This window comes from Meriones unguiculatus, chromosome 3 (assembly GCF_030254825.1).
Source record: "Meriones unguiculatus strain TT.TT164.6M chromosome 3, Bangor_MerUng_6.1, whole genome shotgun sequence".
Taxonomy (NCBI): domain Eukaryota; kingdom Metazoa; phylum Chordata; class Mammalia; order Rodentia; family Muridae; genus Meriones; species Meriones unguiculatus.
This window is the reverse complement of record NC_083351.1, coordinates 163,431,776-163,503,864: the sequence shown is the minus strand read 5'-3', so window position 1 is coordinate 163,503,864 and position 72,089 is coordinate 163,431,776. Positions and strand designations below refer to the sequence as shown.

General features: G+C 41.3%; 1 non-coding gene across 1 annotated transcript; it reads left to right on the top strand.

Moving 5' to 3' along the window:
• Positions 1-51,235: 51,235 nt before the first annotated feature.
• On the top strand, positions 51,236-51,341 carry LOC132653257 (U6 spliceosomal RNA). Its single transcript, XR_009591039.1, has one exon. It is a non-coding gene; the product is annotated as a U6 spliceosomal RNA (small nuclear RNA).
• The last annotated feature ends 20,748 nt before the right edge of the window (positions 51,342-72,089 follow it).

The window sequence follows — 72,089 nt, the reverse complement described above, 5'->3', positions numbered from 1 at the left end:
GCAATTATCCTCTTTAACCAGATTGGCTATATATTCCTCTCTCTGTCTACAGCTATTTGTGCTCTGAAATATTTTTTTGATACTGGAATTATTTGAACTAATTGATGATTTTCTAATTTTAGGTTTTATCTCATTCAATGTAATTACATACCTATAATCTTATGAGAAGTGGCTAATTCTAATTTTAGGGAAAATTAGTCCCTAATGTCTAAATTACTATTACTCTAATTGTGGTGAATAATTTTTATTTATCCTCTTATTTTGATAATCATCAAGCTGAATGTGTGGAAAGTAAATGGGTAGAGTTTATTCTTCCCTTCTCATATCCTTCAGCTCTTACGTTTTTTTCTAGCCTTTCTTCCAGGATGTTCCCTGAGTCTTAGAGTGGATGGTATAGATGCCCAGCTTATAGCTGGACATCCAACAGTCACCCATTCATTCTCAGTGGCTTGACTGGTTGTGATTCCCATTCCTGGTAGCTGCTGTTGAGTATGGTAAAAATAAGCTTTGTTGATCAAGGCTGGCAGCAGCGCTAACCTGTGAGAATAATTATAGTTGTCTAGATGGCAGCTGAATGCAAATAATACACACTTGGAAAAACAACAATAGATGCTTCACTATTAGGGCCTATGAGTTCCCTAGTCATTGACCTATCATTGAGTTCCCTCTTGTTGAGAGGATATTAAATTCAGTTTTCAAAAAGCAACTGGTTACCCCATAACAGATTTGCCACTATTGAACCATTGGGCCCATCTTGCCTGTCCAGTAAATAAATTGTTACATATAGAGTTCAAGGCTGAGTAAGACTATTGATGATAATTCACACCCTAGCTGCCTGCATAGCACCTTTGAGCGCCGTGAAGGTTGACCAGAAGGTAAGAAGCTATGCCTGGCTTTTGTAGATGGGTACTGGCAACGTAGCATGAGTCCATGATTTTATAATGTAAGTTATTTATTGATGAATATCACCCTTGTCTCTTTATATCCTATTTAACATAAATCTTTTAAAAGGTGTATCTTTTGAAAGTTTATTTTTAGCAAATTTAGTCTGCCTAAATTTTTTTAGTCTATAACTTATACCTCTAGAGCCATCTCATTTGGCTTTACCGTTTGGCTGTTTTTGATAAATCTATCTTGGATGCTGTTGGCTTTAGAGACTAGTTGTTTTTGTGTAATTTGGATAAAAAGGGTTGACCCTAAATCCAGGTGTACCTCTAACAAGAGTCAGTAGAATCAAAGTTATTTCAACCTAGACAGAATTTTCTGAATATGTAGAGTTTCTCAGAACTTTTAATTTGTTCTATTTTAACATTTGATATAATATTAAAATAGTAATTTAATTCATTGGTTATAAATAATGTCCTTTTACCTAAGCAGGAAAAAATTTTATTTGTTTTTTTGGCTAGTGAGTATGGATTTTTAACATACGTACACCAAAATGGAATTTCTTTGGGAAGTGTAAAGTAAGTCTCTGCCAATTTAAAAACTATATTATTAATAAAATATATACTCAATAATGGCAAACCTCTTTCATGGAGGCAGTGGAAAATTTGTATCCTTTAAACATAAAGGCTTTGTTTTGATTAAAACAGGAGATAATGGGTAAGGAAACTGACATAACAATAACATAATTAATAAGAAGCCAAAATAGCATCTTCATCTGCAACTTTACAAAAGTCAAGGTCAATATTATTTCTTTACATTGGGAAAATATAACAAGGAAAATTACATACTATAATTATCCCAGGTAAGAAAAATATGTCAGACAATTTTTAAATTAAAAAAAAATCTCAAGGTGGTTTGAATAGTAATGGCCCTTTTATGCTTATATATTTGAATGCTTGAACATTAGGGAATGGTGCTGCTTGGTAGGATTAAGAGCTGTGGTCTTCTTGGAGTAGGTGTGGTCTTGGTGAAAGAAGTGTGTCTCTAGGGTGGGCTTGGCTTCAAATGCTCAGGCCATTCCCAGTGTCTCTCTCTTTCAGTTCCCTGTAGATCTGGCTGTAGAACTCTCAGCTCCTCCTCCAGAACCATGATGGCCATGCCACCATGATTCCCACATTGATGTCAGTGGATCAACCCTCTTACCTGAAAGTAAGTTCCAGTTAAATGCTTTCCTTTAGAACAATTGCTGTGGTCATGGGGCCTCTTCACAGCCTTAGAAACTTTAACTAAGACAGTATCTACATAACACAAGTTGGAAGAAAGAGAAGATGTAAGAGTAGGTAGGCATCCTGAGGGAGAAATTTTAAGTCCTTTGGCTTGGCGGACTTACTGTGGGTAGAGTTGAATATGAGTGTCATCCTGCTTTTCTGAAACCAGTGTGGATGTGTTCGCACAAGAGTTGCAATTCTGAGGCAAGGAGTGCAAACACAGCTTCTCTCCCTCAGGCTGGCATCACAGGAGGTGCTAAACGTTACCTGGCAGGAGTCCCTTTCTTCCAAGCTGAAGGAGGCCGCGGGATGTCATTTATCACTTTCTAAAAGATTGCTTAAATGTTTACCCTACGTGACTTTAGTTTTGAGGATCTTTAATGTATTTTATATATTTTTACCCCTCTCTAGCTAGTTTGAAAATTCTTTCTTTTTTTAACCTTTAAAGAAATATCTTTGAAGTGTGTCTACATATTATATCTCATATTACATAGACATAAAATATTTATCTTCAGCCACATGTACTAAAACCTGATTTTAAAAAATGACCAGTCAAATATGAATATTTTAACTGTAGTTTGTTTCCATGTTAGAAATCCTATGACAATATTAAATAAAAAGTTAGTTTTCAACACCCTGCTTTGCTGTCGTCAGGTAATGAAGCTAGATAAATGCCAAAGTTCATTTTTATTACTTTCAGACTCACAAGGAGAAAAAAAACCAAACCCTTTTTACTATTTATTTAGTTTCTATTTAAGATAAGGGAGCAAAGAGAATACAAGCAAAATGCTTACAAATAATTCAAAACAATCTCTTGGAATTCAGAAACAAATCAGCACATTGTTCATTGATAAAACTGAGTTTTATCTGGAGCAGAAAAAGTCAGGAAATGCCTCTCCCTCCACCATCCTTCCTTGTAAGTGAGAGAGTGAAAGGAAGCTGTGTGGACAGACAAGGAAATGGGACCAGGCGTGGTCTAGAGGTGACAGCAGGTGTTTCTGTTCAATGACATTACAAATGAGAAGCAATTAGGGACAGCTAGGTCCATCATTTAAGCAGATGATTTATAAGGACATACTTTGACAAAGACCAGTGCGCCTGTGCAGTGAAAAAACTGAGGAACGGATTTCTTAAGGAATTGACCATAAGGAAGACTCCAGGGAAAATACATCCAGAAAATTTGATCATGTGGAGTTAGACAACAGAGATGTATTTTAAGAAGAGAACAGCCCACAGGTTCATGAGTTAGTATCATGATGACGAGAACAAGAGATCCATGGCTATAGATTTCAAATATGGATTCCATTTTGTACATTCATTCTTTTAAAATTTTAATAAATTCTTTGAGAATTTTATATAAGAATATATGCAATATATTTTGACAATATCCACTCCAAAATGTGTTACATTTGGTCAAAAAAAGTCTGTGATTTGATAAGTAAAGGTAACCTTGAGTGCAATGTGTGTGTGTCTGGAGCGGGGGGGGGGGGGGGGGGGAACGAGGAGAGCCGATTACCTCAGTGACTTAAGATAAGAGCTATGGCATGCTGCCTTGGATCTTTTTCTTGCATCAAGGTTTTGGTGTCTCTGGAGAGCAGAACAGGGAGCCTGGCAGTGAGAGGACAGTGAGTCTTCCTAACCAGGTGACAGATAGGCCCATCAGCCAATACCATAAGGCTAACAGTGTGCCTGCAGTTGGCTCATCCTGTCAGTGTCCATGTGCAGCAGCGCACACTGAAGAGATTTAACTGTAGCCAGGGACTGACTTTTGATTGTCACTTACATTAAATCAGAATAAAGTAGGACTTTGAATTTCTAAAAGAATCAGGCTTCTCTGGGGGTTGGAAGGAAATTGGAACATGTTTAAGCAGCTAATAAATCATCAGCGTTTGGAGAACAGGAGTCTCCTAGGCAACAACTTAATTAAAAGGAAAAAGTTCTTACGTCTGATTGCCTAAAAGAGCACCGCAGAACGGACAGGGTCAGGGATCAGTGGCTACAGTTGGGGTCACGCCAGCCTCTTCTCAGAGACGGAAGACAGAAATGTCTGCCTGTCTGTGGCATCAGAAGAAGGCACCGAGGCCTTGGGGCGATGCTGAGAGGAGGGGCACTAGGAAGGAAACATTGGCGGCTTGTCACTTGCTGGACTCTCTGCTTGTGTGTAAAGAACCCCGAGGAAGAGGTCTCCGTAAGCCCCACGGGTCACAGGGTCACGGGTCACAGGTCACAGGCCATGAAGTGTGCGTCTAAAGAGGGAGGCACGCACGCTGACAGCCACCTTCCCTACCTCCGTGGACTTCTCAGTGAAAAGGAGGCTACTGTGTGTTCTACGGAGGGAGGGCCTCCTACGGGCAGAGCCCAGGGCAAGACCCTTTTACACTCGTCAGTTGCTCTTATCCACTCAAGTCTGTTGGTTTTCTCTCCAGTCTCTAACTAACCTTCTTAGGCGTGCAGGAAACTGGAAAGATTTACAAATGCTTTTGAGATTTTTAATTTCCGTTCTGCAGGCGTTTATCTACCAGAATGGCAACCTAAAATGGTTAAACATTTCTAAATCTTTTAGATTTTTTTTTTTCAAAAGGGTTGAGCATTATAAAGAACTGTGTCTGTCATGGGAAATGGAGCCCACAGGAAGACGGCACGGTCAAAGGAAGAACTCTGCCTCTCTGTGGAGTGGGTAAGCTCGGATGGCTCTTTGGAACTTGAAAGCTTTCTTTTGATATCGTGAATTCCTTTTTTCTTATAAGATGGATTTCAAGAGAGTATAGTTTTGGAGAGGAGGGGAGGATAAATTTTTCTTTCTATGCCAGAGAGCCAAAGCCGAAGAGAACCAACGTACAGGAGTTGATTGCTAAAGGTGGAGGGATTTGCAAACCAAACTGTACTAAGTGCAACTACCATGAGGAGCTAAATGATGAAAAAAACTTGTACTTGAGAAACAGTTTAAACAAAGACAGCAAATACTAAAATTCTAGCACTATCTCATTATCATATCTTATTGTTTTCTGTGCTTTAAACTCATTTTCAGTCGGGCATGATGGCAAAAACCTGTAATCTCAGCATTTTGGAGGCTGAGGGAAAGAAAGAGGGTGTTTGAGGTCAGCCTGGGTTGCAGTGCAAGGCCCTACTTAAAAAAAAAAATCACCACCCAAAGAAAACCCCATAAAGTCAAATTTCTCAGATGTGTGTTTATTTATGGAAAAAGGGCATCAGTGGCATGCTACTGCTCTTCTTCTCCTCTTCCTCCTCCTCCTTCTTCTTGTTCCTGTTCCTGTTATTGTTCTCGTTTTTCTTCTTCCTCTTCTTTTTCTTCTCCTTCTTCACCTTCTTCCCCTTCTTCTTCTTCTTCTTCTTCTTCTTCTTCTTCTTCTTCTTCTTCTTCTTCTTCTTCTTCTTTTTCTTCTTCTTCTTCTTTTGCAATAGGCTCTTACTAGGTAGCCCTGGCTGTTCAAGAACTCAGCATGAAGACCCGGAGGACCTCAAACTAACATATATCTGCCTGCCTGTGTTCATATATACATAAATATTATGTGTGTTTATGATATATATATATATATTCTTGCAAACATGTAGGCTTTGGATGAGAAGTTTAGCTTTACATATATTGGGTAGGAGCATGAATATTTGGCAATTTGGCCTGGAGCTCACAGGACAGATGATGGTGGAAAAACACCAAGGTCAGACTCATGAGATCTACAGTACTAATATTAATTATGATGAGGTAGTTTGTAAACTGGGTTAAGATTAGTCAGTGAGCTGAGAAAATGAGAAACTGATGCACAGAAAATAAATTCTCTATGTATTAAACTTTGGAGAAACAAATCTTAAATGTTAAAAACAAGCAAACAGGGGGCTAGAGGAATGGTTTAACAGTTAAGGGTACTTGCTGTTTTTCAAGAAGTCCTGGTTTTGATTCCCAGCACTCACATGGTAGCTTACAGTCAGAATTCCATGGGATCTGATACCATATTTTGACACACATAACAGGCAAAACACCAAATACACATAAAATTTAAAATATCTAAAAATATCAATTTGAGCTAACTGAAAAGAATTAGGCAGCAGAATGGACTGTTCCAAAGTATGTCAGGGCTGTAAGAAGTCTTCATAGGTGTAGATCAGTGGTTCTCAACCTTCTTAAGGCTGTGGCCCTTTGGCACAGTTCCTCATGTTGTGGTGAACCCCTACCATGAAATTACTTTCATTGCTACTTCATAACTGCAATTTTGCTACTGTTAAGATTCTTAATGTAAATATCTGTGCTTTCTGATGGTCTTAGACAACCCTTGTGAAAGGGTCGTTCAACACCTACCAAGGAGTCACAGCCCACACTTTGAGAACCACTGGTATAGAGTCTTTCTCCATGTGAGGCCAAGTCTAATGAATTGTCCTAACATTTTACCTATTTCCGTATTTGGTCTTTCCTTTAGCCTTTACTTGTTATCTGCTTGCAGAAGCAGAGATGACAATTCTGTAACCTACCGCTTAAGTATTTGGTTCTTTTTACATAAAAGGCTATCTGCTAAAATAAGAATGGCCCAGACATCTGTGATTGGCCGTGTGCTCATAAAGAGCTCCATTCTCAGGAGCCTTCTGAAACTGCACAGTCTTCAGGGACCACATTAGCTCCATTAACAGGGAAGATGAGCACACCTGCTCAAAGAAACAGAATTTTGTCTTAGTTCTCTAGCAACAGATTGGCCTCTAAGAAAGCCAGCAGCAAGACTGGACAGAAGAGCAGCACAGGCTCAAGGCTGTTTAACTTGAGGTCCCAGCCAGCTGATCTCACAGCTCTGAGAGCTTAAATGAACTTTTGGAGTTGCACTCGATCAAGGCAGAAGGCTTGGATTTTGCATCCCTCCAGAAGCCATTACCTGGAAGCCTGTCTCTTTGAGGGGACTTAAGCTCAGATTTCTATCATTCATCTGTGATGGTCCTGCTTCTTCCCTGAATGTGTCGACCAGATCAAAGCATCTTCCAGGAGAATCTTTAGGGTCTATTCAGACTAGAATCATATTATGTGAAAGTAGTGACACGTAGCCTCCCATTGCCATATGTCTGATAACTTAAGACTTATTTTACTATTCTGAACAAGAATGGTGGTAGCCACTAATCTTGTCTCCTGAATTTTTTTAAATTTTATTTTATTTTATTAATTACACTTTATTCATTTTGTATCCCCCCATAAGCCCCTCCCTCTTCCTCTCCAGGTTCCATCCTCCCCTCCCCCTTCTTCACGCATGCCCCTCCCCAAGTCCACTGATAAGGGAGGTCCTCCTCTCTTTCCTTCTGATCTTAGTCTATTAGATCTCATCAGGAGTGGCTGCATTGTCATGTTCTGTGGCCTGGTAAGGCTGCTCTCCCCCAGGGGGAGGTGATCAAAGAGCAGGCCAATCAGATTATGTCAGAGGCAGTCCCTCTTCCCATTACTATGTAACCCAATTGGACTCTGAACTGCCATGGGCTACATCTGTGCAGGGGTTCTAGGTTATCTCCATGCCTGGTACTTGGTTGGAGTATGAATCTCTGGGAAGACCCCTGTGTTCAAATTTTCTGGTTCTGTTGCTCTTCTTGTGGGGTTCCTGTCCTCTCCAGATCTTACTATTTCCCACTTCTTACCTAAGATTCCATGCACCCAGTCCTTACCGAGTCAGCATGTTGACTGTCGGTATGTAATATAAACCTTACATTTCTAGTTCTTCAGGGCTTCTATCATGAGAGGGTGCTGTGCTTTGTTAGAGATGTTCAGTAACTGTATCATATGAGGGGGTCCCACGTAGAAGACTGCCTCTGTCAGACTGGCCTGTGAGCATATGTGTGGGGGCATGTTCTAATTGATGTGCGGGGTCAGTCCACCCTGGTTAGTACCATGCCTAGGATGGGGGTTGTGGGCTGCATAAAAAAGGCCGGCTGAGCACAGGTTAGGGAGTAAGCCAGAAAAGAGCATCTCCTTCACATCCCGCATGATTTGTGCTTCAAGCTGCTGGAGTTCCTGCCTGCCTGAGTTCTGGCCCTGCCTTCATTCCATGATAACCTATAAGGTGAGGAAACTGCCCTAAGAAACAGCTAATTTTAGTCACGGCAACAGAAATAAAACCAGGAAAATTAGTAAATATTAGTATAAACTATTTTAAACAAGAGCTTTGTTTTCTTTTCTTTGTTTCCAGCACCTGTCAACAATAGTAATGTCTAAAAGTCACTGCATTTCAGGGCCAGGGAGAGGGTTCCATGGCTGGAGGTACTTGCTGCCAAGCCTGATAACTTGAGTTTGATCCTTGGATACACATGATGGCAGGAGAGAACTGACTTTCAAAAGTTGTTCTCTGACCTCCACTTAGGTTACAGCATTTCCTCACAATCAATAAAGTGCAATAAAAAATTAAATAACAAGTAAATAAAATTTGCATTTCATTTTCATTTTATCTTTAATTTCATGCCCACGAAAATTTAATCAATGTGGTTGCTTCATAAATGACCCCCATTTATAAACTAAAATTCATTTCCCAAGTGTTTCAAACGCAGATAGTTAACACTTCAATATTTAAAAAAAATTAGATATGATCAAAATAAATAGTATTAGGATATTCAACTAAAGTCAGTATCTCTGGCAAGCTTAAAATCTGAAAATATCATTGATTTCAAATAAGGTTATTTCAGTGCAATCATCTAATTGTATTTTTAGTCTTAAGTGAAAACAAAAATATTTTATGTAAAATATTTTTAAGAAGCACATGCAAAAAAGAAAAAAAAAACCCTAAGGATTCTTTTATATTTGTTGGAAGCTTGCTAACCCAAAGGGCTGAATGCATTGAGCTTGTTTGATATTAAGGAATGAGTGTGTGCATATCAAATTAAAGTGTTTTTCTTTAATTTCTGTCTTCTTTTCAGTCTTTTTCACTATACTACATTGACTCAACCAGCAAAAGACTAGCGCTGTCGTTGCTGGGGGAATGGTATTCAAAGTGCAAGGATGAGAAGGAACTAAAATAAGTGTGTGACTGTAAGCAAAGAGGCAGATGAGTGCCCCCTTGTATATTCTCACAGCCACATATTTATTGTATACATAAGGCTCCTGATGGTCCCTTTTCTGTTGTGAAATCCTTCACTTCCTGGGTTAAGAACTCAGGAAGATGGTTAACTCTGTATTTGATATTGTACCAAATCTAAATATTAACACTTAACTATTATGTGATCTTGAGCAGGCTTTATTAACACATCTGAAGCTTGGTTATAGGGAGCGGGGGTAGAAACATTTCAGGTAGACACATACACATAACACACCTAGACATCAGTTACCCATTCGTACATATATTTGATTAATATGTAGCAAGAAACTTTGATTAACCCAGAATTGATGCAAGCATGGAACTCATTTTTATCCCATGTTGACTGAAAGAATGAAGAAATGAAGAACTAAAAGTTCTGAAAGTTATTGGCAAGTCCTGGGGAGGACAATGTGTATAGAAATGCCCCGAGAAGTTCAATCTGATTGACCGTTAGCTCTCTTCACAGGAAAACATTAGAAGAATAAAAAGAAAATATTTAATAGGTTCCATCTAGCGAACAAGAAATCAAAGATAACATTTCTAAAAAAGGAAGGAAGAGAGTTGAAGAATGGGAATCTAAAAGAGATAAAAATATTTGAAACAAGAGGACTTGGAGTATGCTTACAGGCAATAAGTGAAAAATTTTAAACTCAAACACACTGTCCTGCTCAAGCATCTGAAAACCACAGGGGCCTGTCATCACTACATCCAGAGTAGATCTTCCCAGGCATAGCGTTGAAACTGGAAGGACCTTTCTGATTTTGCCTTGCTTAGTTAAAAAAAAAAAGTTATTTATACTTGTCTATTATTTTGTATGGGTATACATAGTGTGTGTGTGTGTGTGTGTGTGTGTGTGTGTGTGTGCGTGCGTGCGTGCATGTGTGCGGGTGTCTGTGGAAGCCAGAAGAGGGCATTGAATCCTTTGGATTTGGAATTATGAGCAGTTGTGAGCTGCCCAATGTGGGTGCTAGAAACTCAGCGTGGGTCCTCTGGAAGCAGCAGGTGCTCCTAACTGCTGGCCTGTCTTGTATTTTATTCTGTACCCAGCACCCGCCTTCAATTATACCCTTGAATGTTCTAGGTCACGCCAGTTGTAGCCATTACCGTAATTCTGTAACTCAAATATTTGTGCGAATCAACGAAGTATGGATGGGCTCAGACAATAGGCGTTTACTCGTACTGAAGTTCCATGAAATGTTCTGGAGTGACTTTAAAAAGAACAGCTTACCAACGACGTCGCATCACGCTCACCGAGGTGCTTGGAAAAGGCTGTAACCGTGGCGATCCCGGAGGATGGAGCGTGTGTTTTACTTCATTAAACACGCTTGAGAATCCCTGAACCTGGAAAGCGTAGACAAAGCAACCAACGTGGCTTATGTGAGAAGGCTGGGTGAGGACGCCCACCAGCCACGCAGTCTCGAGGGAAGCGCTGTGTTTGCTTCATTTTGTTTGTCTTACATCAAAGCCTTGGTCCTTCTATGCATATGTGTTCGTGAGAACACAAAAACTAACTTGCTTTAGAAGGTGAAAAAAAAAAAAATCATCTCCTTTGCTTCTGACTGTCCTGGAAGTTTGTTGGGATGATTTCTCTGAAGCCTGGCTGAACTCTGACCGGTTGGGTATCCCCTTCAGCCATTCTTGGGAACGACACAGGAAGACGGCGGGTGGCCGGGGCCCTGTCTGTGTTGGCAACTTTTACAACGTACAACCTTTCCACACGATTATAATAGAATGTGTTAGTTATTTCCTGGATTATTGGAGGATTCTAAAGCCTTTTCGCCACACATGTAACTAATTTAACCCCATTTTACCACAGCTGATTTGTGATTAGCTGCCTTTAAGAACAATGCGCTGGGCCTCTGCTTTGCTTTGTTTTGCTTTGGGCAGTCAGCGCTGCCTAGGTAAGGACTAGGATGTCCACCAGAGACCACCTTCTAAGCTGCCACTGAACCTCAGGGTGCCTGCCTGGTGATTGTGTGTGCGTGTGTGTGTGTGTGTGTGTGTGCGTGTGTGTGTGTGAGATTTCACCTCGGTGTCTCATCAAAGAGCAGACAGTGTTTCTGATATGGGGGAGAATCATTTGGACACCCGTTGGTTTTTGGCAGCCTGGCACATATTACATGCAATTCAGTAGGTTAATAGCCAGCATGTGGGTGCCATTTGTTCCGAAAATCGCGGCCCTCCGTTAGTAAACGCACCACAATACATACTTAACCAATTATGGAATTACTAGAAAAGCTGGCTTCCGGAAGGAGGCTACCTCACAGATTTTTACAGGGAAATCTGCAGTGGGGGCGGTACCAAACCTGGAGTGTCTGCTGCAGGGTTGAATTCGCAGCTCACCAGGCTAGGCACGGACTTAACAGGTGTCAATGAACTCCCACGAGGCTCAGATTCAGTCACTGAAGAGAGTTGGAATGCTGAAAAAAATTGGCATGTAGCATTTCATCATGAGATATATATATATATATATATAATTTTTTCCCCTCAAAAATGCTGACAGATTTTGGCTTAATTGCGGGGAACTACATTGTACCTGCATGCAATGGAGTCTCTAGTCTCTTCTTTTTGTACGTGTGCAAGAGGACAGTGCACCATTCAATGCCTTCTTTAAAAGATGTCCTGCAAATATTTCCAATGGTTCCTACAAAATTTTTTTCTCCAGAAAGAAAGAGTTTAAAAGTACCAATGTCAAGGGCCTCTTTTCACATTCCCAAAGTACTGAGGGAGGCTGCTGAAGTAAAGTGAATTCTGAATTGAGAAACCAAAATTAGGAGCCGCAAAATTTTATTTTGGAGACTTAAGATTATCAAGGAACAAATGTGTTTGCCAAGTGGCAATAAAGAGGAAAGTATTGTGGGTGGGGGGCAACTTTGTAGATAAGGGTGCTGTGCCGGCAGGCATGTGACGGCATTGCGGTCACTAAGGAGCTGACACAAGACAGGATTCCTTGGTCAGAGCAAGCAAGGGCTGGCCCCTGAAGAACTAGAAGGTAGACTCTGCTCTTCAATTTGCCAGCACGCTGCACACACTCAGCAAACACGGGACTTCATACTGGAGTGGCCAAGTCTGCCTAGGGTCTGCGAACACGGACTCTGCCCTGTTCAGCTGATCTCCCTGGGAGACCTGCTCTTTTCTGGGATAAGAGAAACGGGGTGGGGGAGTGGAACTGGGGAACAGGAAATGGGGGGACTTGGAGGAGTGGAGGGAGAGGAAGCTGCGGACAGTATGTACTGTATGAGAGAAGAACTAGTAAAAATTTAAAAAGAAAGAAACATGGTTTCTGAAGACAAATGACTGCTACTTGAGATGGCTTTCTACTTCCGGCATCGGTAAGTGTTCTGTGCTTCAGTTTTCTTTTTTTTCTTTTATTATTATTATTATTAATTACACTTTATTCCGTGCTTCAGTTTTCTTAACTGTAAAATGGGTAGACTCATTGTGTGTGTGGTGCAGAGTCCACGGATTGAATAGAAGCCCAGAGGGTGAGCTTGATGTGGCCCTTGTGCTTAGCGCCTATTAGTCATTATCTGCTTTTGTGGCTTCTCGCTGCTGGCTCCTGGCTGTGAGGTCTTTCTGAGCAGTGGCCCACAGTGTCCTTTATATTCACTGGAAATCGTGTGTGTGCTAAGGGGTTTTGCTTTTAATTGGAGAAGCCTCCTGCGTTTTCTCTGCCGCCCCGGCGTTTGGTGGTAAGCATGCCCTGGTAGGGATTAGCAGGTCAGAGGGATGGCAGAAGCAGGCTGACAGCTTGGTGCACACGCTGAAAGGTTCTCTGCCTTCCTCCTTCGCAGGCCTGCTGTGAGGCACAGAATGAATGAAGGGAGGACAGTGGCCTCTGGGTTGAGATCAAATGCCTGGGAATGTGTGAGGTAATGTGAGAAAGAGAATGGAGAGATTTGGCTGTTAAAAAACCTGTAAGAGAATATTAGAGACATTACAGCTATTGATTTCTAATCTAGCCCTGGGGACCAATTAATCTTGCAGAGAATTCCCAGGAAGTTTGGGGTTAACAGATCCTCAAGGAGATCAGACAAAGAGAGTCAGCATTCTAATGAAGTCTCTCTGAGGCATGTTTCACAGTCCCCTCGAGCTTCTGTAGGCTTTATATTAGCCATTCTGCTATTATGTCATTAGTATATTGTACATAATTGTGATAATGGCTGTCATGACTGACACTGTGGGATTATGACTTATTCTGCATGTTTCCAGCACTCACACATACCTTGCAAAGAATGGGTATATAATGAAAGAGGACTATAAGAATACGGAGAAGACAGGAGAAAATAAAAGAGAAAAGGAGAGGGGGAAGGGAAGAGAAAGAGGAGGAGAAAGGAGAAGATGGATGAGAAGAAAAGGAAAGAGGAGGAGGAGAAAAAGGAAAATGAGGGGAAAGGAGAAATGCAAGAGAAAATGCTGAGTAGGAATGTAAAGAGGATGGACAGATTGGAGGAAGTACAGAGGAGAAAGGCAGGGACATCGAAACCAGCACTTATTTCAGAGTAAGGCCATAGCCAGAAAGGTCTTAAAGGTTCCTACAAAGGGATAGAATCTTTTCCAACGGCACTTCCCAAAGTAACAGGACTAACTGAACAGATGTGCCAGTAAACCCACAGTTCAATTCCATCAAATCCCTGCCCTAGAGGGCTGCGGGCTTTTTTTTTTTTCTTTTTCAGAGTACAATGCATGTTGAAGAGGAGACCATCTGATGACATTTGGGCAGCAGCACGTAGATTTAGGAAGCCATGTTTGCTAGTTGGGAAGAAAAAAAAAATTGAACGTCTTCAACACTGGAAGCAGTCTGTTAGAAATGTCATTGTATTATTCATCACGTGCCTCTGAAGCCCAAACGGGAACTTTTCATCTATTTCTAACTCTCTGGCAGATCATAAAATAAAAGCAAACCATTGCACTTTTGCTAACCCAGAGCACCTTTCATACTTTTCTTAGTCCCTTGAGGTTGGTGAGCTGCTCATTGTTCAGCAGTTTGCCTGCCAGAAGGACACACTGTAACGAGACTTTGGAAGCTAAATGTGAAAAAGCTCATGAATTTGGAAGCAAATGTGCTCTCTGCTTTTTGAAGACAAGTTGAGTCCGATTCCAAGGACTGGCTCAGCACTGCGGCACTTCTCATTCCCATTCCTAGTGTCTTAGCTCAGCTTAGGAGGTGCTGGCAGCTGCCACTTTCCAATGCTCTTCCTGCTAGCGCTCAAAGCCACCTGACAGAAGAGCTCTGAAGATGTTCGATATTTGCTAGACATAAAACAGGAGCGGGAAAGGAGTCCCGGCCTCGTTGTAAGCGTTAATACCAACACTGTGAAGACGCTATTGACAAAGGAAACCGTGCCACTCATTTCTCTGAAACACCAGGGCAGTGCCGATGTCTCCGTTAAACATGTAAACATTCATAGAGACACACTTCACGTAACCTAGCCTAGCTTAGCGTAATTCATTAAAAAATATTTTGAAGCTTGTCGTGGTGGCACACGCCTGTAATCCCAGCACCCGGGGAGGCAGAAACAGGCGGGTCTCTGTGAATTCAAGACCAACCTGGTCTACAAAGTGAGTACAGGGCAGCCCAAGCTACACAGAGAACCCTGTCTCTAAAGAAAAAACCAAAAGAGAAAAAATAATCAAACACATTAAAATACTTGAATAAAACCCTTAGTAGAACCCTTGATTTTCTACAGGTTGCAAACACAAACACACACGTTAGAACTCCCTTCCCTTCATTTTACTTTTTTCAAAGGTGGGGATCACACCCACCATCTCATGCTTGCCAGGCAAGCACCCTCCTGCTGAGCCACACCCCAACTCTTCTTTCCTAGGCAGAAACTTGCCACTTTCCTGTGCTGTGTCACTCATGGCTAAGCGCCATGGCAGTGGCATGTGGCTATTCCCTGTACCACCGCTGCTTACCTTCTCTTTGCAGCAAAGTGCTCCTTCCAGAATCTTTTATTGAACTGGGTTGGTGGTTACACATTCCTTAAATATGGTTTTAATCTGGAAAGCTTTCTTTTCTCCTTTGATTACAACTGATAGTTTTTCTGGGTATAGTGGTCTGGGCTGGCATCTATGGTCTTTCATAACTTGCAGAACATGGATTCCATCCCTTCTAGCTTTCATGGTCATCTTTGAAGACGCTGATGTTATTCTGATGAGTCTGCTTTTGTACATGAATTGTTCTTTTCTCTCTTACCACTTACAAAATCCTTTCCTTTCTCTGTACATGGATGTTTTGACTATCACGTGATGTGAAGAGTTTCTTTTATGGTCCTGTCTATTTGGCGTTGTATATGTATCATGTCTTGGCAGGCATCTCTTTCCTTAGACTAGGGAAGATTTTTTTTTTCTCTATGATTTTGATTAAGATGGTTTCTATGCCTTTGACCTGAGCCTCTGCTCCATCTTCTATGCCTATTCATAGGTTTGGCTTTTATATAGTCTCTCAGAATTTCTACATACGCTCTTCTCAGATTTTTTTTTTTTTTTTTGGATTTGATATTTTCTTTGACTGAGCAATCCAATTTTTTTATTATGCTTTTGGGACTCAATATTTTTTTTCATTAAATCATCTAATCTATTTCACTTCATCTAATCTATTGGTGAAGACTTCTGAGTTTTTGTTTTTTTGGTTTTTTTTTATTTGTTTATTTGTTTGAGTGTCTGAATTTTTCATTCTTTTCCAGTTTTATTTCATTTTTACTTTTTCAGAGATTTTATCTCTTTATTAAATTCTGTTTTCATATATTGAATTGTTTTTATTATTTCATTATGTCATACATCTGCTTGTGTTTTCAAGGTCTTCATTTCATCATTTCTTCATATCTTCTTTGAGCTCTATGATCACATTTGTTATTTATAATTACTTTTAAATATTCCTTCATTAAAAGGTAATCGCATCACCCCTTCTTCCCTTTCTTCTTTCCCATATCTCTTCCTTTAAACCCTCTAGTTTCCCCACACACCCTCAAGAATTGATGGCCTCTTTATCTCTGATTATTATTGTTACACATACAGACATATCTATAAATGTACAAATGTATACATCTAACTTGCTAAGTATATTTTTATTGCTCATGTGTATATGTTTATAGAGCTCACCATTTTGTATTGGATAACCAGTAAGGGGATTCATCTCTGGGAGAGGCAAATCTTCCCTATTGCAGCAGTCATTGATGGCTTGTATCCCTTTGTTTGGGGACTGGACACTATGGGAATTTCCTCCTTCCACGTTAGCATGTCTCTTGATGTTATTCAGGTCTTCTTTAGGGATCCATTACCAGAGACACTATGTCACAGCAGACTCCCTTGTCATCTGGCCCTTACAATCTTTTTACCCCTCTTCGTGCTGTTCCCCGGGGCTTAGTTATATAGCTTATGTTGTGGATATATTCATTCCCCCACAATCCGTTAATCTCTGCACGGTAGCAGTTGTTTTCTGTGATAATCTCCACTAGATGTAAAGAGAAGCCTCTTTGATAAGGGAGAAGAACTGTCCTTCTCTGTGAGTATACGGATACATTTTAGAACATAATTAGAAATTATGTTCAACCACTGACATGGCAGTAATAGGTTGTCTTCTAAGGTCCATGACCTCACTTGTAACAGGTAGTTGGCTAGATTTCAGTTCCAGGCATGATTTCCTTCCCATTTAGGGGGACTTAAATTCAATTAGATAAGCTGTTGGGTACCACCAAAACATGAATGCCACTAAGGTACCTTAGGGCTATCTTGGCCTGGTGGTCATTGTTGTGGTTTGTAGACATCACAGATGGATACGACTCTGGACTGCAACCCTTACTTGGCAACTTGAATATTCCCTTCTCATACTGTGGAAGATAGAGAACATGAAGGAGACTTTCAGAATAAATCCACCTTGAATTAGATAGTCCTGTGTCCTAAATGTGTGATATCTTTGGCAATATGGATTTTCCTTCAACCTTTGAGAGGCAACCAAGGGTAGCAGCAATAGCCTGTATTGTTTCGGAAGTCAGTTAGACTGCCCTAAACAACAGCTCGAATGGAGGTTCCTTATATTGATGAATTGTTCAGTACTGGATTTAATTAATTTTTATTTTTTATATTAATTACAGTTTATTCACTTTGTATCCCAGCGGTAGCCCCTCCTTCATTCCCTCCCAATCCTGCCCTCCCTCCCTCATCTCCTCCCATGCCTCTCTCTAAGTCTACTGATAGGAGAGGTCCTCCTCCCCTTCCATCTGACCCTAGCTTATCAGGTCTCATCAGGATTGACTGCATTGTCCTCCTCTGTGGTCTGGTAAGGCTGCTCCCCCATTGGGGGGAGGGTCAAAGAGCCAGCCGCTGAGTTCATGTCAGAGACAGTACCTGTTCCCCTTACTAGGAAACCCACTTGGATACTGAGCTGCCGTGGGCTACATCTGTGCAGGGGTTCTAGGTTATATCCATGAATGATCCTTGGTTGAAGTATCAGTCTCAGAAAAGACCCCTGGGCCCAGATATTTTGGTTCTGTTGCTCTCCTTGTGGAACTTCCCTCTCCAGATCTTACTATCTTCCCCTTCTTTCATAAGATTCCCTGCACTCTGCCCAAAGTTTTAGTACTGGGATTTTTATTAGATAGTCTATAGCTGTTGTGGAGAGCATTGTCAGCCCAAGAGGCATAATTGTGTGTGTGTGTGTGTGTGTGAGTGTGTGTGTGTGTGCACTTAAGTTTAGGTCTTCTATTTTATTCTATTGTTTTACATATCTGTTTTTGTACGAATGTGTTATTTTTTATTATTACTGTAGCTCTATAGTGTATCTTGAAATCTGGCATGTTAATTTCTCCAGTCTTCTTTATCCTAAGGATAGCTTTGGCTCTCTGAAATCTTTTCTGGTTCTATATGAATTTTAGGATTTACAAAAAAAAAAAATTGTGTAGAATGTTGTGGATATTTGGATTGAGATCACTCTGTAAATTGCTTTTGATAGGATGGTCATTTTTGCAATATTAATTCTACTGATCAATGAGCATGGTATGTCTTTCTATTTTCTAGCATTTTCTTGCTCTTTCTCCAGAGATTTGAAATTTTCATGGTAGAGTTCTTTTATTTCCTTGTTTAGGTTTATTCTGAGACATTTCATTGTCTTTGATGCCTTTGTAAACAGGACTGTGTCCGTGATCTCTTTCTCAGTGTGTTTGTTGGTGGTGTATAGAAAGGTGGCTGAATTTTTGTAAGTTGAATTTGTATACTCTCACTTTATTGGACATTTCTAGAAGCTTTCTGGTGGAATTTTGGAGATTTTTTTAATGCATAATATTATATAATCAGCAAATAGGAATAATTTGACTTTTTGTATCACTTTAATTTCCTTCTTTCCTAATTGCTTCAGCTAGTGCTTTGTTTGTTTTTTTAAAAAGCCAGACTTAGATTTTATTTTCTTAATTTCTGCTTTGAGTATTGCTTCTTGCCATTTATTGGATTTGGATTTAGTTTGTTCTTGGGTTTTTTTTTTGTTTGTTTGTTTGGTTGGTTGGTTGGTTGGTTTTGGTTTTTGAGGCAGAGTTTCTTTGTTTCTCCTTGTAGTCCTGGGTGTCTTGGATTTGTCTTGTAAACTAGGCCGGTCTTAAACTCACAGGGATCCACCTGCCTCTATCTCCTGAGTGCTGGGATTAAATACAGGTGACACCACCCCCAGCTGTTCTTGTCTTCCTTCCTTCCTTCCTTCCTTCCTTCCTTCCTTCTTTCTTTCTTTCTTTCTTTCTTTCTTCCTTTCTTGTATTGAGTTATATCATAATGTCATTTATTTGTGTTCTTTTATTTTTTGTTTTTTTTTTTTTTAAATGTAGGCACTAGGACTATAAATTTCCTCTTGCATGGCTTTTATTGTGTCCCAGAGTTTTTGTGGTGTTGCATTTCCCTTTTCAGTTAGTTGCAGGAACTTTAAAAAGTTTTCTTCTTTCACCATTCATCATTCAGTAATGAGCTGTTTAATTCACATGTGTTCATGCATTAACTAGGGTATTGTTTGCTGTTAATTTTAAGTTTCGTTTCAGAATGATCATATAAGATGGATCAAATTATTTCATTTTTTTTATGAATTTATTAAATTTTTGTGTCCCAGGATGTATTACATTTTAGGGAAGCTACTCTGGGTTACTGAGTAGAAAGCATATTCTTTTGTGTTTGGGTTGAATATTCTGTAGATAACTGTTAGATACATCTGATGTAAGATATCATTTAATTCTGAAGTCTCTCTGTTTATTTTTTTGTCCAGATGACCTTTGGAGAAAGTAGAGTGTTAAAATCACCTATTAGGTTGGTGTCAATCTGTGTCTTTAATTACATTTTATGACATTGAGTTCAATGAAATTTGGTGAATAGTATGCTTGGTATTATAATATTTTCTTGATTAATTGTTCCTTTGATTAAAATCAAGTATCCTTCTTGAAAAAGGTAGAAGAATCAAGAAATAAGCCTTTTCTGGCTAGTTTTGTCTGATGTCTGTTTCTTCAGATATTAGGAGGGCAATGATGCTAATTTTCTGATTACATTTGCTTCAAATATTTATTTCCCCATTATTTTCCTTTAAAATGGCACCTAATATTAAAGATGAGATGAATTTCTTGTAGACAACAGAGAGTTTGACTGAAGAGTTGGTTTATAGATTGCAGTCAATTTGATTTTTTTTTGGCTAGTTTTTGCTCTTAATTGTGCTTCATATATCATTAATTATAGCTTCATTTGTTTTTTTCTAGTCTCTTGACGGTGCTTACTTTTCACTTCAGTTAGTTCAAAGTATTGCTTCCAGTATTTTATTTTTTAAGGGTTGTTTTGTTGGATATGAAGTTTTTAGGCTATTTGTATCATTGAAAGTTTTTCTTTTTCCTTCCACTATGGCAGATAGTTATTCTGGGTATAGAAGTCCAGCTTGGCAGTCATGCTCTACTAGAATTTGGAGGGCATTTTTCAAGGCTATTCAGGCTTTCAATTTTGAGAAACTCTATGTTATTCTGATGCAGTTTTATTTATATATGACCTGCCACTTTTAATATTTTCTTTTTGTTTTGTATATTTAGTACTTTATGCTATGATATGCTACAGGATGTTTTCTGGTTTTGTCTATTTGATGTTTTATGTGCTTCTTGTATTTGTATAAGTATTTATTCCCTAACTTTGGGGGATTTTTCTTCTATGACCTTGTTGAATATCTGATTAATGCCAAGTATCTAGGATTTTTTTTTTCCTCTCTCATTTATGCCTATCATTCAAAGATTTGGTCATTGCATGGTCCCACACTTCCTGAAAGCTCCTTTTCTGTATTTATTTATTTTTTTATTTTCATAAGCTTTGCTTGTCTTGTCTAACTTCTCTACTTTATCGTTATCCTGATGCACTCTTTTACTTGGTCCATTCTCTTTGTAAGGCTTCCCCTTGAGTTTTCTAGTTTTGGTTATTGCGTTTTTCATTTCAGCTTAAGTTCTTGGTAATATTTTTATCTCTTTCCTGAATTCTTATTTTAAATCCTGAATTATCTTTACTTTATCACTTTGTTCAGTTGTATCTTTGTATTTTCTTTACAGCAATCAGATGTTTGTTAATATTCTCTTGAAATTAAATGAAACATTTGTTTGTGTCTTCTTTCAACTCTTAGAATTATTTGATAAAGTTTATTATTGTTTTTTTCTAGATTATATGTCCAGGGGTTCATCTAGGTAACTCTTATTAGAGAACTTTTTTTGTTGTAAATAGAACTAGTGGGTTTATAAGACTAGTGGGTTTGATGAGAGACATGATGTCTTGGCCATTAATATTGGTTTTGATTTTGAGATGTGACCTTGCCATGTGGGCTTTTCTTTCTTTGATGTGTTTGAGGTGTACTGGCCTGCCTTAGATTGGGCTAGTTCAGTAGCTACCTGACTGGAGCAATGGCAGATAAAGCTAGGGCATGAACTATTTATTTAAACCAGGCAAACATGGCTCCAGAACCACTGGCCTGGAGGTAGGCCAGTGGGTGTGGAGATGGCAGTAGGCAGTGGAAAAGGATGGGAAAGGGAGGAGCAACTTACATCACCCAGCAAAAGAAGCTTATGAAAAAATCAGGTTCACAACACTGCCCTATGGAATAGTGCCAACCTCTGACACTAAGAATGATACTCTGCTAATCTTGCAGCCATGAGCCTGACAGAGTTGTTCTCTAAGAGGCTCTACCCAGCTGTGCCTCAAAACAGATGCTGAGACTCACAGTCAAACACTGGGCGATGCTTAGGGAGTCTTGTGGAAAAATGGGAGGAAATAGAAAAGTACCTGGAAGTGACAGGAGTTCTACAAGAAGACCAACAACAAGCCCAGAGGTGCTTGCTGAGACTGAAGCATCAACCAAGGACCATGCATGAACTTGACTGAGGGCCCCCCACAGAGATGTAACAGACGAACAGCTTAGGCTTTAAGTGGGTCCTCTAGTAAGGGAAGTGGGGACTGCATTGTACACAGACTCACTTGCTAGCTTTTTGATCACTTCCTCCTGGCGGGACTGCCTTATCAGGCCAGAGGGGAAGAGGACATGCTCGGTCCTGATATAACTTGATGTGCTGAGATGGATAGGAAAGGGAGCCCCCCTTTTATGAGGAAGAGGCAAGGGGAGGAAGGGAAGGTAGGACTTGGAGGGGAGGAGGGACGGAGTGACAACCAGGATGTAAAGTGAATAAAAAAGAAATAAATTAAAGAGAAGAAGAAGGCCGAAGAAGAAAAAAGAAAGAGGAGGAGGAGGAAGAGGAGGAGAAGAAGAAGAAGAAGGAGAGGAAGGAGGAGGAGGAGGAAGAGGAGGAGGAGGAAGAGGAGGAGGAGGAGGAGGAGGAGGAAGAGGAGGAGGAAACCAAATCATGGGCCAGCATGTACTCAGTGCACTCTAATACTCTGCTTTGTCAGTAACAGAAAATGCTGTGTTTGCGAGCCTCTTCTTCCAAAAGTGGAGAGATTTGCTGGAAGTACTCTGATGTTTCAGCATTGTTAATAATAGCTTCAACAAGTAAAGCATGTTTCATTCTCTTATGATAAACTAACAAAAGAGAAAGAAAAGAAAAAATTAGGTTCAGAGATACTTGCCTGCCTCTGGGTCCCCTTTCCCTAGCTGAGCTTCCTTGTCAGGCCTCAGTAGAAGATGATGCATTTAGTCCTACTGTGATACAAGCTGCCAGGGTTGGTAACTCTTGGGGGCCTCTCCTTCTCTGAGAAGAAGGAGAAAGTTTAGGGTAGAACTGGTAGGAGAGGAGGGAGGAGGCTGCGATAAGGCTGATGATGATGACATCATCATCATTATCATCATCAGGCTGTAGGGCTCACTTTAGGACAAGTTTTGTGCTTATGGAAATGGTGGCAGGCACAGGGAAGAATGGGAGAGGGAAAGAGATTCTTCTCATGGGAGAAAAAAAACAGAGAGTTTCTGAACAAAACAGGTTGGTGGGCTGCATATCTGGAGCTGGGCCTATGGGAGTAAAGAGGGTGCCCAGCCTAGGGAAGAATGGGATTTTATTACTACTTAGAGAATCGTTGTCTTGCATGTTACCTAAGTTGCTTTTCCTCAGGGACATTACTATAGGAATGCTAATTTTTGGTGGAGACATGTTTGGATGATTTGTGTTCGTGATGGGACAACATGAGGAATTATATAGTTGCTGCCGTTTCTTATAGAAATTTTGTCTCTCTGTTGTTTATAATGGGTGTTTGAAGTACTGTTTCCTGTTTCATCAACTTGTTCGGTGGTTGATCAGGTGTATGGAGCTTAGGGTTCAGACTTTGGGCAAGTCAGTGTTGATATTCTTGTAGGGTGTCAGGAGAAGCCCTGGATCATCTTGCATTAAGTGAGGTTTTTACAGGCCAGGGTCAAATCTTCTCCTGAGGAGTCTGGGCCTTGGGGTGTTGGTTGTAGAGTTAATGTAAGTCCACAGCTCTACATAGATAAGTTGGGGTAAGCAGGTGAAGGATACATCGTCCTCAGAGAGTCTCGGGAGTTGCTAGTGTGGGCCAAATGCCCCTCCTGGGAGAGTGGTGGTCCTTGAGAATGGGGATGGGTGTAGTTGATAGGCAAGTCTAATGTCTGCCTACAGAAGGGACCAAGCGCATGATGCAGGGCTTTGTGGAGTCGGAAGGTGTGTCTAGATTCGCTGACTAGGGATGGCACCAAGCAAATGCTCTCAGCAAGGTGGATGGGAGTAGGACTGTGAGTTGGGGCTCTCTCCCTGAAACACAAATGCAAATATGAGCATTAGCTGTGTTACTCTTTAAAGTATGTGTCTCTTAAATTTTGCATGATCACTGTTTAGAAGGTTGGGTAAGAACAGTCTTCAGTTGATGAATTGGTTGTAGATTTCATGTATGGTTACGCTTCATAGTTTCCTTATTCTATCTCCCAAATATTGACGGAAGAAACAAAGGTGTGGAATTAAGAGTGTTTAATCTGTCAAAAAAGGCAGTGCCTCGTCTCACGAGACTGGAGTTCACACTTTCTACTGGAGGTCTCTCCCCTCTTTTTTCTCCCACTCCCCACTTCTTTCTTCTTTCCTCTACCATGTACAAAGCCCCTCACATATATCTTGGCTATTGCACTCAGGTTTCTTACATGCCGTCTTACACAGAATCCTATGTAACTGCAGGTTTTCCTCCCATGCCCCGGTTTTTGAAATAATGACTCGGAGACTTTATTATTTATGAATAGATAACGAGGCCGTAAGCTTCGGCTTGTTCCCTGACTAGCTCATAACTTACACTCCCCATTTACACTATTCTATGAGTGCTGCTTGGCTGGCTACCTCTTCTCTAGTTTCATGCACTTGTCTTCCTCAGAATCAGGGGGAAGGCGAAGGGGGAATTTCCCACCTTTGACTCTAACCCAGAGCTCATCTCTCTCCACTGGAACTCCCACCTCCTATTTTCTGTCTGAGCTAATAGGCCATGAGCTTTTTATTGACAGATGATTTTTATTGAGAGACACAGCACACAAGAGGTTCTCTCTATACTCCTAGTGTGAGGACGTCATGTTTGGCTGCTTGCATCTCTTCCTTTCTCAAAGTGTGAGATGCTACCTCACTGGGATCGTACCTCTTCTAGGAATAACTGTATAAATTCTAAAGACTTCAGAAATTAAACAATCAAAGGTACACACTTCTTTCCAGTGTTGTATTTAGATACAAGGACATAAATAAACTCTTTCACCTGACTTACTCATGCCATGCCTCAGCCACAATCCTAATCCTATCTCTATCACTGAGACCATGTTATATTTGGTCTAGGACGAGAAGGGGAAATTCTAACTAGATATACAAAGTATAATGCAGTACTCTCAGTTTAAAATGTTAGAGTGGACATTTCTGTGTCAAAAAACTCATAGAAGGGCGGGAGCAATGGTTCAGCCACTGAGTGCTTGCTGTGTAAGCAAGCATTCGAACCTGAGTTTAGATCCTTAGGATTGAGGCAGAAAGTCAGATGCAGCAGCATTATGTCTACAAGCCCGGTAGGGGGACAGAGATGAGTAGATCTCAGGGTCTTGTTGATCATCCAGTCTACCAAAAAAGCGAGAGACCTCAGGCTCAGTGAGAAACCTTGCCTCAAAAAAAATAAAGCGGAGAGGAGGACATTAGATGTTGACACCTCTGGCCTATGCATGCATGTACATACACACACATACACAAACATACATATAACTCACCAGTTTCAGAGACAAGATCATGAAGTGTGTGGCTATATCATACCATATAGTAATGTGTTACTTTCTAGTTATGGCATGTGGTGCTCTGGTTCCTCTGAAACAGAATAGGAGCATTGCCACAGCAGAAGAAATACAGGTCTTTCTTTTTTAACTGTATCAGGAATAAAAAGCATAGTTTTGACCATAGAGATGTTATAAAAGAGGCCCTAACCTTTAGCTTTCTTACTTTATCTCTTCTGTTGAATCTGTAGCATGTGTCATAAGGCAAGCAGACACCTGCAAAGAAAGTGTTGGTTAAAACCACAGCAATGGAAAGAGAACTGGCTTAAAACCCAAGGTAAGATACCAGAAAGCACGTGCCAGAGGCGGAGGCAAGCATCATAAACTTTGGAAAGTCCCAGGAGCAAGGTCCAGTTTGCCTCTATTAATTCAGAAAGAACAGGTAAGGTTCCGGCTGCCCGTATCAGTTTACGCCATTCTCCTTGAGGTTGATGAAGCCATGCTGCCCTCTGGTCCCCTCTGTGAGGCTTCCGTGCTGTTTGTGTGGGGGTGGATCTCAGTGGAGGCTTGCCTCTTTTACCCGCCCATATTGTTTTGGCCCGGCAGCCTGTGGCATCATAAAAGTCATTACTCAAACAACTGGTAGCTAAACCACAGGCATGCACTGTTCATGGTTGCCATTTGGGAGAAGTGGTTGGGAAATTGAGTTGACATGGTTTCTGGAGGAATTTTGCTGGGTGGAATAGGGTGACTCAGATATGTACCCCCAGAATTATTGTGGCCTGAAAATTATCAGCATCACTCAGAAGGCAGTAGGCCCTGAAAGGAATCTAATGTCTCTCTGTGGTTCCTCTGATGTTACTACAGGCTAGCTTTCAGGTAGCGATACTAATAAGAGGAAAAGTCTCAAGACCCGGACAGATTTTTCCAACCTCCAGCCTGTGGGCTCCATCAGCGTAGGACTGATTTTTGGCTCAGTACAGAAGCATATATGTGTTTTAAAATTCTGAGATTATATTTACTTTTTTTGTAACTAGAGCAGTGTAACTAGAACGGCGGTGGAGCATGAATTTTGTGGATGAAAACTTTGGAAAGCAATATGAAAAATGGACATGTCCACCTGAGGTAGTTCTCCTGCTGTTCATCAGTTTTCCATTCGGCATATATAAGGGTTGTGATGAAGTTCCAGAATGATGCTTCGGGGACGGTTTAGCTCACACGAGGGGAACAATTTTAAACACTGATTTTTTTTTAATTTTTGTTTTTTTAATATATGGTTTTTCTACAACTGACCCTTTTCTTCATGTTTCTGTTTTTCCTAATCTTTTCAGTTATTTATTTGTATTTATGTATGTTGCCACTTCATATTGTGACTGAAGCACATGACATCTTTAGTCTTAGAGACTTCAAATACTGAGGCAACCAAAGGCAACAGCTTATATTGCTTTGGGAGTCTCTTAGACTCTCATAACCAACAACTTGAAAGGGGTTTCTCATTCCTGGCACTGGGATTTTTGTTAGATAGTTTATGGCTCTTGGGAAGAGGATTATGACCTCAAGTGGTGTTATTTTATTTAAATATGTATACATATACTTATATGTATTATATGTAATTTTAGGTAAATAGAAAATGATTTCTTATGTCTTTTCAAGTATCCTTAGTGTTATTTATCCCTTCTCCTACCCTCTGCTACTGTATTGATCTCCTCTACTCCTCAATTAAAGTCCTTCTTCCCATTTTGAATTTCCTCTCCATATCACTAGTATCCTGCTGTTCCCCTTTCTAGAGCTTCGCCCTGACCCCCACCACCAACACATGACGGTCCCTTTTTTCCCTTCCTGGCTTCTGTGGTTATCCCAAGTTATATAGTCTACCTGAAAATTTGGAACTAGGAACCACAAATGACAGACACAATGTGCCATTTCTCTGTCTTGGCCTGGGTTGCCTCACTCAATACAGTCTTTTCTAGAGCTATTTACCTGATTCCAATTACCTGAAGATTTCATTTTCTTTACATCTTTATAGCACTCCATATGTATATGTACCGAATTTTCATCATCTATTTGTCAGTTGATGGACATTTAGGTTATTTCTATTCCTATTATAAGCAAAACAGCAATGAACAAGGCTAAGAAAGTATCTATAGAGTAGAATGTTGTGTCCTCTAGACATATGCCAAGGAGTGGTATAGCTTGGATGATATGGTAGGTATATTTTTTAGTCTCTTGAAGGTTCTCCGCTGAGATTCCCAGAGATGCTAGAGCAATCTGCAATCCTATCAACAGAGAACCAGGACTTCCCTTTTCCAACATTCTTTTCGGTTTCTGTATTTTCTTGTTTTTGTTTTTTTGAGACAGGGTTTCTCTGTGTAGCCTTGGCTGTCCTGGACTCGCTTTGTAGATCAGGGTAGCCTCAAACTCACAGAGATTCACCTGTCTCTGCCTCCCCAAGTGCTGGGATTACAGGCATGCACCACCACGCCTGGCCCTTTTCTTAACATTCTTAGCATCATTTATTGTCAGTTATTTTCTTGATCATGGCTATTCTGACTAGGGTGAGATGAAATCTCAAAGTTGCTTCCATTTGAACTTTTCTAACTGTTAAAAATGGTGAATGCTTGTTGAACTATTTCTTAGTCATTTTGATTTATTCTTTGAAGAACTCTCCATTTCAAATAATTTTTGGGTTGTTCAGGGTTTTTTTTTGACCTTTTACTTTTTGACTTTGTTATATATGTTGAATATTAATCCTCTGTGATATGCACAGCTGACAAGTTTACTCTCTCATTCTGGGAATTTATTCTTCACTCATTTGATTCTTTCCTTAACTGTACAGCAGCTTTTTAGTTTTATGAAGTCCCATCTGCCAATTGCTGGCTTTAATTCTTCAGGAAATGGAGTCCTATTTAGAAAGCCCTTTCCAATGCCTGTATCTTTCAGGGTACTGACTATGTTTTCTTCTAACAAATTTATTGTTACAGCTTTCAAATTGGGCTCTTTGATCCACTTGGAATTAATTTTCATGCAGGGTGATTGATACAGATCTAGTTTTATTTCCTTTATACAGACATCCAGATTTCCCAGCACCATTTATTGAAGATAAATGCTTTTTTTTAAAAAGCAGCTGTTTTTGCTGTTGTGATATGTTAATATTAATCTATACTTCACAAGGTACATTAAACTAATCTTGCAAATATCAGACAGTAGATTTTATGCCCTCATCACATCTTTAAAAAGTACTGCAATTTAATAACTAATCGCCACAGACGTTAGGGCACTTGCTCAGGGTGAACTTGCTGGGAAGAGATGGATATGAACATAAATGGTCTCAGGATATTTTCCACCCTGTCATAGGTACCAGAGGGTGGCAGCACTCAGACACATGAGGAGCAGATTCCCCAGGAGTAGAGTCCAGAAGTGAAATTACTGGCCATGACTTGAGAGGGAAATTGGAAGTAGCAGTGAAGAAACACATACCAGGGACCATGAAGGGATCAGGGGCAACGCCGGCTTCGGTTAGGGGTGGAGATAGCTTCACAAACTGCTGAATGAACACAATTTTTGGGATATTTGGATCATAGGCTAAGACCACGCGAGTAAAACATATAAACAAGGGTAGGGCTTGGGTTAAGGAGCAGCAAAAGGCTTAGCTTGGCACATCTTAAAGGGTGTACTGCACAGAATGGCTGGAAAGGTCAGCTGAGGCCAGATTGTGAAGGAACTTGAATTCCAGACAAAAACTTTCAAATTTATTATGGCAACAGTGATTATGGAGCATAGTTTTTGCGTGGACCACTGAAATTGCAGAGCAGAGGAATTGATGTGCTTGGACCATGGCCACTGCTGTAGATCCCATTTTTATCACATCAAATATGTGTGCACCTGTTTCTTTGGCTAGTGTCAGGAAATCCTTTGATATTTCCCCAGGGCAATATTTTCCTTGTACACCTCAAAAAGGGAAACTGAAGATCCTATGAGCATTTCCAAGAAATGCGCTGTCTCAGGGCAGAGAGCCATGACTTCTGCCCAACAAAACAGGTCTGCTTTGGGCAGGGTTTGTACTGCCCGCATTCAATTGATACCAATGTGAAAAGCAGATATTCCATCTGTCCAATGATCAAACACATTAAATCACACAGGAATGTACAGTATGCTAGTTTGAACAACATAGGCGTTTACTTCAACTGGAGAGAAAAGACCTGGCTATTTATGTCCGCTGGTAAGGACATTAGTGAGGGAAAGCTTTGAGGCTTAAGCAATCATATAATTGATCCCGTCAGTGCACCCTGCAATAGAGGGTTGGTTTCAGGAATGAACCCTGAACATTTCTAGTGGCACTGTGAATTAACAGGGGCATGTGGTAAGAATGTGAAACAGATAGACAATTATCTTGGACATTTTCTGACTATCCAGATTTTGAGAGTGACCTGTTAAAAGCCACATTATCAGCATTGCTGGGGTGAAGTTTTAGGTGTTATTCACTTGGAAATCTTAAAAGAAGAAGAGTTTCTCAGTCGTGGAGGTAATGACATTATGTACAGATTTCAATAGGCGATGGGGGCTGGAGACAATTTGGAAGACACGCACATGCGTTCTAGTGTTTTGTAAGCAGAGTTAGGCCAGTCCATGGGTCCTTACTGCATCTCATATTTTTGATGGATTTTCTTGCGTCCCTTCTCTCTCACCTTTTTGAAACCATGAACATTCATTTATTCCCGGTACCATCGGACTCTAGGCCTTCATAGTCCTCTTAGATTACTGCGATTCTTTCCTGGGTTTCCTGCCTTCACTTGCCTCTTTCTGTGTGCTCTTCAAAGTATTTCCTCTCTTTCCTGGTCAGCCCGTGGCAGCTCTCACTCTGTTGGTCCTGCTGCTCATGTCACCTGTTGGCATAGCTGACTGCCATAAATGGCCACTGGGGGAAATCTTGATCAAGCAAGCCCAGTAGCTGAAGACTAGTCTGCTGTATCCACACTCATCCTCATTTCTGAGAACCTCCCTCCCCACTTCCCACTCACTCTTTGACTAATAACACCCTGTTGGATCTCCTCACTTCCTCCTTGGGAGCCCCCTACATGCTTGCCTTTCCAAACATACCTCCGAATTCCTGACTCCAGCATTAAATTATTGACCGCCTTATTTCATCATTGAGCCACATTAGGTAGGAATATTGTCTGCCAGAGCAATTTTATGTGTCCATTGGAGTAAGGGTTCACGTGTGGCTCTACTTGTGACCTCTTCAGAATCGGGGAAGTGAAACAAGTTGTGAAAATAATCAAGTTCTTAAAACCACTTTAAATGTATAATTGTTGCTATTAAAACCTTAATGTAAGGGGAAAGAGGATAGGCCACCTGGTCTACATTTTCAGTGCAAACAAACAAGTGGAAAGGAGACAGTCTCCAAAAAGGAGGCATTTGAGTAGTGAGTGTAATCCTGGGAACAAGCAGCAGTCTAAGAACCAAGGCTACATCATTTAACCTATAGCCTGTGATGCTTCATGCGTACATTAGCAAACAGCCAACACAACCCGGCTCTTGGGAATCTAGGCTAACAGAGCTGAGTGGCGTGAGTGTGCTTAGAGCTGATGACTTTCAAAGCTCTTTGGGATGTTTGTCCCCTTTATGAATGCACTTTGGGCTGAGACCCTTCAGAAGAAAGCGGGAGCCGTGTTTAGCCAGGGCAGTTGGGTTGGACAGAATAGACTGTCTAGTATATCTATGACTTAATCCAGAGCTGAACAGTTCCAGCTACCATTGGCCTCTATGGGCAGGAACCCAGGTGTGGTGGGCAGCCTGATTTATAGTAGTTTAGAAGTCAAATGCTTCGGAGCCAGTGATGAAAGGAACTGATTAATAAATCATTTATGAAATCAAAGTCCCCCAACCCCTGCTCCTGAGACAGGGTCTTGCTGTATAGCCCTGGGTGGCCTGGGACTTGTTATGTAGTGCAGGCTGACCTGAAACACGTGGCTATCCTCTTAGTTCCCCTTCCATCCAGCTCACAGGGACTACAGGCCTTTGCTTCTATGCATAGCTTAAACTGCACCATTCTTTCAGCCTGTACCTCATACTATGGTAGGGACAGGGACAGAGATTATAAAGCATAATTACAGGAGTAAGTTTCATCATCAAGAAAGTATTCAGCACTAATAGATAAGTAAGTAAAAGACATTTAAAAATTAGATTTGTGGTGAATGTAACACATTTAGTAACAGCAGAGTGACAAATTAGTGTTACAAAGCAACAAAAAGAAAACAAAAAAACTCTTGCTACAAACTCCTCTCCAACTGGACATAGTGATATATGCATTTAATCCCAGCCCTCGGGAGGCAAAGGCAGGTGGATCTCTGAGTTTGAGGCCAGCCTAGTTTATAGAGCAACTTCCAGAGTAGCCAGGACTACACAAAAAAACCCTATCTCAATAAATAAAATAAACAACAACAACAACAAAAAGCTAAATAATTAAGGGGATGGGAAAGGGGGTATTGCTGGGATACAAAGTGAATATACCATAATCAATAAAAAATAAATACAAATTTAAAAACTAAGTAATAAAATGAATATAAATAACTCTCCCCATCCACTTCCCAGACTATTTGCGTATTTTCCAAGAAGGAAAGAAGGATGATTCTTCATTTAGTTCAACATAACCTGAAGCTGTTTAAATTGACAGGCTCAGAAAGGTGCAGTATGTGGCCTCCTCATGGATGCTGTCGGGAACAAACCATTGTAATTCTAGAAAGGCAGAATTTGAACTAAAGATAAAATCCACACTTTATTTTCTCTGTGGCACCCCTTCACAGGAGAACTGAAGTTGCTGTTAAATTCCTTAGCTAAACCGTCTTAACTAAGGGCCAATAGTCAGACGGAAGAGGACTCATTAGGGCCATTTTCAAAGTGTACCAATCTACTCTTCTTTCATTTCATGAACTTCCGTCCAGCCTTCCAAGGTCACAGACCTGAACCAGGCAACCATTTCTGTGTCAGTCTCACAGTGAGAACGGCACAGAGGGATGGGAGGACAACTGAGCTGAGGCGTGCCGGGAGTGCTGTGCAGGAAGGTCATTGTGGTAGGGCTGTCCTTGTAATCACAAAGGGCCATCCACCTGGAGGGCATTGCCCAGATTGGTTATGTAGCAGTCACAGTTGCAGACTCATCTCAAACTGTTTCAAAATATATTGGGGTGGGGCTGGGGTGGGGGTGGAGGCCATACTTCTTACATCTGAGCTATAAAACAACTCCCAGAACTGAGTAGAGAAAAATCTCATTTATCACTCAGACTTCACTGTTTTGTGTCTATTGACACTGATAATTTTCCTAACTTTGCTCAATCTGAGAAAACCGATCATTTGTTCTTTAAATCTCCACTGTGTGTTTAGCCACATATATATTTATTGACATATAGCAATATATATATGTATAAATTACATATATAATATATGATATATAACATATAATATATAATATATAATTATACATATTATATATGTATATAATTATATACATATTATATATATTATATATTTTATATATATATATATAATTTTTTGAGATGGCTGGGCTTGAGCTCACAGTCTTCCTGCCTCAGTTTCTTCCCAAGTACTGGAAAATTACCATGCCTGGGAAGTATGTGCAATTTTCCTCTAGGATCTCCTTTTGGCCTTAGTTACCCTGCTGTAAACACACAAACTTCACATCTGGATTGGTGACTGTGTCTTCCAGAGTGGAAACCGTGAGGCCTCTTCTGTAAGCGTTCTGTTTTTGCAAAGCTGTGGTGTCCATCTCTCTCATCTAAATCATCTGGGGTGTCCATTGAAAATCCAGATTGTTGGCATTTCCCTCAACTTTGCTGAATTCTGTCTCAGGATGAGAGATCTGCTAGGCACCCATGTTCTAAAGCAACACCTTAGGGGGCTGCCTTCATTACAGTCCAGGTATCCCTGTCCTAGCACACAGCAGTGATTCTCAACTAGGAGTAACTTGGCTCCAGAGAGAGCATTCAACATCTGGAAACTTTTTTTTTTCCTCTCTCATGGCTGGGACAGGAGTTAGTGCTTCTTGCATGCTGAGATAGAGGCCAGGGACGCTGCCCAACATTCTACAGTACACAGGGCAGTCACAGAACATTGATAAGAAACCCGGCCCCAAGCGAGTAACGCTGTAAGCATATGCGCACTCAGTGGGCGTTTCTGACAAGACTGTTGTGAAATGGGTTGAGAACAGCAAAGCTGGTCATCTTAATGAGGCCTGCTCTACTCCTCTGACTCTGCCTGGTGGGACTGATCATAGAACTGAACCTGATTGGGTACCCAAAGCTATGTAAGGTGCTCTGTGTTCTGGAAAAAAGGAGTCTGCAGCCGGTGCCTCTCACCCCCGAGCCCCGAGCCCCGTACCCTCACCCACAGGCTGGCCCCTGGGTGGGAGGACCAACATTTGTCAACCTACAGAGAAAAGAAATGTCTTTCAAATGCTTCTGTTATTGTGGTAGTTAACTGTGCATGTCAACTTGGCTGAATTGAGAGCTGCCTGAGAGATTAGTAGAGCACCCTCCTGGGAGCATCAGCAAAGGCATTTCTGGAAATGATTGACGTGAGGGTCAGTAACAGCAGAGATAAAACCCACCCTGACTGGTGATGGTACCGTCCACAGGCCGGGGTCCCACACTGAATAAAGCAGGAGGAAGAAGCTGGGTGGTCCTGCCCTCCCTCCACTACGGCCCTTCCTTGCTGGCCATCTTGGTGTTTTGTTATTCCCTCCATCCCCTGATGGACTAACGTTCTCAAACCATGAGCCAAAGTAAATTCTTCTTCCCAATAAGCTGGTTTTCTCAGGTATTTGAAGGAAGACACAATAAAGATCATAATTTTTCCCTTAAGTTCTTTATGTAGTTTCTTAAAATATACACACCTAATCTGCCTTCTCTTGGGCAGTCTCAGTGTTCATAGGGAAGGATACATTATTATTTTTTCTATTACTGATGCGGAAGCCCACTGAAAGCAATTCCACAGTCTGGTGGACGCGCAGGGGACCAGCGAGCTCACTATTATTATTATGTCTGCCTTCCACACACAAACCACGGATACATGTGACCTCCCAAATATTTATTTCAACACTCTGTTCCTAATAGTGCATACTTGAAGTGTGGCTCTACTCATCCTTTTGATGGTCTATTCTCGAATGAATCCTGATCCACCAAGACACATAGCCTTTTCCACTCTCTGATGAGCGTATGTCTTTTAAATTGTCTTCATAGAAATGTCAACTGGGAGCAGATTTGGACTTTGGTCACTTTGCAACCTGAAAGTGGGAATTATTTTTAAATGTAGGCCATATAAAATTCTTTTGGTGTTTCACTAGCAAAATAAATAATTATTTTTATGAAAATTCACTCTCAGGGATGATTGGGTGTGTGTGTACATACATACGCAACAATACAGAAATTATTAACAAAAATTTATTCGTAGACGCATTTATCACACTCTTCTACTGTATTTCTGTCTTTTTGTTTGGGGGCAGGGGATTGACAGTGCACAGGTAATGCTGATAATGGCGTGAGTTATATGTACGTGAGGCTGAAAGCAATAGGAGAAACCACTGGATCGTCTGCTCAATTTATTGTGCTCCCAGCACTGCCCCGAAAAGCAAAGTCTACAACAGTGTTTGATGTTCCCAGTTTGGCCACTGTGCACTGAGGTTCTCTGGCATTTGGATAATGCTTCGACTAGAGCATCAGGAAAGAGTAGAACACGGATTTAATTACAGGCTTCCTTCTTAAAATAAATCTCCATTTTCAAACATATGTATTTATGGAAAAACATTTTAAGATGTAACTAAAATGTTATAAAACAAAGATTCCCCTACAACTTCTGTGAAAAGGCTACATGAAGGTCTGTTATTTCCCTCTCTCTTTTTAAGCTTTGAGAAATTCATTTCTAGCCTATTCAGGTCACAAGTAAAACTGAGTTTAAAGACTGGAAAGTTTTTAATGGCGTATAAAAACATTTCCCTGGGTGGTCTTCTGTAACCCATCCTTTCTATTTTCCTTATCATTGATTTCTTTAAGTATGTTTCTACAGCAGACAAGTGAGTTAAAGGGGAAGAATCTCTTAAAGAAAAGTTAACAGGAAGACAGGACCTACACAAAGGGTAATTAATAGTGGGGTTTACATTTTTCTCTTCAGCATCTAGCACAAGGATGACTTTCACTGCTGTCTAATAAAACGAATCAAGAGTGAAAAGTTCAAATATTGGACTTTCCTGTGGAGCTGGTTTGAGGAAGGCTCACGAGCCAACATCAGCGGAGTGACAGAAGGGTTTTCATGTTTCTGTCTAGTCTGTGGTGGACTCCTCAGATGGGTTCTTGAGGGCAAATAAAATCCCCAAACCAAAAGTTAACCTGTCCCTCAGAAGCCCAGTGACCTAAGGTTACAGAACCTTGTTTCAAGTTTCCACCAACAACCCTCACTTCCCACCAACCCCTCTCCCCAAATTGCTCCCTTCAAGCTAAACAAACCAAAAAAGCAAAAGCTCTGTGCCTACTTCTCAACAAAAGACGTTTTGTTTGCTACCCGACTGTTGTGTAGACTCAAAGAAAGTGGCAGTCACTGCAGGAGGAAACTTACATTAAATTAACCTTCCCCCGAAAAACTTAAAATCAATGGATATGTTTTCCTCTGGAGAAATCCATAATTACCTTGGCTTCAGCACAGCAGAAAATAACAGAGTATCACAGACAGCTTTTGAGTTGACTATAGCTCAGATCAAGGGCCACATATGCTGCAAATCTCCGTAATGGCAAATAACTATAGGGGACCCAGCAAGCTGTGCAGCAATTGAAGCGGTGTCCACTGAAACTTCCAAACATACTGGAACAAGTGTTCATTTCTCACAGTGCCCTGAAATGACCAGTACACAGCATGAAAGTAGCAGCTTCATGATTTAAGCCTGTGTCCTGAGACCAGAGTTGCCAGATAAAATACAAGGCATCCAGTAAAATTTGAGCTCTAGAAAAAGTGGTTCTCTTTTCAAAGTGAGTATGCCCCAAACATGGCATAGACATACTTATACTAAAAAACTATTTATTGTTCATCTGAATTTCAAATTTAACTGTGTGTTTCATAGTTTGAGGTTTTTTTTTTTTTTTTTTTTTTTTTTTTTTTTTTTTTTTGTGTGTGTGTGTGTGTGTGTGATAAAGCTAACTCCATCTTGGAAGAACTTTTGGATCTTCAGTTTTAAAAAGGGCTGTTATGAAACATTAAAATAACTAACGACGCACAATTTTTAAAAAATTAAATAGCCATGCAAAGTGCATAAAATGTGAGGGGTGGCATGTCAGTGTAGAGTGTGTACAATTGTAACTGAGGAATAAAAATACAAAGAAGATTTCTTAAGCTGAGTCATGCTTAACTCACACCATGCTCAGTTTTGTCTTCTTGATGCCACGTTATAATATTTCAAGTCCTTGTTTAGTTGTATATTCAGAGAGAATCCAGAAAGACTGAACATTGTGCTAATCCCCAATGTCCTTGCAGGCATTATCAGAATAAAGTCAGTTGCTCTCTGTTCTCAACATTGAAGGATTTGTGTTAGTAGCAGTAAGGGGTTTTGCCTTAAAGAATCAGTTGCACAATTTAAGACATTTAAGATGATGGCTAAGATGGCTACATTGTCAAGACTGCCTGCCCAGCAAACATAACCATCTCAGTTCAAATCCCCAGCACCCACATGAAAAGTGGGGCATGGCTACTTGGAACCCTGGCATAGGGGAACAGATCTATGAAGACCAGGAGAGCCAGTGAAATCCAAGTTCAGTGAGAGGCACTCTCTCAAGGCAACAAGGCGGAGAGACGTAGAGGAAGACACCCAGTGTCCTGCTCTGGCCACCTCACGCACACACACACACATTTCATTTTGCTAAGCCCCAGTTTCTCTGTCTATAAGAGGAGAAGTAGAACCCGACTCTCAACCAGCTGATGTTAAGATGAGATAAAATGACAGAGACCTTTCATTCATCAGGTTGTGAGCTCCCCGACACTGCGACTTACTCTCCAGCGGCTGCACCGCAGAAGCAGCACCGGCTGCAGTACCTGAGACGTGGAAAGCAGCTCACGTTTACTGAATATTTCTTCAATAAATAACAGTAGTAGGAGCTGTGCTGGCACTTCACTAGGGTGTTTGATAAGTTCAGAAATGTAATATTTTCAGTAAGAGAATTGCCCTTTGTGAGTTGCTGGGGGTTTGGGTTTCTGGAAGAATAGAGGTACAATTTTTGAAAAGCAGGTACACTTTATTATATTATAGGAAAATTGCCAGTAGGTTCTTAAGTTATGCCACTGTGAAATGAATCCCACCCACTTTCTAGGAAATATCGAGAGGTCTGAATGCAGATGCCCCAAATGGAGATTTTGTTGTTGTTCTCCTCTATTGAAAGTTGTATTTACCTTTTTTTTTTTCTCTGAGTTTTTCTCTTGAAAAACGGTTGTCATAATCACATCAATCATAGATTTTGGTAAAATGTGAATAGCTCCTGCAGTGTTGTTTAGAAGCTGATACCTTAAAGCTTGTGAACTGTTCTATTGAACACTGTTATTATCCCGTGGGGCGGTACAGGTCAGAGTGACACATGCGGTGAGTTCTATAGATTTCTATGATTTCTCTGGGAGGCGGGATATATTCCCACCTTTGACTTTTTTTACTAGACAGGAAAGAGTTTTTTGTTTTTTGTTTTTTTGTTTTTTTAAGGCATAGAGTATTCCTCTCCATAATTAAAACAAGTTTTATTACATTTCTTTCTTTATGTGTGCTTATGTCATGGCACATATGTGGAGGTCAAAGAACGACTTATTGACTTTGGTTCTCTCATTCTGCTATGTGGGTTCCAGAGATCAAACTCAGGCCAAGCTTGGTAGCAAGTACCTATGTCCAACTAGCCATCTGGCCAGCCCCCACGCCCTCATTTTGTAATTTTAAGAGTCACAAAACTATACTTGGAGGCATGTAAATATTAACCACAACAAAAACAACAAAACAACAATCCCACTGGGAGATGTTAAGACTGGACTAACACCCATTTTTGTGGATGTTAATCTGGTAACTGCCATGGGGAAACTTCCTGGATCTTCTGTAAGGGCACATAACGATTTATTTAGTTCCGACAGAACCCAAACATACACACTCCTATTAACTATATTAGAAACAAAACTTTGTTAATAAGAGATGAATACTGGTTCACAGAAAGGAAGCTGAGACTAAATCACCCATTGGAAGAGCTTCATTGAGAAGGTTATAGGCTCACAGCTAGAGGCAGCTGTGATGAGGCTCTGAAGTGAGAGAGCATTAAGAGGAATAAGCACCGTGTATAGCATGACAGAGGTCCTGGAGGACCTGTAAGACAAAGGGGTTCTCTGGGTGGAAGGGAGTAGCTGTCCATCTGATCTAACCTATGCGAGAGAAGTCAGGAAGTCACTGAAAAAAGCTCTAGCTGCAGCTCAAGGTCATCTTTCTAGGCAGTGGGAACCTTAGGGATCAGGGGTAGGTCTTGCAGCTGTCAGGTGGAGGGAAGAACTCAGCTCTCTGAGAGGTTCATGGCACAGCAGGCTTCCTTAACTAGGTCTACCGGGAGACACTGCAAAAGCAAGAAAAAGCAGCTAGAGGGTCTTTCTGTGGTCTGACAAGGTGTACTTCTCTTGTCCCTTTCACATTTGATAGTTCTGTAAAATACTGCAATTAGGGACCCAACCAAATTCAGAGAATTAACCAAGGAATCGATGTTCCTCCCTGTTGAAAAATCTGGGGTAGAGAACCAAGAGATGAGATAGCATGATGCGATGTGCAAAAGGTTTGGAAGTTAACGTTTGGAAGCCCAGATTGGTCGTAAATATTGCAAAGAGAGAGCCAGGTTTGACCTGCAGTGTCTAACAAGTCTTAAGTGCTCCACCAGAAACCTCTTGAGAAGTCGAGGATGAGAGTAGACTTCCTGAAAGCCAGGAAAGCCTGGATTTTTTTTTTAAGATAAGCTTATTTCATCAAAAACTGGTGACATCTAGAGACACACCCATTATATTAAGCATCTTGGCAGCTGGGATGAATCAAGTTTAATTTCTAATTATAATAATGAGCTCATCCAGAATTTCTAAATTCATTAGGAGCCACCAGGAAGGTAAGTCTAGGTTAGGGAACGTTTCTCCTCTTAAAGAGTTTCTGCTCTCTCTTTTAATCTTTATTATTAGAATAAACATTTATTGTGCCAAGAAAATCTAGTAGATAAGCTGAGGTTTAGGCATCCCTCCTGGCACTTTCATGAACTGAAAAAGCAGCTTGACAGAAGTGTGCTGGGGGGGGGAGCTGGGTGGGCAATAGTCAGTAAGATTCCTGGGGAGGATTGAGTCAGTCACAACCTGACGTAATAAGAACACAACAAGCTTGGGAGTATAGTGACTCTGGGGGAAATTATTGGTCATTTATTGAGATGGTTGATCTTATATATCAACTTGTCAGGATGAGAGAGTGCTCAGATGGCAGATAAAACTGGCTGCATCTGTTTCCGAAGCATTGGAATTGGTGACACAAGAAAAGGGTCAACACTCACTAACGTAAGCGCCTTCCTGGACTCACTCAAAATTGTATCTGCTTATTGAACTATGTTGGCTATTATTTACTAATTATACTTCCTTCTCCTTTGTTACTTAAACATTCAGTAAATTTAAGATTAGGATTTATATTCTGGGCAGATGGCACAGTGGTTAAAAACACTGACTCCTCTTCCAGAGGTCCTAGGTTCAATCCCCAGCATCTATGTGGTGGCTCACAGCCATACATAGCTGCAGTCCATTGGAATCAGACGCCCTTTGCTGGTGTGCAGACATCTATACATGTAGAAAAACACCTATTTACATAAAGCAAATAAACAGATCTTAAAAAAGGTTAGGATATATATTCTAAAATCTGACAAAAAGTAAGAAGGCTAGGCAGAGACATTAAAAAACATGAAATGCTTAATCCCTGGATTGTTTTTGTTGATTTGTTTATTGTATGTATAAGGATGTTTGCCTACGTGTATGTCTATGTACCACATGCATACTGTGCCTGCAGAGGCAAGAAAAGGGTGTTGGAGTTTCTGGAACTTGAGTTACAGATTGTTGTAAGCCAACACGTGGATGCCAGGAATCAAACCTGGGTACCCTAGAAGAGTAGCAAATGCTGAGCCATATCTCCATCCCCTTAATCCTTGTTTCCTAAAGCTCGATTTGAAAATACCAGCAAATACAATGGTGGTATAGGGTTACCCAGGGTCAAAACAAGAGCCTTGCCAGGGTAGCCCAGGAAAACTAGAGCAGTTATCAGGTCCAAGTCACAAGCCAAGAGCCAGCCAAAGTCAAGAACTGGAATGTGGTCAGAAACTGAATAGGATGATGCCAGACGAGCAGCCAAGAGAACAATCCAGGGGTGAGTACATAGAGAAAACAGCAGCAGTAACAGGAGTACAGAGTCAGCTCCCGGGCTATCACAGCTGCATCTGCACAGGGTCTCTGTAGAGAAACAATGCCTTATTTCATCTCCAAGCATGAGCTCGCTACAGTGTCTTAATGGTTCATTTCTGTCTCTGATGTCACAAAGCCTCAGTGTAACCTACCCCTTAAAATATAGAGTGTAGGTACAGAAATACAAAAAACATGGACTTCTGAGCTATTGTGGTTGTGATCATTTGTAGCAGCCTTGCTGGTGCGTGTGCGTTAGCCACTGCTATGACCCAGCAGAGGGCAACCCAGAGCCTGGAAAATATGATCATGTCCCTAGTCTATTGTTTGGAAATTGAGAGAAGTGTAGAGTCCAAAGTTTTATAGACCAGGGAGCTGGGGAACAGTGTGTTCATCTCGAGCCTGGAGGGATGTCTAGGGGAACTTTGGTACCAAAATCTCAGGACTCAGGAATGACCACACTGTTTTATTTAGTTAGTTACCAAATGGCCAGGTAAAGGACTATGTTAGAGGGATACCTGATTTGGCTCATTTTTCTGGGAACCTGATGATCTAAAAAAAAAGGTTAGGAAGACAGTATGTGGTTCTGGATTTGTATTTTGAGTTAGTGAGAAATATGTGCCAGTTTTTAAATCCTGATCATGAACTATTTCAGTTGGCCCTAAAATGGACTGTACCCACAGCACTTATCTTCACAGGCAATGTTTTCAACAAGTACAGGCTTTGTTCTTCTTGGCCAAAAATGGAGGACTCAAACTAACAGAATTGTAAGGGCAGAGAGAACAGAATGAAAATGGCAAAGTAATTCATCTGCCACTCTGAAAATGTCACAAGGACCCACTGAATCTCCCTTTGGCTGATGAGTTGATTAACGCTAGATAGAACAACAGAAGAGTGAAGCACAGAGCATGCTGCGTTAAGGAGTTGTTGACTAGCTCGTCTCAAGCCTCTTCTGCTAGACTCTACTTCTGAAGTTGTGGAGGCTTAACTTATAAAATTCACTATGTCCAGCCTCAAGTCTCATGTAGTCGACACTTGCTGGAAGAAGGGAGTAGAAAGCGCTGCCTGGTGTCCTAGAAAGCGGCCCTAGTTCCCTTTAAAACAGATCTGCTCAGAGTTCTGCTTCTCACTACTGGTGACATTTGCTGAATTGACAGCTTCGAACAGAGTGATCCAATATGGGGGAACTGCAGTCACTCCTCAGTATGACGATCGAAGAGGGCACATAGTAAGGGACAAAGTTGGTAGGTACAGCTGTATAGAGGCATTCCAACGGAGGCAATGGCTGTTTCTCCTCTGCTTTGCATTTCAGTAAGCGTATCATTATTTGAGAATGTTGTAGTTTCCCTTACTCATGGTCTCAGTTTATCCAGCTTCATTTAGCCATGGTCAATACCGTGTAGAAATGTTAAGTGGAAAATTCCCAGAAATAAATAACTCATTGATTTCAAAGTGAACTCCATTCAGAGTAGTGAGATATGTCTGGCCATCCTCCTCCATCCTACCTGTGATGTGAAGATGTTCAGTTGTGTACACCACTCAGGCGTTAGTCATTATGGAGCTTTACAGGTTAACACGTTAACTACTGTGGTATCAGTGCTCTACTGTTTAAGTAATCTATGGTCTCATTTAACAACAACGCCAAAGCTTGAGACTAGTGATGCTAGCAACAGGGATATGTGAAATAGAGGATTGAGGCTGCTTCAGTTAGATGGAAAGGAGAAAATTAGTCACAGGTCAGTACGTGAACCACAGCACATTCAGGGTTTTCTATTATCTGGGATTTCAGGCACCCACCAGGAATCTTGGAATAATTCCCCCAAGGTAAATGGTGACCACTGTATTGCAGAAGATACAACACAGGATGGTCCCCAATGTGTCACACTGTTATATAGCTGAACACCTTGACACTCACACACACACACACACACACACACACACACACACAGAGAGAGAGAGAGAGAGACAGAGAGACAGAGAGACAGAGAGACAGAGAGACAGAGAGACAGAGAGACAGAGACAGAGAGACAGAGCATGAGCCTAGACCTTTCTTGAAGTTATAAGTGATAAGCAATATAGACTCCATCTTTTTCTCTGTAGCTGGGTTTCAAGGTGAAATCCACAGTGACTCCACTGTGACTCTCCAGTGACTTCCACCAATGACCTGAAGAAACTTACAGGCCCATTCTTCTTCAGCAGAATCTGCAAGTGAGAACCTAGCAGCTTAGAAGTGCCTATGCATACAACTGAGCTAGTAACATGAAAACAACAACAACAATTGCACAGCAGAACTGGCAGAGAGGAAGCAGAGGGATAGCAGCTACAACAATGGTAAGGATACTGAAGACAGGTTAGGAAAGCAACTAGACTAAGTATATTACATGGTTCTGTGATGGGCATCATTGTAAGAGAACATATACAAATCAGTAGCTGGTGAGATGCTGTTTCCTTCTCATAGTGCAGTAACACTGAACCAATACACAGCTGCGAATGTTTGCCTTCAAACCCTTGTGAATGTGGTGGATTTAATCTTGAAATCACAGATTTCAAGAACGTGCACTTTGTATACAAGAAAAGAGTGAAGAGACTCAGCCAATCCTGGGACAAGAAAACAGATTCCCAACCCTTATATTGTCTTTTACTTAATCAGTTTAAATTTATAATCAACATCCCTAAAGAAGGCATTTTCTTCTAAAATGCTGCCTGCAATATTAGTTGTGTTTGTAGCACTGTGACCCACACAGCCTGAAGGTGGGCGTGGTTGTCTGCAGACAGTTGCAGCATGGTGTTCCTCTGCAGAGTGCTTCTTATCAAAAATGGAACACGAGCACATTGTTTTTACGTTACCAAAACCACATTTATTTCAAAGATGACACTATTAGAAAATAATTAAAAGAAATGCTGCTTCTGAGGATAATTTAAATCTCTGTATGTTGGAAGAAGAGTGAATGTGTGTGAGAGAGAGGCAGAAAGAGAAAAAGAGAGAGAAAGAGAGGTTTACTATTTCATTCTGGCAACTGACTTGACTTGAAACTCCAGTTTCTCATTCCTCAACTTTTAGAGTGATGGTTTTGCAGGCATGTATCTCCATGCCTAGGAGCCTTGTTTTTAAATAGAAAATACAAGAATTATTTGTAAATACCACAATCATTTATTACTACTTTTTAAAAACAGTTTATTCACTTTGTGTCCCAGTTGTAACCCCCTTCCCCATCCCCTCCCAATTTCACCCTCCCTCCCTCTTTTTCTCCTATGCCCTTCCCCAAGTCCAATGATAGGGGAGGTCCTCCTCCCCTTCCATCTGACCCTGGTCTATCAGGTCTCATCAGGACTGACTTCTTTGTATTCTTCTGTGGACTGGTAAGGCTCCTCCTACCTCAGGTGGAGGTGATGAAAGAGCCAGCCACTGAGTTCATGTCAGAGACAGTCCCTGTTCCTGTTACTGGAGAGCCCTCTTGGACACTGAGCTGCCATAGGCTACATCTGTGCAGGGGTTCTAAGTTATCTCCATGCATGGTCCTTAGTTGGAGTATCAGTCTCACAAAATATCTGTACCCAGATATTTTGGTTCTGTTGCTCTCCTTATGGAGCTCCTGTCCCATCCAGGCCTTTCTATCACCCCCCCCCCTCTTTCATAAGATTCACTGCACTCTGCCCAAAGTTTGGCTATGAGTGTCAGCACATGCTGTTGGGAGTCCACTGTCCATTTTAAGAAACAAGCTATTAACCCCTGAGCTTGTATAACCCATGCTTTATCGCAACATCCTTTTTATACTCAACATTCTTGTTTTGTATTCAACATTTGTTTTGTTGAATCTCACTAAGTTGCCCAATATGGCTTCACATGCACAATCCCCCTGCCTCAGCCTCTTACATAACTGAGATTTCAATCAATTGCCACCACCTGTGGCTTCAATCTCCCTTTTTGAGATTCATGCATGTCACAGCTATATAATTTCTCTTGTATTTCTGATTTGTATACATTCCCCAGTTGTCTATCAATACATATCCTAAAATAGTAATTTATTTCCCAATTATGTGTATGTGTTTGTTGCTGAGGTTAGAGCCTACAGTTTCATGAGTGCCAAGAAATGTTCTGTCATTGAAATACTCACTCTATAGCTCACCAACAGAAGCACATGGAGTTGTGCTGGATATAGGCAATTGCCCAGCCCCTCCCAGATGTACCAGGGCTAATGGAATAAATATTTGGCCTTTCTGCCACGTCAAACACACCATTTATTGGCTTGAGCTCACTCTTTCCCCTTGTTCTAAGGATCTAGAGTAGAGTAGATGGGACATGGTGCTTATAGCTGTTTAAAGGGTTTTTCATATTAGTCTTCAGTTTACGCTTGGCAGTGGCAATGGGTAAAGTAGTTGCTTATCAATATGTGGGATTGACTGGAGTAGAAATTTTCAATAGTGAAGAGAATTCTAAATAAAAATTGAAGTTGTCTTTTTTTTCTGTTGGGTCAATGTATTCGTTTCCTAGGCTACCACACAAATTGTCCACAGACCTGGTGTCTTCAAGCAATAAAGATTTATTACCTGCTTGTTCTGGATGTTGGGAGTTTTCCATCCAGGTGCTGGAAGGCTGTTTCTTCTGGAGGACTCTTGGTGGTAGCTGCCCTCAGAGATGCCTGATTAGGAGCTGCAGTGTTGTCTTCTAATTTTCACTTCTCAAAGCCTTCTTGTCACTCTTACTTATCTAAGACTGCACATAGAGCGCCCATAGGGCCACCAGTCATAGAACTTAGGACCCAACTTAATTTTTTATTGCCTCATCTTAATTAATCACATCTGCAGACATTCTCCTTTCAAATAACATCATATCCTGAGGTTTTAAATGACCTTGAATTTGAGGGGAACACTACTAATCTGGGACAAGACATTTGTAACTTTTTCCTATTGTCTGTTCATATCTTTTACCCACCCCCCTTTTTTTTGTTGTTGTTGTCATTGGCCTTATTTGCCCAAAATTTGGGAGATAAGTCCTCATAAACAATATTATACTTTTTATGTTAGTTACCAATATTTTCACAGTTTGCTTGTTCTCTTTGATTTTTATGATGAAGTTGAAATTAATTCAGACTCCTAGGGGCTAGTATTTCACATTAATGTGTTTGACTTCTTCGGAATTTATGATGGTGATTGTTCTGAAGAGTGGATTCAGTTTTCCATGTCTCTATGCTTGTCATTTTCTAGTGACCTGAGGAACTCTCTTTATTGTACACTAATTTCACGTATCCAGGTGAGTCAAATGTTATGGTTCTAGAGTTTTCCATTTGTCTATTAATTCTTGTGTCGATTGTTAGTTTGCTTACTAAATAGCAATGAGTAGATGACACTTCTAGCTATGGATTTCCACACTTTGACTTCTCCAAACCCTTTTTTCATTTACCGACTATTATTGCTTATCTAGTTTCACAAATGAACTCTGAAATCAACTTACCTAGTTATTAAAAAAATGTATTTTTGGTCTCCAAGATGGCGGCGACCAGTGCACACCCTTTCTGAGGGGAAGAAGACCCGAAACTCCAAAACTGGTGAGTGGAGGGGCAGCTGAAGCCTGAGCATCGACATTGAGGCTTCCCAGGCTAGAGGGGACAACCCGTGAGCTAGGACAGATTGGATCCAGGCCCCTGTGGATGTCTCCAGGGCCTGAGAGTGGCGAACTATCTGCTGCACCTTCTCACTGAGGCAGGGAGCACATAACACCAGTTACGGGGCGCCTTCTTACCCTAGTGGCCAAACAGGGGATCCACATCCGAGAGTAGAAAACTATGGGCTCTCCGAGTTTACCACTTATGCCTTCGAGTGAGTTCACAGGCCCTCTGCACTTTGCACACCCACCTGCCAGAGAGTGTGCGTGGGCACGCTGAGCTTTCCACATGCTGCAAGAGAGTGCTTCTGCAAGAGAGTGCACACCAAGCCCTAGATCGAGGTCCCTCTACTTCCTCCCACATACCCTGCTGTGGTGAGAGATTTCTCAACATTGAAGCCCCTGTTCTGTGGCTCTCCTACTGGAGTCCAGCCAAACAATTCCTAGAACCAAGACATGGCAGCTCAGGCAGATCTGAGCAATTGGAGCACAATACGGAGACAGACCTATGAGACATCCATTGAGCCATTCAGAGCGCCTGTGCATGCTCACTGTGCCCACACAAATGGCAATTTGCACATGCACTTGCTTCACAGTTTCAATTCACCCCTCCAGGCAGGCACATCCCTACGCACACTCCTGCGCTTACACACTTGCACCTGTAACCTTCCTCTCTTTGCTGCACCTGAAACACTAACACCCACTCTCAAATTAGTGGACCTCTCCCATCTTCCTGAAGAATACTCTAGACTCCAGAGACCTAGAGACTCAGTCTGCAGTACAGGCTCCAGGAACAAACAGCAAAGGCTACTGACCAGCAGATGGCTAGAGACAGGCATAAGAACACATCCAAAAAAAATCAGGACATCATGGTTTCACCACAACCCCCCAAATCAATAGATATTTTAATTCATTTGAAACACAGGAAAATTATTTTAAAGCAATGCTTATCGAGTTATTAGAGGCACATAAAGAGGAAATGAACAAAACTCTCAGAGAATTAGCCACACAAATGGAGGCATATAAAAAAGAAATGAATAAAAAAAAAATAGATGCCAACATGGAAAGACAGTAATACACATTCAAAGAGATGAAGGAAATGGTGCAAGACATGAAAACAAAATTAGAATCAATAAAGAAAACACAAACAGAGGAAACCTTGGAGCTGGAGAACTTAGAGAAATGATCAGGAACCACAAAGGTAAGCATCAGCAACAGAATACAAGAGATGGAAGAGACAATCTCAGGTGCTGAAGATACAAGTGCAGAAATTGATACATCTCTCAAAGAAAAAGTAAAATTGGAAAAATTCCAAACACAAATAATCCAAGAAATCAAGGATGCTATGAAAAGACAAAAATCTAAGAATAACAGGAATGGATGAAAAAGAAGATTCCAGGCTCCAAGGTCCAGAAAATATTTTCAAGAATTTCATAGAAGAAATCACAGATTGATTCCAACACCTTAATAGTGGGAGACTTCAACAATCCACTCTCATCAAGGGACAGATTACCTAGACAGAAGCTAAATAGGGAAATAAAGACACAGAGATCCTAAATCAAATGAACTTAAAAAAGTCTACAGGACTTTTCACCCAAACTCAAGAGTATACCTTCTTCTCAGCATCCCATGGAACTTTCTCAAAAATTGACCATATAGTAGGACACAAAGCAAACCTCATCAGATACAAGAAGATCAAAATAATCCCTTGTATCCTATCAGACCACCATGGCCTAAAACTAGACCTCAACAACAACAGAAATAACAAAAAGCCTACATACATATGGAAACTAAAGAACTCTCTACTCAGTGACAGCTTGGTCAGGGAAGAAATGAGAAAAGAAATTTGAGACTTCCTAAAATTCAATGAAAATGAAGGCACAACTTGCCCTAACTTATAAGACACAATGAAAGCAGTGCTAAGAGGAAAGTTCATATAGCACTAAGTCCCTTCAGAAAGAAGTTTGAGACATCTACATGCAACTTAATGGCACACCTAAAAACCCTAGCAAAAAAAGAAGCAAACACAAGCAAGAAGAGTTGATGTTTGTAAATAATCAAACTCAGGGCTGAAATCAATAAATTAGAACCAAATAAAACTATTCAAAGAATCAGAGAGACCAAGAGCTGGTTTTTTGAGAAAATCAACAAGATAGACAAACCCTTAGCCAATCTAAGTAAAAAGCAGAGAGAAACTATCCAAATGAGGAAAATCAGAAATGAAAGGGGGCCATAATGATAGACACTTAGAAAATTCAAAGAATCATTGGGTCTCATTTCAAGTATACATCACAAAATTTGAAAATCTAAATGAAATGGACAATTTTCTTGATAGATTCCATTTACCAAAGCTAAACCCAGATCAGGTAAATAGATTAAACAGTATTATATCACCAAGGAAATAGAAGCAGTAATCAAAAGTCTCCCTGTCAAAAAAGATCCAGGACCTGACGGTTTCAGCACAGAATTCTACCAGACCTTCAAAGAAGAGCTGATGCCAATACTCTTCAAACTATTCCACAAAATAGAGACAGAATGAATATTGTGAAACTCATTCTATGAGGCCACAGTAACCTTGATATCTAAACCACACAAAGACCCAGTAAAAAAGGAGAATTTCACACCTATCTGTCTTATGAACCTTAACATGAAAATACTCAATAAAATACTCAAAAACCAAATCCAAGAACTCATAAGAGATATCATCCAAGTAGACTTCATCCCAGGCATACAGGGGTGGTTCAATATATGGAAATCCATCAGTGTCATCCACCACATGAACAAACAGAAGGAAAAAACAAACAAACAAACAAATAAACAAACAAACAAACAAACAAACAAAAAACATGATCATCTGCTTAGCTGCCGAAAAAGCATTTGACAAAATTCAACACCAATTCATGTTTAAAGTTTAGGAGAGAAAAGGGACACATATCTAAACATAGTAAAAGCAATATACAACAAGCATATAGCAAACATTAAACTAAACGGAGAGAAACTTACAACAATCCCACTGAAATCAGGGACAGGGCAAGGCTATCCACTCACTCTGTACCTCTTCAACATAGTACTTGAAGTCCTAGCTAGAGCAATAAGACAACTAAAAGAGATCAAGGGAATGCAAATTGGAAATGAAAAAATCAAAGCATCACTATTCACAGATGATAAGAGAGTATACGTGAGTGCCTCCCAAAATTATAGCTGCAGAGAACTCCTGTGGCTGAAAAAAAAAGACTTCAAAATGGCAGGATACAAAATTAACTCAAAAAAAAAAATGAGTAGCCCTTCTGTATACAAAAGACAAAAAAAAAAAAAAAAAAAGGGCTGAGAAAGAAATTAGGGAAACAACACCCTTTATAATAGCCACAAATAGCATAAAGTATGTTGGTGTGATTCTAACCAAACATGTGAAAGACCTGAATGAAAAAAAAAACAAACAAAAAACAACTTCAAGTTGCTGAGGAAAGAAGATATAAGATGGAAAGATTTCCCATGCTTGTGAATCAGTAGGATTAACATAGTGAAAATGGCCATCCTACCAGAAGCAATCTATAGATTCAATGCAGTTCCCATGAAAATACCAACACAATTCTTTTTTTTTTTTTTTTTTTTTTTATGTTTTTGGATACGGGAGTGTGCTGTGCAGCCCACCCAGATTTTATTTTTCTTTTTTCTTTTCTTTTTTTATTAATTACACTTTATTCATTTTGTATCCCCTATAAGTCCCTCCCTCCTCCCCTGCTGACCTGCTGATCCCACCCTCCCTCCCCTTTCTGAATGCATGCCACTCCCCAAGTCCACTGATAGGGGAGGTTCTCCTTTCCTTTCTGATCTTAGTCTATCAGTTCTCATCAAAAGTGGCTGAATTGTCCTCTACTGTGGCCTGGTAAGGCTGCTCCCCCCTCAGGGGGAGGTGGTCAAAGAGCAGGCCAATCAGATTATGTCAGATGCAGCCCCTCTTCACATTACTATGTAACCCACTTGGACACTGAACTGCCATGGGCTACATCTGTGCAGGGGTTCTAGGTTATCTCCATGAATAGTCCTTGGTTGGAGTATGAGTCTCTGGGAAGTTCCCTGTGTTCAAATTTTCTTGTTCTGTTGCTCTCCTTTGGAGACCCTGTCCTCTCCAGCCAGCTCTTACTATTTCCCACTTCTTACATAAAATTCCATTCACTCTGCCCAACAGTTGGCCATCAGGCTCAGCATCTGCTTTGATAGTCTGCAGAGCAGAGGCTTTCAGAGGCCCTCTGTGGTAGGTTCACAATTCTTTTTTTTTTTTTTTTCAATGCAGTTTATTCAGGAACCTTGAACAATCATCTGACCCTGGGGAAAGCCAGCCCACAGCTTAAATAGCCTCTGGTTAGCCAACCCCAGCGTGCCACGTGGGCAATGCAGATAGATCCACATACATGGAAGCAAGCCAGATCCTCAGCCTTAGCCAAATGTGGAATTGTTCGTGACAGAGAGCACTCACCATCGGGAAGGTGGAAGGTGGAAACCAACTCCATCTTTAAGGCACAGCATTCCGCAGCTCTCTACAGTTCCCCCTTTTTGTTTTAGACGCATCAGGCAAGAGTAGAGGTCTGATCTCTGATATTAGAAATAAATTGGGACTTTGTATTGATGTTCATTTAGGTGTCATCCAGCCAAAGAGCATCAGACCCGTCCGATACCTTTTTCTCAGAGGCGGGACCTGGGGCATCAACCCGCATGCAATCAGACATGCTCTTCTCTGGGTCCAAAGCGGCTGACCCTGAGTGCAGTGCTTAGCCTCGCATCCTGAGCGTAACATTTTAGCTTTTTATGGTAGCCAACCATGCTTGGGGAGACTGTCCTGCTTCAATGGCTGTAAAGGCCTGAATGGTCATGGCTGCATTACGCTGTTGTGAGACTCTAATCTTGCATATATACCACAGGCAAACCAAGGAGACCAACACCAGAAGGCCTGCTAACGCTCCCAGGCCCGCCCATTCCTTCAGATGATTCATGGCTACAGCAATCCATGATGATAATCCTGTGGCTAGTCCTGCGTCCACTCTGGTAGAATTTACTGTGACAATGGCCACTCTCAGCTGCTCCATCGTAGTATCGAATTCTCCAGTCCAATTACCTAAAATATAGCTCCACAATTGTTTAGACAAATTGAATAAATGGTAATAATATATTTTTTAATTTTTTCATTAATTACACCTTATTCACTTTGTATCCTCCCATAAGCCCCTCCCGATCCCACTCTCCCTCCTCCTTCTTCATGCATGACCCTCCCAAGTCCACTGATAGCATTTTTGTGCTTGCTTCAGTACACATACACTAAAGTCACAACAATACAGGGAAGATTAGCATGGCCCCTGTGCACAGATGACAGGCAAATTCATGATGGGTTCCATATTTTTATCAACCCCAAATTTCCCCTGCCTACAATATATGGGATAAAGATAGATGGGATGTCCAACCAAAGACCTATCCTATGGGAGAGTACCTCCTTCCGACATGAATGATACCATGCTAAGCTTGTAGACAGGAGCCTCTTAGAGTTGTCCTCTGAGAGACTTTACCCAGCAGCACCTCAAAACAGATGCTGAGTCTCAAAGTCAAAAATTGGGTGATGCTTAGGGAGTCTCTTGGGAGGAAAGAGAAAAGGACGTGGAGGTAAGAGGAGATCCACAAGAAGAGCAATAGGGCCAACCCACTGGGGGGCTGGCTGAGACTGAAGCATTATCCAAGGACCACTCATGAACTTGACCTAGGTCCCCTACAAAGATGTAGCAGATGGGGAGCTTAGGTTTAAAGTAGGTCCTCTAGTAAGGGAAGTGGGGAGTACATCGGACATGGACTCACTCGCCAGCTTTTTAATCACTTCCTCCTGGTAGGACTACCTTGCCAGGCCACATTGGAAGAGGACAGGCTCCATCCTAATGCAACTTGATGAGCTGGGGTGGATGGGAAAGGGAGCTTCTCTTTTCTGAGGAAAAGGCAAGCAGATAGATATTGGGAGAGGAGGAGTGATGGGGCGACAAACAGGATGTAAAGTGAATAAAAAATAAACAATTGGATTTTAAAGAATTTGATTTGGGTTACATTTAAAATGTTAAGAAGATGATTCATGGCTGCAGCAATCCATAGTGATAGTCCTGCGTCGACTCTGGTAGAATTTACTGTGACAATGGCCACTCTCAGCTGCTCCATCGTAGTATCGAATTCTCTAGTCCAATTACCTAAAATATAGCTAGACAATTGTTCAGACAGATTTGCAGCACAGGAAAAATTCTCATGTTGTATGCTAGTGACACAAAGTCCAGCATACTTTCATTGACAGCCCGGTTGAGCCATTTGCCATAGGGTATCAATTTGTTCCTGCACGAGGTCAATCCTCTGATTGAACACCATCAAGCCTCCTTTTAGTTGAGCATTAATTCCTTTTTGTACATCTAAGGCATGAGCTACATTGGCTGAACGATTATTCAGGGTCTGAGCAGTATGACTCATGGCTAATGCCACGGTGGTAGCTCCAACAGCCGCCAATGAGATGGCAGTAACAGTGGCGGCTGTAGTTCCAAGATCCCTTTTCTGTCTGAAGAGAGTCATAGTGTGAGGGGCATCAACGGGCACAGGCATCCAGCGAGGCATGCGAGTAACCAGGGCACACCTAAATTTACTAGCATTCCAGCATTGGGCAAAAAAGCAAGTATCATCACCACAATTACTTGGCTCTATCTGGCTAATAATGAATAAAAATGGGGGATATAAACAAACAGGTGTGGGCTTATAGGAAATATTATGAGAAGCCTTAACCCCTTCGTTGGAACATCTTGCATCAGTTCTAGAACTAGCAGTGGTGGTGTCCGAGGTCTGAGTAGGTTCAGGAGACCATTGCCCCCAGGGGCGAGACATGCTCCATGTAAATTGACTAACTCCATGTTTTGCTCCACTTTTGAAAGTCATTTAAGGTCTCTGTCACAAACAACTCCACATTTGGTTAAGGCTGAGGATCTGGCTTGCTTCCATGTATGTGGACCTATCTGCATTGCCCACGTGGCATGCTGGGGTTAGCTACCCAGAGGCTATTTAAGCTGTGGGCTGGGTTTCCCCAGGGTCTGATGATTGTTCAAGGTTCTGAATAAACTGCATTGAAAAAAAAAAGTTAAGAAGAAGTGATATTTTAATGATTTTGTATCTTTCTAATATGAATATTTCTCTTCCCATATTTCTTGATAATCCCTATGGCTTATTGTGTTTCATAGTTTCTTTCTGTAGGTTTACATATTGCCGGGTTTGTGCCTAACTGTTTAATTTTATCATTTTGTACTGATAATGGAGTTATCTTTCTCATTAATACCTGTATACTAGTAGTTTGTGTACATTTGGAAGTTATTGGTTTCATGCTCATCTTATTTTACAAAGTATTTTATTGTTTATAGGATGAATTTTTATTATTAGTCTTCTATATAGTCAATCATTTCACCTGTAAACAAAAAAACTTAATCCTTTCCTGTTTATCATGGCTCCTATTTCTAATTACACTGGCTCAGCATTATTGGATTAATACATAAGACAAAAATGGGTGTTCTTTGCATTGCTCTTCATTTTAGCGTGAGTACCACCCACATTTCTATTAAAAAAGATGCTGGCTTTGAAGATGATAAATAGATCTTTATAAAGCTAGGAAAAGAGCCACTGGCTTTGAAATTTTGTATTAATTTATGCTTGCCTTTCTGTCATATATGGACTTGCATATATGTTTTTTTTCTTAGTGTGATAAACCTTATTAATGGATCTCCTAATGTTAAAACACATATTTGCAGCATTGGTTTAGTTACTGATAGGCTTTAAATTTGCTCATTATTTAAGTTAAGCTTCTTCATCTCTGATTAATAATGCACTTGTTTTATAGTAGTGTAGGTGGTTTTTAATGCAAATGTTAAACTCAGTCTATGAAGAGTCAGAGGTGATTAGTGAGCAAAGCCAAGCACAGTGTAAGTAGGATTAAAACAACTGAGCTGGGCATGGTGGCAAATGCTCTTAATCCCAGCATTCAGGGAGGCTGAGGCAGGTGGGTCTCTGTGAGTCGGAGGCCAGCCTGGTCTACAAAGTGAGTCCAGGATAGCCATGGCAACACAAAGAAAACCTGTCTCGAAAAATCAAACCAAACCAAACCAAACCAAAACAAAACAAAATAAAAATAATTTAGCCTTTGAGGTTTGTAGCACCTCCACTGGAAACTTTTCCTCTCACAGATGTAACACTTCCATTGAGGAACGCTTTCAGTCTGAGCACTTACCTCTTGGAAACCTCCTACCTCAGAGCTGGAACTCTGCCATTGGAGATACTTGACCCCCTTCCTCCCACAGTGCTGTAACTCTTCCATGAGGAAAGCATTCCCCTCAGAGCTGCCCTTTACCAACAAAAACATCTCCCCAGCCTCCACCCCTCCCTCCTTTATTATCTCCCTCTCTCTCTCCCTTTCTTCCTTACATGGACTCTACTATGTCACTCAGTCTGACCTGCATCTTGCAATCCTCCTGCCTCAGCATCCCCAGTGCTGTGATATCAGGCTTATACCATAATACTGGATCAAATTTGCTCTTATTTTTGAAGCATATATGTGTGTGTTTAACTATGCATTCATATTTTTTTCAATTCTGTAAATTCTCTGGTATCTTCCTTTCCACTATTGTCATGGGATTGTTTCCATCTAGGAACAGATACATTTAATTCTCAGTCTGAACTTCTCATGAATACATGAATAATAAACATTTGATTCTTAGACTTCTGTGACAATGCTATTGTTGTTCAGTCCTCGGGGGAGATTATTGCTATAGCTGTTGCTTTTTTCTCTCTCTCTTTGAATCCAGAATTCCAGAAACAAGAGGATTTCCTTTTAGTTCCTGGCTGGAAGAGTAGTTTTGTTGTTTGTTTGTTTGTTTTCAGTTAGCCTGTTTAGGTAAGGTAGAGGCCACTTTCACTTAGCATGGCTTACCCAAGGGTTTCAAATCAGTTTGGGGCAGTCATTATTTATTGCCCTCATCTGCAGCCATGGACTCCTGATGATCTAAGCTCCTAGTATTGAAATCTATTTCATTTTCCACTTCCACAAACCCCACTTTCCAGCCTGTGATTCATTTGTTTGTTTGATTGGTTGGTTTGATTTTGTTTGATCCTGGGTAAATATTTTTCTTTTTCTATCTTGTGATTCAGGAAATCATTTTTGTTACTATGCAGACATGTTGTTTTGTTTTATAGTTAGAAAATATCATCAAACATTCTGGCCTTGGGCTTTTATTGCCATGAAGAGACACCATGACTAAGGAAATTCTTATGAAGGAAAATATTTAATTGGGGCTGGATGACAGTTGCAGACGCTTAGTCCATTATCGTCATGGCGGCCAGCATGGCACCACACAGGCCAACACGGTGCTGAGGCTGGAGCCGAGAGTTCCACATCTCGATTCGCAGGCAGCAAGGAGGAACTGTGTGCCACACTGATCATGGCTTGATCACACAGGAGACCTCAAAACCCACCTCCACAGTGACTCACTTCCTCCAACGAGGCCGAATCTCCTCTGACAAGGCCACACCTCCTAATAGTGCCACTCCCTATGGGCCAAGCATTCCAACACATGAGTCTCTGGGGGCTGTACATATTCAAACCACTACGTCACATTGTTGATGCGGTGCTACCAATATGTATCAGTGTATGTGTGTGCGTATCAGTGTGGGCACATGTGTCCCATGGCGTGTGTGAGGAAATTGAAGGATAACCCTGGCTGTTGATTGTACTAGTTACTCTTCTTTGGCCATGATAAAATGCCATGACCAAAGCAACTTATAGAAGGAAAGCTCTATTTGGGGTCTTATGGTTCCTGAGGAGTAAGCGTCCATGGGTTTCATGATGGAGAGGATGCCAGCACGCAGGCAGACAGAGTTCTGAAGCAGAAGCTGAGAGGTCAAGTCTCAGTTTACAAACAGGAAGCTAAGAGAGCTAATGCAAAACAAATGGAGTCTTTTGAAATCTTAAAGCCTGCCCTTACTGTAAGCCCCCTCCAGCACAGCCACACCTCCTCCTTCTCTCAATTGAGGACCAAATATTACAATCCTGGAGAATTATGGGGGTGTCTCTTTCAAAACATCAACTTTTCACCTCATTTAAGACAGGGTCTTCTGACTGTATGCACTGTAAACCACGCTAGCTGATCCTGCTACTTCTCTCGTCTCTGCTGCCCATCTTACACCACAGCACAAGGATGACTGACACTTGCTACCATGCCAGCGTTACATGGGTCCCGGAGATTCAAACTCAGATCCTCAAACTTATACAGTAAACCCTTAGCCCATTGATCCATCTCTCCAGCCAGTTTTTTGGAAAACTTCTTTTTGGTTTCACTCTTTTTTTTTTTTTTTTTCCTCTTGGACCAGAGATTGAAACAGGGTTCAGTGAATGCTAGCAGGTGTGTTATCACTGTGTTGTATCCTTAGCAATTTCTTCTTCTTCTTTTTTTTTTTTTTCAATGCAGTTTATTCAGGAACATTGAACAATCCTCGGACCCCGGGGAAAGCCAGCCCACAGCTTAAATAGCCTCTGGGTAGCCAACCCAGGTGTGCCACGGGGGCAATGCAGATAGGTCCACATACATAGAAGCAAGCCAGATCCTCGGCCTTAGCCAAATGTGGAGTTGTTCGTGACAGAGAGCACTCACCATCGGGAAGGTGGAAGGCGGAAACCAGCTCCATCTTTAAGGCATAGCATTCCGCAGCTCTCTACAGTTCCCCCTTTTTGTTTTAGACGCATCAGGCAAGAGTAGAGGTCTGATCTCTGATATTAGAAATAAATTGGGACTTTGTACAGATGTTCATTTAGGTGTCATCCACCCAAAGAGCATCAGACCCGTCCGATACCTTTTTCTCAGAGGCGGGACCTGGGGCATCAACCCGCATGCAATCAGACATGCTCTTCTCAGGGTCCAAAGCGGCTGACCCTGAGTGCAGTGCTTAGCCTCGCATCCTGAGCGTATCATTTTAGCTTTTTATGGTATCCAACCATGCTTGGGGAGAATGTCCTGCTTCAATGGCTGTAAAGGCCTGAATGATCATGGCTGCATCACACTGTTGTGAGACTCTAATCTTGCATATATACCACAGGCAAACCAAGGAGACCAACACCAGAAGGCCTGCTAACACTCCCATGCCCACCCATTCCTTCAGATGATTCATGGCTGCAGCAATCCATGTTGATAATCCTGTGGCTAGTCCTGCGTCCACTCCGGTAGAATTTACTGTGACAATGGCCACTCTCAGCTGCTCCATCGTAGTATCGAATTCTCCAGTCCAATTACCTAAAATATAGCTCAACAATTGTTTAGACAGATTTGCAGTGCAGGAGAAATTCTCATGTTGTATGCTAGTGACAGAAAGTCCAGCATACTTTCATTGACAGCCAGGTTGAGCGATTTGCCATAGGGTATCAATTTGCTCCTGCAAGAGGTCAAATCTGATTGAACACCATCAAGCTTCCTTTTAGTTGAGCATTAATTCCTTTATGTACAACTAAGGCATGAGCTACATTGGCTAAATGATTATTCAGGGTCTGAGCCGTCTGCCCAGTATGACTCATGGCTAATGCCCTGGTGGTAGCTCCAACAGCCGTCAATGAGATGGTAGTAACAATGGTGGCTGTAGTTCCAAGATCCCTTTTCTGTCTGAAGAGAGTCATAGCGTGAGGGGCATCAATGGGCATAGGCACCCAGTGAGGCATGCGAGTAACCAGGGCATACCTAACTTTACTAGCATTCCAGCATTGGGCAAAAAAGCAAGTATCATTACCACAATTACTTGGCTCTATCTGGCTAATAATGAATAAAAATGGGGGATATAGACAAACAGGTGTGGGCTTATAGGAAATATTATGAGAAGCCTTAACCCCTCGTTGGAACATCCTGCGTCAGTTCTAGAACTAGCAGTGGTGGTGTCCGAGGTCTGAGTAGGTTCAGGAGACCATTGCCCCCAGGGGCGAGACGTGCTCCATGCCAATTGACTAACTCCATGTTTTCCTCCAATTTTGAAAGTCATTTAAGGTTCTTAAATTATTTTTTTCCCTTTTTTCTTAAATTTTTCATCAATTACACTTTATTCATTCTGCATCCCCCCATAAGCCCCTCCCTCCTCCCATCCCAATCCCACCCTCCTTCCTCCCTCTGCATGCATGCCACTCCCCAAGTCCACTAATAGGGGAGGTTCTCCTCTCCTTTCTGATCTTAGTCTGTCAGTTCACATCAAAAGTGGCTGTATTGTCCTCTACTGTGGCCTGGTAAGGCTGCTCCCCCCCCCCCCCCAGAGGGAGGTGATCAAAGAGCAGGCCAATCAGAGTATGTCAGAGGCAGTCCCTCTTCACATTACTATGTAACCCAATTGGACTCTGAACTGCCCTGGGCTACATCTGTGCAGGGGTTCTAGGTTATCTCCATGAATAGTCCTTGGTTGGAGTATGAGTCTCTGGGAAGTTCCCTATGTTCAAATTTTCTTGTTCTGTTGCTCTCCTTGTGGAGACCCTGTCCTCTCCAGCTCTTACTATTTTCCAGTTCTTACCTAAAATTCCATTCACTCTGCCCAACAGTTGCCCATCAGGCTCAGCATCTGCTTTGATAGTCTGAAGGGCAGAGGCTTTCAGAGGCCCTCTGTGGTAGGTTCCTAGGTTGTTTCCTGTTTTCTTCTTCTTCTGATGTCCATCCTCTTTGCCTTTCTGGATGGGGATTGGACGTTTTAGTTAGGGTCCTCTCTCTTGCTTAGTTTCTTTAGATGCACAGGTTTTAGTGGGTTTGTCCTATGTTGTATGTCTATATGAGTGAGTATATACCATGTGTGTCTTTTTGCTTCTGGGACAACTCACTCAGGATGATCCTTTCCAGATCCCACCATTTACCTGCAAATTTCATGATTTCCTTATTTTTCATTGCTGAGTAATATTCCATTGTGTAGATGTACCACAATTTCTGCATCCATTCTTCAGTTGAGGGGCATCTGGGTTGTTTCCAGCTTCTGGCTATTACAAATAAAGCTGCTACAAACATGGTTGAGCAAATGTCCTTTTTGTGTACTTGAGCCTCTTTTGGATATATGCCCAGTAGTGGTATGGCTGGATCTTGAGGAAGCGCTATTCCTAGTTGTCTGAGAAAGCGCCAGATTGATTTCCAGAGTGGTTGTACAAGTTTACATTCCCACCAGCAGTGGAGAAGGGTTCCCCTTTCTCCACAACCTCTCCAGCATGTGTTGTCACTTGAGTTTTTGATCTTGGCCATTCTCATGGGTGTAAGGTGAAATCTCAGGGTTGTTTTGATTTGCATTTCCCTAATGGCTAATGAGGTTGAGCATTTCTTTAAGTGCTTCTCGGCCATTCGGTATTCCTCTACAGAGAATTCTCTGTTTAGCTCTGTTCCCCATTTTTTAAGTGGATTACTTGGTTTGCTGCTTTTCAGCTTCTTTAGTTCTTTATATATACTGGATATGAGTCCTCTCTCAGATAAAGGGTTGGTGAAGATTATTTCCCAATCTGTAGGTGGTCGCTTTGTTTTGATGACGGTGTCCTTTGCTTTACAGAAGCTTTTCAGTTTCATGAGGTCCCATTTATTGGTTGTTGCTCTTAGAGCCTGTGCTGTTGGTGTTCTGTTCAGGAAGTTTCCCCCTGTACCAATGAGTTCTAGGGTATTTCCCACTTTTTTTTCAAGCCGATTTAATGTGTCTGGTTTTATGTTGAGGTCTTTGATCCACTTGGACTTCAGTTTTGTGCAGGGTGACAAGTATGGATCTATTTTCATTTTTCTACATGTAGACATCCAGTTAGACCAGCACCATTTGTTGAAGATGCTATCTTTTTTCCATTGTATGGTTTTGGCGTCTTTGTCAAAGATCAGGTGTCCATAAGTGTGTGGGTTTATTTCTGGGTCCTCTGTTCGGTTCCATTGATCCACCATTCTGTTTCTATGCCAGTACCATGCAGTTTTTAAAACTGTTGCTCTATAGTACAACTTAAGATCAGGGATGGAGATACCTCCAGAAGATCTTTTATTGTAGAGGATTGTTTTAGCAATTCTGGGTTTCTTGTTATTCCATATGAAGTTGAGAATTTTCCTTTCCAGGTCTGTAAAGAATTGTGTTGGTAATTTGATGGGCATTGCATTGAATCTGTAGATTGCTTTTGGTAAGATGGCCATTTTTACTATGTTAATCCTGCCAAGCCATGAGCATGGGAGATCTTTCCATCTTCTGATATCTTCTTCTAATTCTTTCTTCAGAGATTTGAAATTTTTTTCATACAAGTCTTTGACTTCCTTGGTTAGGGTTACTCCGAGGTACCTTATGTCATTTGTGGCTATTGTGAAGGGTGTTGTTTCCTTAATTTCTTTCTCAGCCCTTTTGTCTTTTGTATACAGGAGGGCTACTGATTTTTTTGAGTTAATTTTGTATCCTGCCACTTTGCTGAAGGTGTTTATCAGCTGTAGGAGTTCCCTGGTAGAGTTTTTGGGGTCACTCACGTATACTATCATATCATCTGCAAATAGTGATAATTTGACTTCTTCCTTTCCAATTTGTATCCCCTTGATCTCCTTCAACTGTCTTATTGCTCTAGCAAGGACTTCCAACACTATGTTGAAGAGATATGGAGAGAGTGGGCAGCCTTGTCTTGTCCCTGATTTCAGTGGGATTGCTTTAAGTTTCTCTCCATTCAGTTTGATGTTGGCTATAGGCTTGCTGTATATCGCCTTTACTATGTTTAGATATGTGCCTTGTATCCCTGATCTCTCCAATACTTTGAACATGAATGGATGTTGGATTTTGTCAAAGGCATTTTCAGCATCTAGGGAGATTATCATGTGGTTTTTTTCTTTCAGTTTGTTAATATGGTGGATCACATTGATGGATTTCCGTATATTGAACCACCCCTGCATACCTGGGATGAAGCCTACTTGGTCATAGTGGATAATATCTTTGATGTGTTCTTGGATTCGGTTTGCAAGTATTTTATTAAGTATTTTTGCATCAATGTTCATAAGGGAGATTGGCCGGAAATTCTCTTTCTTTGTTGAGTCTTTGTGAGGTTTAGGTACCAAGGTGACTGTGTCTTCATAGAATGAATTTGGTAATATTCCTTCTGTTTCTATTTTGTGGAATAGTTTGAAGAGAATTGGTGTTAGCTCTTCTTTGAAGGTCTGGTAGAATTCTGCGCTGAAGCCATCTGGTCCTGGGCTTTTTTTGGATGGGAGACTTTTGATGACCGCTTCTATTTCTTTGGGGGATATAGGTCTATTTAGTTGATTTACCTGGTCCTGGTTCAGCTTTGGTAAGTCAAATCGATCAAGAAAATTGTCCATTTCATTTAGATTTTCAAATTTTGTGGCATATAGACTTTTGAAGTAAGTCCTAATGATTGTTTGGATTTCCTCAGTGTCTGTAGTTATATCCCCCTTTTCATTTCTGATTTTGTTGATTTGGGTGGTGTCTCTCTGCCTTTTAGTTAGCCTGGCTAAGGGTTTGTCGATCTTGTTGATTTTCTCAAAGAACCAGCTCTTGGTTTCATTGATTCTTTGAATTGTTTTATTTGTTTCCAATTGATTGATTTCAGCCCTGAGTTTGATTATTTCCAGCCGTCTACTCCTTCTTGGTGTGTCTGCTTCTTCTTTTTCTAGGGTTTTTAAGTGAGCCATTAGGGTGCTTGAATGAGCTGTCTCGAATTTCTTCTTGAAGGCACTTAGTGCTATGAACTTTCCTCTTAGCACTGCTTTCATTGTGTCCCACAAGTTCGGGTATGTTGTGTCTTCATTTTCATTGATTTCTAGAAAGACTTTAATTTCTTTCTTTATTTCTTCCCTGACCCAGCTGTCATTTAGTAACAGGTTGTTCAGTTTCCATGTGTGTGTAGGCTTTTTGTTATTTCTGTTATTGTTGAGGTCCAGCTTTATTCCATGGTGATCAGACAAGATACATGGGATTATTTCAATCTTCTTGTATCTGTTGAGGCTCGCTTTGTGACCCACTATGTGGTCTATTTTGGAGAAGGTTCCATGAGGTGCTGAGAAGAAGGTAAATTCTTTTGTGTTTGGGTGTAAAGTTCTGTAAATGTCTGTTAGGTCCATTTGATTCATGACCTCTGTCAGAGACATTGTTTCTTTGTTTAATTTCTGTTTGGTTGACCTGTCCTTTGTTGAGAGTGGGGTGTTGAAGTCTCCCACTATTAATGTGTGTGGATCTATATGTGCTTTAAATTTTATCAATGTTTCTTTCACAAATGTGGGTGCCCTTGTATTTGGGGCATAGATGTTCAGGATTGTGATGTCTTCCTGGTGGAATTTTCCCTTGATGAGTATGAAGTGTCCTTCCCCATCTCTTTTGATTAATTTTGGTTGAAAGTCTATTTTATCAGATATTAGAATGGCTACTCCTGCTTGCTTCTTGGGTCCGTTTGCTTGGAAAGTCGTCTTCCAACCCTTTACCCTCAGGTAATGTCTATCTTTGTGTCTTAGGTGTGTTTCTTGTATGCAACAGATTGCTGGGTTTTGTTTACGTATCCATTCTGTTAATCTGTGTCTTTTTATTGGAGAGTTGAGTCCATTGATGTTGAGAGAGATTAATGACCAGTGGTTGTTAGATCTCTTGATTTTGATGTTGGCTGTGCTCATCAGGTTGTGTGCTTGGTTGCTTTTTGTTTTACTGAAGTGAGGTTATTTATTTCCTGTGTTTTCTTGAATGTAGCTAGCTTTCTTGGGTTGTATTTTCCCTTCCAGTGTCTTCTGTAATGCTGGATTTGTTTGTAGGTATTGTTGAAATTTGTTTTTGTCATTGAATATCTTGTTTTCTCCATCTATGAGGACTGAGAGTTTTGCTGGGTATAGTAGCCTGGGCTGACATCTGTGTTCTCTTAGGGTCTGCATGATATCTGTCCAGGCCCTTCTGGCTTTCATAGTCTCTGTTGAAAAGTCAGGTGTGATTCTAATGGGTTTGCCATTATATGTTACTTGGCCTTTTTCCCTTGCAGCTTTTAGTATTTTTTCTTTGTTCTGTATACTTACTGTTTTTATTATTATGTGGCGGGAGGATTTTCTTTTCTGGTCAAATTTGCTGGGTGTTCTGTAGGCCTCATGTATTCTAATTGGCCTCTCCTTTAGCTTGGGGAAATTTTCTTCAATGATTTTGTTGAAAATATTTTCTGGGCCTTGGAGAAGGGAGTCTTCTTTTTCCTCTATACCTATTATTCTTAGGTTTTGTCTTTTCATATTGTCTTGCATTTCTTGGACGGTCTGTGTCAGGAATTTTTCAGATTTAACATTTTCTTTGACAGATACATCGATTTCTTCCATTGTATCTTCTACACCTGAGATTCTTTCTTCCATCTCTTGCAGTCTGTTGGTTATGCTTACCTCTGTAGTTCCTGTTTTCTTCCCTAGATTCTTCCTTTCCATTATTTCTTCCATTTGTGTTTTCTTTAATTTTTCCAATTCTATCTTCAGGTCTTGAGTTGTTTTGTTTACTTCCTTCACCTGTCTGATTGTACTTTCCTGTTTTTCTTTTAGTTCCTTCAACTCTGTTTCTTTCATTTCATTCAGTGTTTTAAGCATTTCCTTTCTAAAGGCCATAAACTGTTTGGCTGCAGCTTCCTCTATTTCTTTACGGATGGCAATATTCTGTTTGAGTTTATCTTCCTCTATGTCTTTACGAATCTTATTTGTTTCCTCTGTTATCATCTTCATGAGCATACTTGTTAGGTCATCTTCTTGGATTTCAGTTATGGTGGGGTGTCCAGGGCTACTTGCCCCTGGGTAACTGGGTTCTGGTGATGCCATATTGCTCTGTCTTTTGTTGCTTGAGCTTTTACGCTGGCCTCTACCCATTGTGTTATCTTAGGTTTTTGGGGTTATTTTCTGGTGGTTCCTGGGGATCCTGTGGTGGAGAGAATCCCCTTTGCAGAAAGCTGGATTTTCCTGAAGGATGTCTTCTCAGCTTTTTGGGTATAGTCCCTGGATGGCTGGTGTTTTTTCAGGAGTTGCTCACCTCAGGGATATAGACCTGAGTGGTAACTGTGGTCTTTGTTAGTCAAGAGGGTTCTCCTCTTACCCAGGGAAGTCCTGGGGGCAGCTGCCCTGTTTCTGGGTTTCTTGTTGCAAATTTAATGATCAGCTGCTGTGACCCAGTTGGACATCAGGCGCGCCTCAACTGTTTGTGCTTGTGTCTGGAGCACAGCTGAGTGCTGGCGCCTCGGCCCCACTAGACTGCTAGACTTTTTCTAGGGGAGGATTGGGTGATTTAGATCAGTACAGTTTCCTTCCTTCCCCGTGGATTCTCTGGAGACACCGACTACTAGTGTCTTTTTTTGCCCTGGTGCACACTGCTCAGTGTCCGCCAGCTGGCTGGCCACAGAAATTTGCCTGTGCCTGGAGCACAGCTGTGTGATGGCGGCTCAGTCTCTGCCAGCTGTCTGGTGCGCAGAAACTGCCTGTGTCTGCCTTTGTGGCTTTTGGGAGTCTGAGTGGCTCCCTAAGCTGGGTAATTTTCCGGGGACCTTTTCAGGTTGGGGGTGAGCTGAGTGCTCTGAGATCAGACCCGCCGTTTCTATCTCCGGCGGCGAATCAGGCGCGCAGGCAGGCAGGGCTCTGTGCCGGAACCTGGGTCCCCGGCTCTGGCTCCGGGCTGGCTCCTGGGGTGCCCGTGGAACCCGCCCGAGTCTTTTCCAGGGGATGTCTGGGTGACCTAAGGCCGGTCCCAATCGTTTCCTGTACCCTGGGGTTATCTCTCGACTGAAAATTCCAGTCTCTGATAGTGTGGTGCCCAAGGTTCAGTCTGGGACCGGGACCAGAGACACTGGCTTGTGGCTCTGGGCTGGGGCTGGGGCTGGCGGCCGGCAGCCAAGCGTCTGGCGGAACCGGGATCTCTTCCGCGGTTTAGCCGGGTGAGTTAAAAGCTGATTGAATCCCCCACCGTGGGGTATCCTCTCACCTGGGAAACACAATGACTGTGTTTTATGGCCGAGAGTTCTGATTGCTGTTCACTGTGCTGATCCTGCTGTGCTGCTGCTCAGAATGAGAGTCCTCCCGGCGCCGCCATCTTGCCCCTCCGCCCAATTTCTTCTTCTTAAGACATTTTGAGATACCTTGTCACTAAGTTTTCCAGGATAGCCTTGGATATATGATTCTCCTGCCTCAACCCTGGGTTGCTAGGGTTACAAAACTGCATCTACAGGCTTGGCTTGCTTTTAGTTTTAATCTAGACTTGAGTTTTCCTCTGGATATTAAGCAAAATATTTCTTTCCTTTCACCTTAGTCATGTGGGTTTGTCTAAGCCAGTGTTTCTCAGCCTTGGGTTCTAACCCCTTCGACAAACCTCTATCTCCAAAAATATTTACATTGTAATATTTAAATAACAGTAGCAAAATTACAGTTGTGAAGTAGCAATGGAAATAATTTTATGGTTAGGGGGTCATGGCAACATTAGGAACTGTATTAAAGGGCCGTGGGAGCCAGTCTGGAGCAAGAGTGAGGTCGAGACATATTCACACCCTGGAAATCTCATCCTGAGACCAGCAAGAGAAGGACTGCTTCCTCCCAGCTCTGGTTCTGCATGTCCCAAGGCACACAGCCTGTAGCCTTGTGACTCCGATCTCTGTCATCCTTGAGGTAGTCACAGAACTGGTGGCCAGGTTATAGGTTAAACTTCCTCTCTTCTTATAAGGACTAATCCAGCTGGCACCTGGAATTCCTTCTTTATGCAAATGAAACATACCCAGCCCCCCAGCCCCAGCCAGTAATGGATACTCATACCAAAACTCCCTACCAACTCCCCAAGGTTAATATAGCTTTTGTCTCCCCATCCCCCCAAAAAGGGAGCTGTTTCACTGAAAACTGTCTCTGGAGAAGGTGGTTTCTCCTGCGCTCGAGCCTGCCGCAGATCCTGACTAACCTCCCTGTCCTGACTGAGCCTGACTGCCTGCAGGCCAGCCTGGTGTGCAGCAGTGCCTGGATGCCTCAGGGGAAAAGCAGCCCCGGGGCAGTATGGGAGTCAGAGGACAGCTTGCAGGGGACAGTAGTCTCCTTCCGTAGGTCCCAGCAATCAAATTATCGTTGTCAGGCTTGGCAGCATATGCCCTTACCAACAAAGAAATTGTCTCAGTGTAATTTTCTTTTTACTTAAATGCCTAAAAACATCTCAAAAACATATTTAAAGAAGCAGTAATCCCAGTCATTAACTGAAGATATTATGGTGAAAGAACAAGTAAAATTTTGACATTTTCTCAATGTTTAGCAGGTCCTAGGGCATAGATACAACCATCTTGGCAAACCAAGCCTCATTTGGTCTCCCACCATGCAATTAGGCAGAATCTTGTAGGTGCTCACCATTTGCTTTTGATGAATGTGTGCTTTTAAGTTTTCAGCTCTTCCCCCGGCCAGCCTCTGCCCTTCATATTCCAGAGTACTTATCATGTGACAAATGTCTTTCATTTATTCATTTCTTCAAAGAGAGTACCATTTAGGAATGTTTTTCATGGTGAATCCTTTTTTATGGAGGCAAAAATAGATGCAAAATTGATTTGCTACAATGAATAGTCTAAATAGTTTACTAGAAAACAAGAAAGACTACTTTATTATAACTTTAATGAAGATCAAAATGTCGTTTGCCACAATGTTTCTTCATTATATACTGAAAGTAAAATAACAACTTTTACCAGATACTAGATTAAAAAAACTTATTGTATCTTGAATGCTGTTGGTGATTTGGCTATAGGTGACTTTGCGGTCTTTTTACATATATGCTGTAGATCTGCTTCTGTCATTACAACTAAAAGCGGCCATAAATGATGCTCAAATTATAATGTGCAGAAGTATTGGTCATCCTTCCAAGGGTCCAGGCCGTGGGTGAGGAAAAGGGGGCTTAAGCCAAGGGGGTGAGAGGCACAGAGTCATCACACAGATACCAGGAGTCGGGTGAATACAATCCGAGAGCAAATGGATACAGGGGCGTTTATTCCAGAAGAGAAAACAGGTTATATAGCTTTGGGCGACCAATCGGGTTCCTGCACACCATCTTCGAGCCTGCCATTCGTTGTTCATCTCTGGGCAGACTCTCTAATGTCAGGTCACATACTCTGGCCCAGCTGCCTCAGTCATGTCAGCAGAAGTGAGCCTTAACGGCCCTTTGCTGGGTATACTGACACATAAGAATGTTTTGGTTGGGCTGGCCAGCTGGCTCAAGGGATAAAGGCACTTGCCACCATGCTGCTGACCTTAGGTAGAGCCTCGACTCACACAGGGAAAAGAGGGAATCACCTCCAGCAAGTTGTCCTCTGACTTCCACGTGGGTGCCCATGAGCTTACACATGTACAGGCACACACTCACACACACATGAATTAAGTGTAATGAACTTTTGAAGAACAATTTTGTTACAGAGAAATTGCTTATTCTTCACCTATGCCCTCTTCTGATCCTATGAGTTGGATGTGGCTGCAATGTTTCTATGTTTAGTGAGCTCCACAGGTGAATCTGATGTACAGGAATTGGGGGCCTTAATTTCAGAAAACTCACAGCATATTGGTTCAACAAATCTTTTAGTTAGAGCTCCTTTCTTTTTTCTCTTTTATGCTTGTCTGCCTCTATGTTTCTGGCTCTAGGAGATAGCAGAGGACTAGTAACACATTGAACTGAATTGTGTTTAAATTACAACTCAGCTTCTATGCTGATTACTTCCAGGCCTAGAATGATTTTGTTCCATGGTCTGGGTCTTTAGAATTTTTCTGACCTGTACATTTTTTGTTTTATTCTCTTCTTAATATTAAAGCTATAAATTATAGTTTTGACATTTGATAACCTCCTTAGAGATAGAAAGGTGTCTCCTTTGCTGACACAACGCTGCATTTTACTTTCCAGTCCAGGGTCAGGACATTTTATCTTTCTCCTTTGGCGATCACAATGCTGTTACAGGCACCTGGGATTTCCTTTGCTATGGCTCCTACCCATGCTACTTGAATATATTTTATTTAGATTTTCTTTAATTATCTGATGATTCTGTGTACTTTTCCCCAAAGTACCTGACTTATAATATTATTTTCAGAACTGTCCAAATTTATTATAAGATGCAATTGGGAGTAACTGACAAGATTCCAACATATATTTCCTTTTGTAATCTTATTTGACACTTGCTGATCACAGTTTTAGAATTTAATAGAAGTACTTTTTGCTTGCTGTCTTGAACTCACACTCATAGTTTAACTCTGATATCCAGGAGAAAGGATCATAATTTGATTTCCATGTTTTTTAGAACATAATTTAAATATAATCTACCGTAACAACAGTGCAAAAGTATAAACATTGAATAAGCCCTTGGGATGAATAAATTATACCTGATCAGTCAGAGTAATAACACTGAATCTTTCAGGGTGTGTGTGGGGGGTCAGCCTCTTAAATTGAGAGTGGATTGATGGCAGGAGGGAGTCATTCATATCTCATGCTTTTATTGTTCAAAATTAAGTGTAGGGTGATGATTTGCTAGAAAAGCTCAACAGACCCTGAGAAAATTAGAGTAGCCCGAGATATTAAATCTACTGGCTTAAGATATCATCCTGCTGTTGAGAGATCACACACACACACACACACACACACACACACACACACAAAGCTAAACATGAGCAATATGAAGCAGTGACTGCTTTCTTTGTTGCAGACTGCTAGCAAATTTACCTCATAGTGATAAGGAGAAAGGCGGCTACCCAGGGACTCCCTTGGGGTTGTCTTATACTCTCCAGTGGCCCAGCTAGGGTATCCTGGAGACTAGACTGTAGGGCTCAGGCATTTGGGGCAAGCTCTCTCTCTCCCTCTTGGAAACATGTTGCCGTGTGAAGGAAACCATAGGGAATTAGACGGAAGCTGAAATTGAGTCACCACAGCACAGCAGCAGGGAGTGAGGCTTAGTCAGGAAGAAGAGATACATGTGGCCCGTTAGCCTTGTTTTGTTTTACTCGTGTTCTCAAATCATTATATTCAGCTATGATGACACCTATTAGTAGGCTCTTACATGAGAATGCATTATGCTGACAGTGTACATTAATTTTTCTTAAAATAATGCACAAAACCATTCATTTTTAAAATCTGGGTCTATAAAGTTACATAAGGGTATGCCCTAATTAAACCACTTAAAATGTATACGTGTGTTCAAGTATCTATAGATCTTCTAGGATCACCAGCTGTTGTGGTATCTGGTGCATTGTTCTCCCATGAGGGATAAACATTAATAATTAATTTCAGCAGTAGTAATTGTGCCCTTGAAGCCTGTTGCAGCAAAACCAGCAGGCATTTTAAGGATTTCTCTTCTGCTCTATCTTCATTTGCTCAGTGAAACCCATGTTTTCTGTTTCCACTGTGTCTCACTGAAGAGAATTTATCAATGAATCTCTGTGGTTGTGTCAAAATCAGCATACCTTAACCTAAAAAGGAGGAGAAATAAGCATGTGACCTTCATAAATATTACCACCAAGACTGTGAATTAAAATTTGAACACAATTTATTGTCAAACTCATTCTCAGATGCCTTGGCATTAATAACATTATATTCTCAGTATAAATGATCATTAGAGTAATTAAGTTTTAGGGTCAGAGTAAAATTAAGTAGAATTCTGATTTTTCTTTTTATTCTAAGAAGCCTCATTTTTAGGCGAAATTATTAACAAGTGTAAAACATAATAGATTTTTAAGATTTAACTTTAATTTTTATAAGTTATTTACTTTACATCCTGCTTGTAGCCCCATCCCTCATCTCCTCCTGGTCCCACCCTTTCACCTTCTTTCCCTATTTCCCCTCCTCCCCCACCATCTGACCACAGCCTATCAAGCCTCTTTTTTATTGCTTGCATTCTCTTCCTCTGTGGCCCAGCAATGTCCCTTTCCCCCCACCACCAGAGGAAAGTGATAAAGAGTGGGCAACAAAGTCAGAGACAACCCCTGCCCCCTTACTAGGTGGCCCACATGAAGACTGAGCTTCCTATTGGCTACATCTGAGCAGGGGGTTTAGGCTCTCTTCATTCATGTTGTGCAAAGCACCACCCTTCTACAGCTTGCTCATAGGCTAATGTGAGGAGGGTGGCCTTGGGAGCATATATATAAGACTCTCAAATACACAGTATCTTTACATTTTGGAGTATGCTGTGACTCCCTGAATGGGTTGTGGTGATGGTGATAGGATATTTCCCAGAAACAACTTATCATGGGCCCTGGGAACAATTTGATATCACATTTATGCCCAGCTTGGGAGCAAATACAATAAACCATCACGGCCTGCCCCTGATTATGGTTGAGAGGTTATCCCTCTATTTTCTGGCTTGTCACAGGAGCTGCCTAAAGCCTCATGGAGTATTTTTTTTTTAATCAAAGGATGCCATACACAAACTTTGAGAAACCATACCCTCTGAAAATTCTTAATCCTAGTCCAAAACAAATCGAACACCACACGGTCTAGCTTCAGCCATTTATTTCTTAACCTGATCTTCATGGAAATTCAAAGCAGCTCATGCCTATGCTACACTCGGTTTCCAGTGTTTGTTTACCGTTGGCCTCAGTAATCATGCCCCAGTTGTCTCCTCTCTAAAATGATAAACTGTTGGAGTTCTTTTTAAACCCTTACTATGAAATAAATACTTCTTTCAGTGTTGCTGCATAATCCTCTTTCATCTGCTTGCTGGCACCAACTCTGTCAGGAATGCAACTACTCAGAAATCGTTCACAGATCCTCCACGAACCTTCTTGGGGAGAAATTTGCATAGGCCTGCACTAATTCTCTGATGGTTAATTTTATATGCCAGTTTGACTGGGCTCAGTGGGCAAACTATCATTTTTCCATGTTTGTGAGCTTGTCAGTAGAGTGCAAGATGACACCACCACCAAGATGGTGTCATCTAATCAATTGCAGATGAAATAGATTGATCTTTCTCCAGTCTGGCTCCTTTCAGCTGTCAGATCTCCTGGCTCCTGGACCTCTGTTGACCAGGACATATGTAGATAAGACCTTTGGTTCACAGTCTGGGAAGAGATCTAACTGGAAAAACAAAAATCTTCCATGCCCATCTGCCTTTGATAGTGGTAAGATGCAGATGAATCTCCAAACAATTCCAAGTCTCAGGATTTTTTTTTTTTTCACTTGTAGAAAAATAAGAAGGCAGGCTAGCTAGTATCTAAGGTATCTTTGAATTCTAATATAAATATGTGGTTACAATTTTCTGTTTTTCATATTAGAGTAAAGTTGTCACAAAGACAAGAACTTGCTAATCAAAATCAAGTTCAGAATATCAAATTGTATTTAATCAAAATAGCCAAAATAAAAGCAAACGAGAATGGCTTTGATTCAGTTAACTGCCTGGAAGAGAGAAGCAAAGCTGTTGAACCCCTCTTACCTGGGTGATTAAGAACTGCTAGTAAACGTGCTAAAATGAGAAGAGTTGGGACTGGCTGAGAGGTCTTTTAAAATGGCTGCGCAAAGATCATGTATTTAAGAGCACTGCATGTGTTCATGGATCTCTGCAGGACAGGCAACATGGGAGGAGACAGTAAGACAGTATGGAGTGACATCAGGAGGGGGCAGGTTTCTACCAGCAAGGTTCTGGTGTTGGGCCTTCTACCAAGTCTGGAGATTGTTCCATAATGTTAAGCAAGAATTTAAGCAGGGAATGGAGGAGTCAGTGAGAGCTCATGGGGCCATGCCTGCTATACCCAGTCTGGAGCATTGTTCAGTCTGGAGCATTTGTTCAGGTAGTTTTGACTCTCTACCTTATGAACAAGGAGGCGGGAGACTTGGTGAGGTGAGTTAATTTCCCCCCAAGTACTAGAACTGGTAGGTGGCACAGTTGGCATCTGAATTGCAGTGACTTCAAAAGGTCCAAGGACACAGCCTTTCACACTGGAGCACTCGGCCCCCAGAAGGGGCGTGCATGTTGGTGGTGGGAAAAGCTGTCCTCTTTCTTGGCTCTCAGGCCACCCAACTTTCTAACTCTCCCTTCAAAAGGTTATTCCCCAGGGCACGCCGTGTGCAAGGGGGTGGGAATTTACCTCACTTGGGAATGCTGTGCCCTTCCTTATCAACAATGGCCTCAAGGGGCCTGCTCGCTTTTCATCCCTCTCCAGCAGGTC